Source organism: Bos grunniens, chromosome X (assembly GCF_055505025.1).
Source record: "Bos grunniens cultivar Pamir isolate PY7600 chromosome X, Bosgru_T2T1.0, whole genome shotgun sequence".
Classification (NCBI taxonomy): domain Eukaryota; kingdom Metazoa; phylum Chordata; class Mammalia; order Artiodactyla; family Bovidae; genus Bos; species Bos grunniens.
Window position 1 is genome coordinate 126269695 of NC_141194.1, and position 72089 is coordinate 126341783.

At 45.2% G+C, this 72089-nt stretch overlaps 1 long non-coding RNA gene and 1 pseudogene across 1 annotated transcript; one reads left to right on the plus strand and one right to left on the minus strand.

Annotated features, from left to right (window-relative positions):
* Positions 1-22065: 22065 nt before the first annotated feature.
* On the minus strand, positions 22066-23148 carry LOC147341328 (small integral membrane protein 10-like protein 2A; annotated as a pseudogene).
* A 2471-nt stretch (positions 23149-25619) lies between these two features.
* LOC147341329 (uncharacterized) lies at positions 25620-60318 on the plus strand. The gene is made up of 3 exons (XR_015159596.1): positions 25620-25782; positions 57130-58517; positions 59067-60318. It is a non-coding gene; the product is annotated as an uncharacterized LOC147341329 (long non-coding RNA).
* The last annotated feature ends 11771 nt before the right edge of the window (positions 60319-72089 follow it).

Sequence of the window (72089 nt, forward strand, 5' to 3'; positions counted from 1 at the left end):
GCCGGGAAGGCGCGAGGCCCCGGGCGCGCGCGGACCTTGCGACTTCAGTCTCCGGCGTGACCCCTCTAGCGCCTCGAGACCGTACCCCGGCTCGCCATTCTGGGGTCTCGTGCTGTGGGCCGGGCGCCCACCGGAAACGAAAGGACGGCTTCCGGTGGCTGCGTGATAGCCACGCCCATCACACCCCCCCCCCCCCCACCTCCTCTGCCCCCAAAACCTGCGTAGGCGCGCACACGCGAGTCAGGAAGCGTCCCGCACGTCCGCCCCATCCTGGGGTCAGCCCCGGATGCAGAAAAAAAGGACAGTTCAGGTCACCGAGTCTCGGGCTCACGGGAGTCCTGGCGGCGCCGCGAAGGAGGTTGTCTCCTGCGAGCGTCCGCGATCTCCGACCCCCCCCCTCCCGCCGACATGCCGCGTGTCTTGCGTCCAGATTACTGCCGAATCGCGTTCCAACAGCCGGTGGCCTTTTCTACCGCGCAGTTCGCCTGGCTAGGACCCCCGTCTCCGAAAGTCATCACTAGGATTGTCCCGAGGACTCGAGTTAGGAGGCTTTTGGTCCTCCTGGCCAGACCCCTCGCTGGATCAGGAGCAGCAGTCCCTCATGTTTTTAAAATCCTTCTCTGGTTTGCAGGCACGTGCTTCCCAACTATTGTTGTTTATTCTTGTTGCTGCTGCTGCTGCCGCCGCCACCGCCGCCGCCGCCGCCGCCGCCACCACCGCCACCGCCACCGCCAAGTCGCTTGAGTCGTGTCCGACTCTGTGCGACCCCATGGACGGCAGCCCACCAGGCTCCCCCGGTCCCTGGGAGTCTCCAGGCAAGAACACTGGAGTGGGTTGCCATTTTCTTCTCCAATGCATGCAAGTGAAAAGTGAAAGTGAAGTCGCTCAGTCGTGTCCGACCCTCAGCGACCCCACGGACTGCAGCCTTCCAGGCTCCTCCGTCCATGGGATTTTCCAGGCAAGAGTACTGGAGTGGGGTGCCACGGCCTTCTCCGTTATTCTTGTTAGCTAGGTTTGAACCTCGTGGTGTCCCTTCCGTTTACATTTCGCTTTGACGTATAAAGAAATTCAGATACAGGACGCGGCGTCCGCAGAGTCACGTGGATTACAGGTGGCAGATTTTAGACCAATTGTAGGTCTCCTGTTGTCATAGCCCATGCTTTTGCTACTGTATTAGGCGTCCCTGAAGGACAGGACTCTTGTTTCATCTTACACGTCCTGTAGTGCTTAGCATAGTTCTTTGGAGAAGGCATCTTGCTAAGAACCCGGATATCTCAGGTTGTCAGTGTCTCCAAATTTTCATCCTTTACCTAAGCATTGAGCCATTTGGTGGAGAAGGCTATGGCACCCCACTCCAGTACTCTTGCCTGGAGAATCCCATGGACGGAGGAGCCTGGTGGGCTGCCGTCCATGGGGTCCCAACAGAGTCGGACACGACTGAAGCGACTTAGCAGCAGCAGCAGCAGCAGCAGCAGCAGCCCCTTTCTACCTGTGTATGAAAATTTCTGCTCACTTTACTAGAAAAACTGACAGCTGGCTTTGTTTCCAAGATATCCAAACGTCACACTCTTAAAACACACACACACACACACACACACACACACACACACACACACACGGAGAAACAGGGACGATAAAGGTTGTTCGGAAACAAGAAAGGTCCTAGAAAAGGTAACCCTTGTCTGGACTTGGTATTTCCTCAGGGTCATAAGAGGTTTTTAAACAAGGCTGACGATGGCCTTGAGAGTCTCATTTTCTCAGAGGTGACCCAAGAGAAACGACAACAAGGCTCTTTCAAGGAAGCCACAGGTGTTCAAAGAAATGGCTCGAGAGGTACAGGGACGCTGCCTGCGCTTCTCTGTCAGCACAAACTACTGTCTTGGAGGCTGAAATGACCTCTTGCTCGGAGCTTCCCTGCTAGTTCAGTTTGAGTAAAGAATCCGCCTGCAACGCAACGCAACGCAGGAGACCCCAGTTCGATTCCTAGACCGGGAAGAATTGCTGCAGAAGGGATAGGCCACCCACTCCAGTATTCTTGGGACTTCCCCTTTGTGGCTCAGGTGGTAAAGAACCCGCCCACAATGTGGGAGACCTAGGTTCGACCCCTGGGTTGGGAAGATCCCCTGGAGACGGGAAACGCTACAGTTTCCCCAGTGTTCTGGCCTGGAGAAGTCCACGGACTGCATTCGCAAAGAGTTGGACACAACTGCGCGACTTTCAAGTTCACCAGTAATATGCGCATAAGCCAGCAGAAACGGGCAAGTTTCGCTGGGTGCACTGGTAGGCCTTTCCGCCCTATGGCCCACCTCCACCTTCTGGGTCCAAAGTACCAAAAGCTCTCCACGCACCAGCAGCCCCCGGAGTCTACTTCAGCAGCAACCCTGGGTTTTGTTTCCACACGGTGTCCAGAAGTTTGCTTCCGGAGGTTAGATATGACTGTAGGTGCCTGCCTGAGTACCGGCCTCCTCGAGAACAGGTATCGCCGGGTCTCAGACCCGCCCGCCGCCCGGCAAAGAAGCCACAGCGACATCGAGAAGGCCGCCCGCCCCGGCTAACTTCCGCCCTTCCCCCCACCCCCGCCGGCTCGTGAGCTATCTCTAAGGGTACGGCTCGTGATTTCTCGGCGCTCTCCTGACCAAACCCCCAAGGAAAATCAGCTTCTCGATTACCTCCACCCAGCTCTGGCTTCCGTGGACGCCAATTCCCTCTTCCTGGGCTCGGCTATCAAGTCACCACACCTCACGCCGTCGCGGGGAGGCAGGCAGGTGCGGGTTCCCGCGCCCCCGGGGGCGGTGCCGGGAAGGCGCGAGGCCCCGGGCGCGCGCGGACCTTGCGACTTCAGTCTCCGGCGTGACCCCTCTAGCGCCTCGAGACCGTACCCCGGCTCGCCATTCTGGGGTCTCGTGCTGTGGGCCGGGCGCCCACCGGAAACGAAAGGACGGCTTCCGGTGGCTGCGTGATAGCCACGCCCATCACACCCCCCCCCCCCCACCTCCTCTGCCCCCAAAACCTGCGTAGGCGCGCACACGCGAGTCAGGAAGCGTCCCGCACGTCCGCCCCATCCTGGGGTCAGCCCCGGATGCAGAAAAAAAGGACAGTTCAGGTCACCGAGTCTCGGGCTCACGGGAGTCCTGGCGGCGCCGCGAAGGAGGTTGTCTCCTGCGAGCGTCCGCGATCTCCGACCCCCCCCCTCCCGCCGACATGCCGCGTGTCTTGCGTCCAGATTACTGCCGAATCGCGTTCCAACAGCCGGTGGCCTTTTCTACCGCGCAGTTCGCCTGGCTAGGACCCCCGTCTCCGAAAGTCATCACTAGGATTGTCCCGAGGACTCGAGTTAGGAGGCTTTTGGTCCTCCTGGCCAGACCCCTCGCTGGATCAGGAGCAGCAGTCCCTCATGTTTTTAAAATCCTTCTCTGGTTTGCAGGCACGTGCTTCCCAACTATTGTTGTTTATTCTTGTTGCTGCTGCTGCTGCCGCCGCCACCGCCGCCGCCGCCGCCGCCGCCACCGCCACCGCCACCGCCAAGTCGCTTGAGTCGTGTCCGACTCTGTGCGACCCCATGGACGGCAGCCCACCAGGCTCCCCCGGTCCCTGGGAGTCTCCAGGCAAGAACACTGGAGTGGGTTGCCATTTTCTTCTCCAATGCATGCAAGTGAAAAGTGAAAGTGAAGTCGCTCAGTCGTGTCCGACCCTCAGCGACCCCACGGACTGCAGCCTTCCAGGCTCCTCCGTCCATGGGATTTTCCAGGCAAGAGTACTGGAGTGGGGTGCCACGGCCTTCTCCGTTATTCTTGTTAGCTAGGTTTGAACCTCGTGGTGTCCCTTCCGTTTACATTTCGCTTTGACGTATAAAGAAATTCAGATACAGGACGCGGCGTCCGCAGAGTCACGTGGATTACAGGTGGCAGATTTTAGACCAATTGTAGGTCTCCTGTTGTCATAGCCCATGCTTTTGCTACTGTATTAGGCGTCCCTGAAGGACAGGACTCTTGTTTCATCTTACACGTCCTGTAGTGCTTAGCATAGTTCTTTGGAGAAGGCATCTTGCTAAGAACCCGGATATCTCAGGTTGTCAGTGTCTCCAAATTTTCATCCTTTACCTAAGCATTGAGCCATTTGGCGGAGAAGGCTATGGCACCCCACTCCAGTACTCTTGCCTGGAAAATCCTATGCTCGGAGGAGCCTGGTAGGCTGCAGTCCATGGGGTCACTAAGAGTCGGAGAAGTCTGTGCGACTTCACTTTCACTTTTCACTTTCATGTATTGGAGAATGAAATGGCAACCCACTCCCGTATTCTTGCCTCAAGAATCCCAAGGACAGGGGAGCCTTGTGGGCTTCCGTCTATGCGGTCGCACAGATTCAGACACGACTGAAGCGACTTTTCAGCAGCAGAGCCATTTGGACAAAAGTTATCTATAATACTCGAAGACAAGAAAGTATGTGTAGCTCAGTTGTACACTGGAGATGAAACTGACCTTAGTGTGAAAAATCAGTGTGAGAAACTCCTCTGGCAAGGATACCAGAGATCTACATGCCAAGGAGGAAAATAAAAAAGGAGTGCCTGTCCGCCTTTTAACATGCAAACTAAGATTACACTCAGAAGATAAGGTTAATCCTTATTTGCAGAGCAAAGCTGCCCTAAAGTGTGAGAGGACACCGTGCATTATCTGTGATTGTAAAACTAGTAAACATGTTTGCTTCACCAAGGAGTCGTTTTCAGAATGATTCTTTCAAAGCTGTGTTCCTGAGGTGAGGCCTTTTCAACCGAATGTTTTATGACAATGGAAGAAAAGTCAGAGCATTGTTGCTTCTGGATAATTCCAGGCTTACCTTTCAGCTGGGTCACTCACCAGTGAGGATGGTCAGATAAAGGCATTTTCTTTTTCCTCTTTTTTAAATAGTGAGATTTGTAAACCATGTGAAATTTAATATTAATCTGCTCAAAGTTATTCCTTATAATTGTCTTCACTAGAAATTAGATTATACAGTAAGCCATTTAGAATGAATATGAAAATAAGTATAATGATCTCTTCAGTTTTCCTTATAACCTACTATGGCTTATATGCTTCAAAGAAAAGAAAAAAAAATTTAAATGACTAGAGACTCCAGGAAGACAGGTTGTAATTCACTTAAATTTCATTACATATTAATATGATTAGTGGTTTAAGCATACATTGACCCGTTTTAAAACGTTTTTCCGTTATAAAACTCTGCATAATTAAAGGTTTATAGTTCACTTATAATTTAAATCCATAACGCCCAGATCTCTTCCATACTTATGTTTTGTCTAATATGTTTGAAACACTAAGTAAAAAAGAGAAACTATGTAAAATCTGTGTAAAAAGGATTTTCTTTCCTGTAAACACTTCAACTTTGAGTCACCCAAGGAATCAAGATGTGATCCTGAGCAGCAAACAACTTTAAAGGTGGACGGAAGAATACTGGAGTGGGTTGCCATGTCCTCTTCCAGTGGATCTTCTTGACCCAGGGATGGAACCCGTGTCTCTTACATCTCCTGCATTGGCAGATGGGTTCTTTACCACTAGTGAAAGCTTACCAGAAGGGGGGCTCAATTGGGGACTAGGTGAAGACCCCTGTTGGAATGCCTTTTTAGTGCCTAAGAGCAATTATATGGGCCTCCTCTTTGCTCCGGCGTCAAGGGAAACATTCCAAGTAGGAGCAACATCAGTTTGGTGACCTCATAAGATCTGTATGGGGGCTATTACAGTGGCTGCAGTGGGGAGAGGGTAAATCCTTATGAGACTTACCATTCACATCAATTACCATCTTACCCAGACAGAACTGCATGCTCACTGGTTCCGGTTTTGTTCCCTGTGACTTCTGCACTGATGTTCTGCAGAACCGTGCTGGTCACCCTAACTTTGCCTCACTCTACCAGGAACTGCCCAACACCCCACAATATCTGAACATGTATTGTGGCTCTCATGTGGTAGGCAAAAGGATCACTTCACATAGGAAGGTGTCAGATTACCTACCACCTTTCTTACCTTAACCAGGGGAGAACTTCAATTCCGGCCTGGAGACCCCTCCCCCTGCCACCCACCACCTCTCATCAATGCCCAGATTACGGAGCCCAGAGTCCCACTCGGTATCTGGTGTGATGCACACCCAGAGCCATATCTTCATCAATCATGCTTGTAGTCATCACAAATAATAACATCTGCAAGTGGGAGCTTTTTCAACATACATATCTTACTGAAAAACATAAGCATTTTACAAATGCTTCTGCCAGCTGAGTTTGTCTCCTCCAAAACACTTGGGAAAGGGCTTGCATGTATCTTTTCAAGCTAGCATTTTTCTTTTTCTTTTGTGATACGTACCCAGGAGTGGAATTGCTGGATCATATGGTAGCTCTATTTTTTTGTTTGTTTGTTTCTGAGGAACATCCATATTGTTTTCCATAGTGGCTGCACCAATTACATTTCCACCAGTGGTGTAGGAAGATTCATATTTCTTCACATTATTGTCAATACTTGTTACAGCTCTTCTTTTTCATAATGGCCATTCTAACAAGTGTGATGTGATATCACATTATCATTTTGATTTGCATTTCCCTGATGGTTAACAGCATAGTGCATCTTTTTTTTTTCTATTTATTTTTTAATTAAAAGATAATTGCTTTACAGAATTTTGTTGTTTTCAGTCAAACCTCAAAATGAATCAGCCGTAGGTATATATATGTCCCTTACTTCTTGAACCTCCCTCCTATCTCCCTCCCCATCCCATCCCTCTACTCTAGGTTGTGGGTCTCAAACAGAGACCCTGTTTGATTTCCCTGAAACATACTGCAAATTCCCACTGCCTATCTATTTTACATATGGTAATTTAAGTTTCCATGTTACTCTCTCCATACATTTCACCCTCTTCTCCCCTCTCCCTGTGTCCATTAGTCTGTTCTCTATGTCTGTTTCTCCACTGCTGTCCTGCAAATAAATTGTTTGTTACCATCGTTCTAGATTTCGGGTATATGCATTCAGTTCAATCACTCAGTCGTGTCCGACTGTTTCCCAGCCCATGGACTGCAGCATGCCAGGCTTCCCTGTCCATCACCAACTCCCGGAGTTTACTCAAATTCATGTCCATTGAGTCAGTGATGCCATCCAACCATCTCATCCTCTGTCATCCCCTTCTCCTCCCGCCTTCAATCTTTCCCAGCATCAGGGTGTTTTCCAATGAGTCAGTTCTTTGCATCGGGTGGCCAAAGTATTGGAGTTTCAGCATCAGCATCAGTCAATGAATATTCAGGACTGAATTCCTTTAGGATTGACTGGTTAGATCTCCTTCCAGTCCAAGAGACTCTGAAGAGTCTCCTCCAACACCACAGTTCAAAAGCATCAATTCTTCAGCGCTCAGCTTTCTTTATAGTCCAACTCTCACATCCATACATGACTACTGGAAAAACCATAGCTTTGACTAGATGGACCTTTGTTGGCAAAGTAATGTCTCTGATTTTTAACATGCTGTCTAGGTTGGTCATAGCTTTTCATCCATGGAGCAAGCATCTTTTAATTTCATGGCTGCAATCACCATCTGCAGTGATTTTGGAGCCCAAGAAAATAAAGTCTGTCACTGTGTCCATTGTTTCCCCATCTATTTGCCATGAAGTGATGGGACCAGATGCCATGAGCTTAGTTTCCTGTATGTTGAGTTTTAAGCCAGCTTTTTCTTTCTCCTCTTTCACTTCTACCAAGAGGCTCTTTAGTTCTTCCTCACTCTCTGCCATAAAGGTGGTGTCATCTGCATATCTGAGGTTATTGAGACTTCTCCCAGCAATCTTGATTCCAGCTTGTACTTCATCCAGCCTGGCATTTCTCATGATGTATTCTGCATAGAAGTTAAATAAGCAGGGTGACAATATACAGACTTGACACGCTCCTTTCCTGCTTTGGAACCAGTCTATTGTTCCATGTACAGTTCTAACTGTTGCTTCTTGACCTTGACCTTCTTGATATATGCATTAGTGTACGACATTTATTTTTCTCTTTCTACTTACTTCACTCTGATAGGCTCTAGTTTCATCCACCTCATTAGAACGGACTCAAATGCATTCCTTTTATGGCTGAGTAATATTCCATTGTGTATATGTACTACAACTTCTTTATCCATTCATCTGTCAATGGACATCTAGGTTGCTTCCATGTTCTAGGTATTGTAAATAGTGCTGCAATGAACAGTGGAGTACATGTGTCTTTTTCAATTTTGGTTTCCTCAGGGTATATGCCTCTGAGTGGTATTGTTTCGTCATACGGTGGTTTTATTCCTGGTTTTTTAAGTAATCTCCATACCATCTTCCATAGTGGCTGTATCAATTTACATTCCCACCAACAGCACAGGAGGGTTACTTTTTCTCCAGGTTTATTGTTTGTAGACTTTTTGATGAGGGCCATTCTGACTAGTGTGAGGTGATATCTCATTGTAGTTTTGACTTGCATTTCTCTAATACTAAGTGATGTTGAGCATTTTCTCATGGACTTGTTAGCCATCTGTATGTCTTTGGAGAAATGTCTGTTTAGGTCTTCTCCCCACTTTTTGATTGGGTTGTTTGTTTTTCTGGTATTGAGTTGTATGAGCTGCTTATATATTTTGCAAATTAATCCTCTGTCAGTTGTTTCATTTGCTATTATTTTCTCCCATTCTGAAGGCTGTCTTTTCACCTTGTTTACAGTTTCCTTTGCTGTGCCAAAGCTTTTAAGTTTAATTAGGTCCCATTTGTTTACTCTTGTTTTTATTTCTATTACTCTAGGTGGTGGATCATAGAGGATCTTGCTTTGATTTATGTCATCAAGTGTTCTGCCTGTGTTTTCCTCTAAGAGTTTTATAGTTTCTGGTCTTACATGTATGTCTTTAATCCTTTTTGAGTTTATCTTTGTGTGTGGTGTTAGGAAGTGTTCTAATTTCATTCTGTACATGTAGCTGTCTAGTTTTCCCAGCACCACTTATTGAAGAGGCTATCTTTGCCCCATTGTATATTCTTACCTGCTTTGTCAAAAATAAGGTATGGATAGATGCATGAATTTATTTCTGGATCTTTTTCCATTGGTCTATATTTCTGTTTTTGTGCCAGTACCATGCTGTCTTGATGACTGTAGCTTTGTAGTATTATCTGAAGTCAGGAAGGGTGATTCCTCCAGCTCCATTCTCCTCTCCCAAGACCACTTTGGCTATTCGGGGTCTTTTGTGTTTCCAAATGAATTGTGAAATTTTTGTTCTAGTTCTGTGAAAAATGCCATTGGTAATTCGATAGGGATCACATTGAATCTGTATATTGCTTCTGGTAGTATAGTCATTTTCACAATATTGATTCTTCCTACCCAGGAACATGGAATATCTCTCCACCTGTTTTTTTAATCTTTTATTTCTTTCATCAGTGACTTATAATTTTCTGTATACAGGATACAGTTCTTTTGTCTCCTCGGGTAGGTTTATTCCTATATATTTTATTCTTTTTGTTGCAATGGTGAATAGGATTCATTCCTTAATTTCTTTTCCTGATTTTTCATTGTTAGTGTACAGGGATGCAAGTGATTTCTGTGTATTGATTTTGTATCCTGCAACATTGCTAAATTCACTGATTATCTCTAGTAATTTTCTGATAGTATCTTTAAGGTTTTCTATGTATAGTATCATGTCATCTGCAAACAGTGAGAGCTTTACTTCTTCTTTTCCAGTCTGGATTCCTTTTATTTCTTTTTCTTCTCTGATTGCTGTAGCTAGGACTTCCAAAACTATGTTGAATAATGGTGGTGAGAGCATCTTTTAATGTACCTGTTGGCCATCTGGGCTTCCCTGGTGGCTCAGAAGTAAAGAATCTGCCTGCGATGTGAGAGACCTGGGTTTGATCCTTAGGATGGGATGATCCGCTGGAGAAGGGAATGGCAACCCACTCCAGTATTCTTGCCTGGAGAAGTCCATGGACAGAGAAGCCTGGCCAGCTACAGTCCATGGAGTCTGCAAAGAGTCAGACACAAGTGAGTGAGTAACACTGGTCATCTGTATGTCTTTGGGAAAATTTCTATTCGGATCCTCTGCCCAGTTTTAATGGCACTATTCACTTTTCTGCTCTTGAGTTGTATGAGGTTTTTACATATTCTATTTCTTCCTTCAGGTGATCTTCCCTACCCAGGGGTCAAATCTGGATCTCCTGAGTTGCAGGCAGATTCTTTACCATCTGAGCCACCAGGGAAGTTCCCATATTTTTTTTGGATATTAGCCCCTTATCAGATACATGACATGCAAGTATTTTGACCCATTTAATAGTTGCCTTTTCATTTCATTGATGGTTTCCTTTGCTGGGCAGAGGCCTTTTAGTTTAATATAGCCCTGCTTGCTTATTTTTTGCTTTTGTTCCTTTGATTTTGGTGTCAGAACCTCCTGACTTCTTCTGTGACCATGCATAGGAGCATACCAATCACTCTAATTCTGCCTTACCTTAGCAGGGTCAGGAGATTTCCTTAAACATTCTTATAGTCCTCAAATATGTATGTGTGGCCTTTGTGTTGTGGCCCAAAGGATAATTTCTTATAGGGATCTATTTATTTACTTACTCTCTTTCTTTCCTTAATGAATTGTTAAGCCTCAGAAATCACCAGTTACGCAGGGCAGCTTGAGAGACCTGGTATCTCACAGTGGGGCATTTAGTCATCTAGTATCAGGGAGGCAATGAAAAGATGAAGAGAGCATGCAGTTCCTCTAGTATGTGCCAGGAAGACTCTCATCTATTGGCTTGGCATAGGCTTCTTACAGCCACCTGATATGCCCTACAGCACCATCACACAGCACACCACATGGCCTAGTACACTCACTTGCATTGGCTGGAGTCACCTGCAAAAGTTTCTTTTCCTATAAGGCTGTGTATTGTTCATTGACCTAGAAACTGAAAACATTATTCCTGCATCGAGGATGTCTGAATTATCTCACAAGCCAATAAAATGGAGGAATACAACAGATCCAAAAATTGCTTATTTAGTGTTATTCATAAGGCCTTCCAGTTCACCTTTGAAAGCAATTTCCTGCACATACTCATATGGGGTTGATTTTGAATTAATTGCATGGTGGTAGGAAAGAGACGGAGAAGGCAATGGCACCTCACTCCAGTTCTCTTGCCTGGAAAATCCCATGGGCGGAGGAGCCTGGTAGGCTGCAGTCCATGGGGTCGCTGAGGGTCGGGCACAACTGAGCGACTTCACTTTCCTGCATTGGAGAAGGAAATGGCAACCCACTCCAATGTTCTTGCCTGGAGAATCCCAGGGATGGGGGAGCCTGGTGGGCTGCCATCTGTGGGATCACACAGAGTCTGACACGACTGAAGTGACTTAGCAGCAGCAGCAGGAAAGAGAAGGGGGCAGAGATCAATTCTGATTGTGTATGGGTTGATACTTATTGCTCATAGATGATGAGAACATGCAGTATCTCTGTATTATTTTTCAACTTCCATGTGTTTTGATCATTGTCATGAAGTTTGTGAAATGCAATCTGTTTGGCGAAAAGCTACAAGTGCAGGCCCTGGTGCACATGAAGTGCTCTTTTACCTCATTAGTCTCTGGAGAGCAAGAAAACAAACCTCACAGTGCACAATGTGCATCAGCGAGATGGGGTCAGAGGTGCTCTGGAGATGCAGTTTCATCCTAAACTTTGGGATTTGTTGAAAGATATTGAGAGAAGAATGGGATGGCTATATTTATGAACCATGTTATCTAGGAGAAGGAGGGTGAACTTGGCATTGGTTGGGGTGGGGCTGAAAACCTGGGAATGGGTAGACAGTGACAGGAAACTTGTAGAGAGTCAACAGCAACATAAGTTGTATCTAAACCGAAGCAAGGTTGATGGGGGATGGATTCAAGAAACAACAGGAAGTAGAGTCTTACTAACTGGATGCATGAGGGAGAAGGACACAGCCAGTAAAGAGACGACTCCTGATTTTGGAGTGGATGGTGGTGACACCACACAAGATAGGGAACCAAAAAAGAAAAGAAGGGTATTTTGGGTTTTTAGAAAAGACAAATTCAACTTGGAACAGTTGGCTATGAACACTTGAGTGTGCCAAAAGCAGCTAGATCTCTGATGAGAATCTGCTTGGTTACCACTAAGGGTTGGTTCTTGATATTGCAGGGTAATGAACTCATTTTTGCAAGAGTCAAAAATTAAGATATACTCACCAGAGACTGATCTACAAGCTAGAATGCCAATCAGAACTACAGTGGGAACTATAATGGTCAGGGTAAAATACCAACACGAATTAGAAAGCAGAAAGTATTCTTGAGGGAAAGTGATGCCAGAACAGATGTATTTTAACTGGGGACCTCAGAAGCCCCAGGTGAAAAATAATAGTCTGCAGTTCCATAAATCTTCCAGAGGAAAACAATGTGGTTGACTTTGCAGGTTTAAGTCCTCTGTGGCATAAAAGGCTGAGCAAATCCGTATGCTCCATGGAGCACACAGATGATGGAAAAGCATAGATAGGGATTGGTGGAGGCAGAGGGCAGAACCGAGGGAGGGCAGGAATCTAGCGGAGCTCTCAGCCTTCAGTTGCCCTCCCAGCGGCCCCCCTCCCCGAACCCAGAAGGAGAGGCAGTAGTACCAACTGTCTTGCTCCTTTGGCTGTGGGAGGCCAAAGGTTCAGGTACACCAAAGAGACAGCAGGGGGAGGCTGTGAGGGGGTTTCAGCTGTAGTACACCCTGAAAGTCGCAGGGTGGCTTTGTCTTTCCCAAATCCAGGGAAGGTTGATGAATAGAATCCCTTCCATTTCCTGTTTTCTTTTTTCTTCCTTTGGATCTCGGCTACCCACTCTGTGCAGCTGAGGGCAAGCAGATGAGAACTGGGTGAAGGAGCTACAGATGAGGCGGAAGGAGTGAGTTGTTTCCAGATGGTGTGCAGTGGGGGCGCCCCCGCAGCCGGGTTCACACAGAAGTTGCCGCCCACCGAACCCGTCCCAGGACGAGCCAGGCCCTTACCCATGCTCGCGGCCACACTGGACCCACGACAGTCGCCAGGTGGGTGCTACCCACGCCAATTTGACCAGTCACGAAGTTGCGGCTCAGAAAGGCCGAGTGGCCTGCCCTGGTTAAGTGGTAGAGCTGCTGTGTCTAAATAGAGAGTTTATGCCCTTGACCCTGACGCGGTGCTCCGTTTTGACATCCTGAGACTAAGCAGCTCTTCTGACCAGCTCAGAATCAAGCTGATCACTAACGAAGACGGGTCCTCATGGATAGACCGCTTCTGCGTGTCAGCCACTGTGCTCAGTGTCCACTGATTGATGTGATGTGAATTGCCAACACAACACCCCCAGGTTTTCTGATATAATTCAAAGAATCCACCAGTAGATGGCGCAGCTCCACTGGGTTTTCGAGTTATAGGAGGCTCTGCACACTCACGTTGACATATATTACTCCCACTCCCTTCGTGTGTCCCAAGGCCTCTCTTCTCTTTCTTATCTTGCCCTTATCAAAACTGGCTGTGTACGGATGACTGTCCCTGTCGCTGAAGGCCTTGGCAACACAACACCTTTAGGGCTTTCTGATGTAGTTCAAGGGATCAACCAGCAGGTGGCGATGCTCCACTCAGAAATCGGAAGAATGTAATCGGTTCCTGCTGCTGCTGCTAAGTCGCTTCAGTCGTGTCCGACTCTGTGCGACCCCATAGATGGCAGCCCACCGGGCCCCGCCGTCCCTGGGATTCTCCAGGCAAGAACACTGGAGTGGGTTGCCATTTCCTCCACCAATGCTTGACAGTGAAAAGTGAAAGTGAAGTCGCTCAGTCGTGTCCGACTCTTAGCGACCCCATGGACTGCAGCCTACCAGGCTCCTCCGTCCATGGGATTTTCCAGGCAAGAGTACTGGTGTGGGGTGCCATTGCGGTTCCTAAGTTATTTATTTTGGCTGTGCTGGGTCTTTTCTCTGGCTACAGCGAGCCAGGGCTACTCTTGGTTTCAGTACGTGGGCTTTTCATTGCCGTGGCTTCTCTTGTTTCGAAGCACAGGCTCTAGGGCCAGAAGGCTTCCACGGTTGTGGCTACCTGGCTTCGTTGCTCTGTGGCAAGTGGGATCTTCCTGGACCAGAGATGGAAGCCTTGTGCAGTGAACTGGCAGGATAATTCTCAACCACTGAACCATCAAGGGAGCACTGGAAGGTGAAATCTTAACTGCTGGATAACCAAGGAAGTCTCACAAGTCATGGATTTAGATGCAAGGACATATGACAGGGGCTTGGTTGCAGAAACAAGACATGAACTTGTCCCCTGGGACCAGAGGAGAATCTGCCACAGGGTGCAACTGATCAGAATCGTGCAGAAAAGCCTGAGCTGAAAGTCAGGAAACCTGGATGCTAATCTTGGCTCTGCCACCCATTAGTTTTGTGGTTTTGGGTACGTCACTGTACGTCCTTTTTCAGTTCATTTAAAATACAGTTTACTTATGTCAACCTCTCGACTCTCAAGATATCAGGGAGTAGTGCTTTCAAACTCTAATCACCAGTTATTATGAAAGTGTAAGTCCTAATTCAATACGCCTGTGGTGGAGGCCTCAGAGTGACAAGTTCCCAGGTGATACTGATGCAGCTGGTCCCTGGACCACACTTTGAGTAGCAGGCAAGCGTCCACTACAGAAGTGGCTCAAGGGCGCTCTCTGCTGGTGTGGAGGCCAGAGGCAGGACTCTAGTCACCAGCCCCTCCCCAGCTTCAGCAAGAGCAGCTTGTCTTTTGATGTCCTGAGACTGAGCAGCTCTTCTGACCAGCTCTGTATCGAGCTGATCACTAACAAAGATGGGGTCTTGTGTACAGACCACTTCCACGAGTCAGTCACCGTGCTCAGTGTTCAGTGATTGATGTGTACTGGTTCACATGTTCCTCAGAGAACCATGGAATTACTCACCATCTCGCAGATGAAGTGAATGACAGAGAATCTGAATGTGCTCAGTCGCTCAGTCCTGTCTTACCCTTTATGACCCCCATGGAACATAGCCCGCCAGGCTCCTCTGTCCTTGAAATTCTCCAGGCAAGAATGCTGAAGTGGGTAGCCATTCCGTTCTCCAGAGGATTTTCCTGACCCAGGGATCGAACCCGCCTCTCAAGCGGGTTTCAAGCAGATTCTTTACCACTCAGCCACCAGGGAAGCCCAGAGAGTCTGAAGGACCTGGCCAAAGTGACTCCAGTCAAGAGTCTGGGTTCGAACCCAGCTAGTTTCCCCTCCCAAGTCTGCTCCAAGCACCACGTGCCTGGTGTATAAGAGGTAATGACAATTTCCAGTACTGCTGGTGTTCTGAAAAGTCCCTGGTGACTTAAGGGGGTACCCTGCATCCCAGATGTATTTTCAAATCTTGTGGTGTGCATAGAAATCTGAAGCACATAGTCAGTTCATAGATTCTTATTTGCTCAAGATCTTGCACCTCCTATAACTTGAAAACCTGTATATCTCGTCCTCATGGTTTGTTCATTACAGAAAGCAAATTCTGCCAAAACTTGGTGAAGGCTCCATGCTCCAGTCCAAGGCTGGCCAGAGCTGGTTGATCCCTTGAACTATATCAGAAAACCCAGTGGGTATTGTGTGACCAAGAACTTCATTGACAGAAGCAGTCATGCATATACAGTCAGCTTTGTTTTTTAAATTGTAGTACAGCTGATATACAATATTGTGTTAGTTTTAGGAGCACAGCAGTGATTCGGTTTTATATACGTATATTCTTTTTAAAATTTTTCTGAGTTATTAGAAAATAGTGAATATCGTTCTCTATGCTTTACAGTAAGTCCTTGTTTATTTTATATATAGTAGTGTGTATATGGGAGAAGGCGATGGCACCCCACTCCAGTACTCTTGCCTGGAAAATCCCATGGACGGAGGAGCCTAGTAGGCTGCAGTCCATGGGGTCACGAAGAGTCGGACACGACTGAGCGACTTCGCTTTCACTTTTCACTGTCATGCATTGGAGAAGGAAATGGCAACCCACTCCAGTGTTCTTGCCTAGAGAATCCCAGGGACGGCACGGTCTGGTGGGCTGCCATCTATGGGGTCGCACAGAGTCGGACACGACTGAAGTGACTTAGCAGCAGCAGCAGTGTGTATACGTTAATACCATACTCCTAATTTATCAAGGGTTTAATTTCCAAAATATACAAACAAATCAGGAAACTCAATATAAGAAAATGAAAAAAATGGGCAGAAAAGCTAAACAGACATTTCTAAAAAAAACGACATAGATGCTAAGGGGATGAGAAGAGAGGTCTTGGGGCACAGAAAGGGAGTGGGAGGAATGGGTGTCAAGATGAGGTTGTAGAGCCTCTGCTTTAGCTATGACTGGGATTCCCAGGGTGACAGAGACTGGCTTTCTGTTAAATTTGACCTTGCAGAAAAGGCGCCCGGCAAGGCAAGGTCAAACTGCGGTATTTCGCAGGTGGCATGTACATGGATTTTTGCCATCATCATGAAGTCATAGAAAATGAGAAAACAGAAACATAGAGAAAATAGTTTACTGGTCTCAAACTATCAAAAAGAACTGAGAAGTTGCTTCCCTGGGGCCTGCACTACTGTGCCTGTAGGCCAGGAAATGGGTGCAGGGAGGCACGGTGCCATGCCCACATGCCCAGAGCTGGTGATCTGTGGAGCTGGAACCCACCCGGCCTTTCATTCCTGGACTGGGGCTCTGCCCTCTGTACTCCTGGGTGCAAAACCCTGTTGTAGAGAGAGGTAGGAAAAGCAGGATGGAGAACACTCCACGGGGTCTGGGTTAAGGATGTGCACAACATCTGAATAAAAAATGCTTTAAAAAGTGCTCCGATCTGCCGTGGTATTCACCTGGAAACAACTTTCGATAAGACTTTCCAGAAAAATTGCCTCGAGAACATCGATGGAATTACCTTCCAGTTGTGTCTGGGGCATTCATTGGAATTCCTGCCACATGTGTCCTGACATTTCTTTTTAATCTACACCATGTAAAAATACAATCTTTGGCTGCCAGTCTCTGGGAACTGGGAAAGTCACCTATGGCTCTGCTGCTCCGGGTGGCCAGGCTGCTCTGAGTTAACCTTGGACCTGGAGCTGGCCATAGCAACGACACCCCAGATTACTTCCTGGGTACACGAGGGGTCGCATTCCTCCTGACTGAACCCTCCCATGAGCCCTGCACCTATTATGCTCTCACATGGTCTGTGTGGGCTCCTCTGTCTGGTCCATGGGTTCAGTGCTCAGGGCCTACTTTGGGGTCGGGCATGGAGAGGAGTCCAGGAAATATGTCTTGCCAAATGAGCGGTTGAGGGTCTCTGAAGAATCACCTTCCCTGAGGCCCTCTGGGTGCCACTGTGACCCCATTATCAGGGTGAATGTTAATGAGCTACAGGGGATGTGTGGCATAAATTGGGGTGTGGGAGGCAGGGGAAGGAGGGATTCCTGACGAGACCTCGGATTTCTGGGTAAGGGGTGTTGTGGGTGGATGAGCAGTGGCGGTTGCTGCAGATGGACCCTGTGGTGGCCACAGAGAGGGAGGGCTGTCATGGCAGCCACTGAGGGAAGCCTCGAGAAGGGCTTGGTGACCAGGCAAGGGAGAAGCTGGCCTGAGGTAGCCTTGGGGACTGCTCTGCAGAAGAGGCAGAGGCTCCCAGGTTCAGCCTGGTTCCCAGTGCTGAGGTGGAACACAGCCTCAAGATAATCAGGAGCTTCTGCCACTGTCAGCGGGGCAGTGGGGAGTGAGATTGTCTCTGAGTGCACAGGGTTGGGGGGGGATACCCAGTGCCTTGGTGGGGAGCTGTGGCCCATGGAGGCCTACTGTTTGTGGAGGTTGGGAAAGTCGGTCATAGGCCCCAGGAGGCGCTCTGGCCAGAGGGGAAGCCCCACTGTGCTGGCTTTCATGGGTAGGCACTGTCTGGGCATCTTCCTCCTGCCTGGTTGGGTGTGGGGGGCAGCAGAAGGGCTGGAATGGGCCTCCCTGGAGGGGCTGGGCAAGTGGGTGCAGGGAGCTGAGAGCTGGACGGGGTGCAGGGTGCAGGCTCAGAAGCAGCCTCAGGCACAGGACAATCATGGGTGCCAAGAAGGAGACCCAGAGGCAGCGAGAACACTGGACCAGAAGCCACAGGCTGTGCCTGGGCCCAGATGCTGAGTCAGCCCTTAGCTCAGGGTGGTGGAAGTGAAAGAGCAGAGCAGGAGGTGACAGGAAAGACACAGCAGGAGAGGTCTGGCTGAGACCAGAGGCTGAGGCTAAGGAGGGAGAGCAGACAATCATCTCTTGGGGGGGGCCGAGGGTGCCCAGATAAGGGCTGGGGAGGCTGTGTGCTCTTCCTCCCTGCCTGGGTAGGTGAATGCAGGTGTGGAGGTGGGGTCTGAGCTGGATCCTGGTCTAAGGGTGGGCAGAGTCAGGAGGCAGACAGGGAGGATGGGGAGCAGAGAATGAGTCCCTCCAGTGGGGTGACAGGACCCTCAGGGAATGTCAGGGCCAGGCCTTAAGATCTGCCAGTAGCTCAGAGCCTTGGTCCTGTCGTGGGACTCTGCTTAAGCACAGGTCTCAGCCACCCCACGACCTGACGTTTCTGTTTCTGTGCGCAGAAGAGGGCCCTACCTTCCTCCCTCTGAGGTGGGTGCTGTGCTTCTCTGCAGGCCTCCCTCCCACAGCCTCTGACCACCACCCCCGCTCCCTCTGCAGCAGTCTCGGAGTCCCCACCCCGGGCCCTGTGATGGGACAGCTTGAGTCTAAGGTGGAGGGAAGGGAAGCTGGTCTCTGGTCCCCAACGTTGATCTTCTTCAAAACGAGCACCAACCTGGCTGCCAGGGAAGCGATGGGTCCCTGCCACCTGCTGCTGCAGAGGGGCCTCCGGGTGACACAAAGTGATCTGCAGACGGTCCATTTCACCTCACCTACCCCAGCCCATCCTTGGGGTTCAACTGAATTAAGTGCTTTCTAACACCAGGCTTTAAAATAAAGAAAACGCTTAGCTGTATGGTTATTCAAATAGTTTGTGAATGGGACAAACTGGGACAATCGCTTCATCTTAGGCCAGGCCTGTGCTGCTGACTTCTCATCATGGGAGCAGCGCTCCAAGTCAAGTCCTGTCTCAGAGCATCTTCTGAACAGGCCACCATCCCTGCCATGACCCCACCCACTTATAGCCCTCAGGATGCTCCCCTGCCCCAGCTTCTGGCCGCCAGAGTAGGGTGAGCTCACCCCCAGCCCCCCTCCTCCAAGGGGGCACCACACCAGAAACAAGAGGCCTCCAGTTTTCATTTTATTCAATTCAAAGAATATTTTTTATTAACTTAGACAGACACAAGATTTGACAACACTGGAAACAAGAACATTTCTCTGACCAGACTGCGCTGACTGGTGCAGAGGTCATCACACACAGAAAAGGAGCAGTGGTCTTATTCAAGTCAGTGATTGTGTGTAAGCTCCACTGCCTGAAAACCAGACTGAAAATAAAGTGCAAAGAGAGCAGCAGGGGCCCAGTCGGGAGATGAGGAAGAGACGGGAGAGCAGAAGCAGCCAACGACTCAAGATCAAAACGGTAAGAAGAGCAGTGGCAGGAACACGTGCTGAGGACGTGTCCCCGCCCCTCCCACGGCCAACATCTTTGGGGGCGGACAGCCCCAGCCAGAGCCCCACAAGGAGCGGGGATTCTCTGCAGGTGACGAGGGGTCTCTGAGCCCGGGGCCCCTGAATCTCCAACATACATTATCCACTTTGGGAAACACCCTCCCAGGGCCCAGGCAGCTCCAACAGAGCCACGAGCCCGGGAAGGACAGGGAGCCCGTCCTGCACTGCACACCAGCTAAACAGCTCTGCACCCTCTGCAGCGCATAGTCACTTGTGTGTGCACAAGCAATCACACACTTGTGCACAGACACACACCCATTCACAAATGCACACTGACACGTGTATTCACACACACACACACTCACATCCGCACATTCACACACAAACATCTGTGCATTCATGCATCTGTACTCATACCCACACACTCATCCACACACCCCCTCACACACTCACACACTCAAGCCCTCATGCATGTGCATACATACTCGCACATACATGCCCACACACATCCCACACTCACACATGCACTCAACATGCACACTCACACACACATTCACACACAGGCATGCACATATTAAGTAAAGACCCTCCCTAGTGCCCTCCTCAGGCCCTCTTAGGCTGGCCCAGGAAGAGGCTGCAGCTGGGGATCCAGTCACCCAGAGGGTGAGATCCAAACTTGAAAAGGGCCCATTTACGCATCAGCCCCAAGGAGGCCCCTGGTCCTCCGCTCCTCTCCTCCCCTGCAGCCCAAGTCACAGTCTCTCAGAACTCCAGGGATGCAGTCCAAAGGCTGGCAGTCTCCCGGAAGTGGTCCTGGAGGGACACAGTTGGGGTGGAGGAGGGGCCACCAGGACCAGGGGTTTCCAGGCAACTTGGCACAAGGGAGGAAGCCATCAGCGCCCTTCCATCTGTGGGAATCTGCGGGGGGCATGTGGTAGCCTGGGTGCAGCCTCAGGCCTCGGGGTGAGGCAGGCAGAGCTCTTCAGCCGGGCCCTGGGTGGCTGAGAAGGGCACATGGTGTGAGGCTCAGCCCCTCTGTCCCAGGGGCAACCAGGCTGCTGTGGTTCTTAGTCCCAGGAACTGAGGACCAGGACCGCAAGCAATCAGTGAGGGGGCAGACGTGGATGTGGGATGGAGGTGAGGGCCAGGGCCTCTCCCGGCTCCCCTCAGTGCCGCTCCTGGTGCACCAGTCAGCAGCACAGCCAGGACCGCTGCAGGCCCATCCAGAGCAGATGCTCCTGTGTGATCCTAGCAGGAGGGGCAGCCTGGAGACAGAGACATGGGGTCATGCGTGGGTCTCAGCTCCACCCCACCCACTTGTATCCCTTCCCTCCTATTACACTCGGCCCCAGGAGCCAGCCAACACTCCTACCCAAACTGAGAGGCCTGTGCCACTCAACACCAAGGAACCCCTGGTTAAGCCTTGTGTGGGGCTTGGGTTGGGGTGGGAAGGCCTGACTGTGTGTGAATACCTTGCTCCCCAGGGGTTCTGGGACTCATCTCTCCTGTGACCATCTCAGCTTAGACTGTCCCCTGGTTCTTCCCCGTGACTTGCCATACACCCAACCTTCCCTGCCACGGGCCTTTCTCTCTAGGTCCCTTGGGAGCCTGTGCTCCCTTCCCCCATCCCACTGTGCCAGGTCTCCCAGAGACTGGGGGGCAGGTGGGGAATTCAGGCCTGGAGGCAGGTTCAGCTCCCCCACTTCTGATCTATGTGACAAGGGCAAATGTCTCCCTTCCCAGAGCCCAGCAGGTGGGGAGAACAGAGCTCCACCAGAGTGTCTCCAGCACCATCCTTCCTCCCTCATGCCAGTACTGGATCACCAGGCCACCCCTCCCCTTGGGCTCTCCACCTGGAAGGCCCTGCCTCTCCTCGAGGGGTCAGTCCCTTCTCTCGGGTGCCCCAGGCAGGGATTTGATTCTCTTGACCACAGAAGGGGCAGTTCACCTTCTATAACACCAGTTCTTACAAGAAAAACATTGGGACTTGAGAGTTGCCTCCTCACCCAAAGACATCCCTGTCTCCCCAACTGTCGCCTACCCTACAAGCCTCTTCTCCATCGGCTCTCCCATCCCAGCCTGACAGCTGCCCTCCACTCAAGGAGACCCCCACTTTCCCAAATCCTTTGGGACACAGGGGCTGCTGGAGGCTGTCCAGGACTGGAGCAGCGCATTCTGTAGCACCAGGAAGGCACTGATAGGAGGTGGAGGGAGCGTGGCTGAGATGGGGCAGGGCTGGGAGGAACACGTCTTTCCCTCTTCCCTGTCCCCTGATGCAAAGCTTTGGAGGGTGGAGAGGAGCAAGAGAGACAGCAGGAGCAGGCAGAGAGCAGTCCCAGAGACCCGCCAGGAGGAAGTCTTGTGAAGGGCTGAGAAAGAGACAGACCTGGGCTTGGGCCAAGAACACAACCATCCGTCCAGGCTGCCTCTCGAGGGGTGGAGGACAAGGGGGCCAGCATCCGCTCTCTTCCAGGGCTTTCTGGGCCTCTCCAGGGCCATTTCCCTCTATTCCCCTGTGTTCAGGCGACACTACCGGGGCCGTGGGCCGAGGTGATGGGCTGACCCTCGGAGATGCCCAGGCAGCTGCCCCTCATCCCCATCTTGGATATATGACAAGGGAGTCCAGAGGGCCTGCATGCACCCTGCCTTGCCTGCTCTCGGCCAGGCAGCTTTCCAGGCTGGTTTCCTCAGGTCCCTTCCTCATCTCCCCAAGCCACCCAGCAGCCTGGACATCTAGATGTCATGGCCACCACCTCCCTCCAGCCCGCAAGTCCAACCTCTGGCCTCCTACCTTTTCGGTCGGGGTCAGTCATTCATGTTCCTACTGAAGAATTTCTTCCTTCTGCTCCCCCCTTCGGCCAAAGTGAGGCAACAGGTCGGCTGCACTCAGATACTTTTCTCGAGTTCGATGCAAAGGGCCTGTTTTGAGAGTTTCAGTGCAGTTCGTCACCGGCCGCGAAGTGGCTGGCCAGAGCCAGGGCTCGGTGGCTGTGTCCTCGGCGGAGGTCTAGGGCTCAGAGGCCTGATCCGCTCCTTCCTCGTCCCCCGGAGCGTCCCGGCGGCCCCCGGCCCAGTGATCCTTCATGCTGATGCCCCTGCCGTCGCGGCCGGGCGGAGGTGGTAGCGGGCGTTCACTCGATCCTCACCTGCAGGCGCACGTTGAGCATCACCGAGGCCACGGTGTAGAAATAGGGGAAGTTCATGCGCAGACGCTAAGCCAGTTCGAAGAAGGTGATCAAAGTGCGCGTGAGCCCCTTTCAGAAGGCACCGTAGGAGCCGCGGATCGCGGCTGAGCGCGCCAGCCGCACTGCCACGCCCGACAGGGCCGCTGCCGCCGCCGCCGCAGACAGAGCCCCCGACGCCGCCATGGGCCCGGGCCGGCGCGGGCCCCGCGGACCGACCGCAGCACGAGCTGGCGGACAGGTGGACGCAAGGCCTGGAGCCGCTGGCCAACAGCAGTCGCGTCCCACCCCGCCCTGTTCCGCCGCGCCCCGCCTTCAGTCTCCCCTCAGGGGCTGGGCTCCCGATGACTCCTCCGCCACAGCCAAGGCCCCACCTGAGCTGCCTAGGGACAGCTCCGCCCCCTCGCCTGCACGCACATTGGCGACCGCCTGCGCAGCTCCGCCCCTAGCATGGCCCTGCCCCTTGTCGGGTACCACAGAGCTGCTGCCAACGACTCAGCCCCACCCCCGGTACCTGCCCCTCCGAGAAGCCCCGCCTCCTCCCAGACTCCTAAGAGAGCCGGAGGGCCTGAAAGCTTTTTTTTGTCAAGTGCTGCGCTCCTGGGATCCTTTTGCAGAATGCGCTATTCTGCAAGGAAGGCCCACCCGGAGCTCTTTATCCGTTTACACCATCCCCTTTCCCTCACTGTCTCCGCAGAAAATCTGGCCAGCTAGCCACTGTACTTTTAATTCATGTTTTTTTCTGGTAACTCTGCACTGTGGAATTTCACCAAACCTACATGCTCATTTCCCCCCCGTTCATGTGTATTTCGTGAATGCTCCTTTACCCCCATTGTCCTTACCTTTCATCCCATGGTGATTTCTATGCACTCCTCTTAGTCTGTCTTTGCCCTGGATGCTGCGCAAGGTCTTCTCAGCTGTACATTTGCCCTCATTCATTGCTGTTTATCTGCTCTTGGGTTTTAAAGCCCTTTCGTGGTTTCACCTAATCTTTATCTAAACCAAATCCAATTCAAAGTCCATGACATTTTCAGAATTATTGAAATGTGCTTGCTTCATTGTAGTCAGGACTTTTAAAAAGCCGTCTGCAAAAGTTGATTCATGAAGATTTCATCCCAGTTTTCACAAGGAGGGCTGGCCTAAGTTAATACCTTACTAATTCCTCTCAGAATGCCTGTTCAGTCATACTGAATATCTCTGTGACATCTGTATAAATGTTTAAGAAACCCAGCAGATTCATATACACTGATTGAGCAGTTGTCCTGGAGAAGAGAGAGTTTGAGAGGCACTAGGTTATTGGATCACAACAATATAACCATGCATGAATACGAATGCATAAAAAAATCAGGGTAGATAAATGTCACATTATTGAACATCATTTACTCTGGTTAAGGAAGTAGGAAGAAAGACATACCTTTTGTTTTTCGTGTATATGTATGTATATCCATTTGTGTATCTGTAACTATTACTTGTATAATACAACAAAAATATTTGAAACAGAAGGGGCCACATGAATATAGACTTAAGCTACATAGAAACCTTTTTTTTTTTTTTCCTAGACTGGATCCTGCCTCATTCATGTGCAGAGCCTGTTCCCTCCAATCATTTCTGAAACCTCTTCTTGTCCACATCTCATTTATCTTTAGCATTTTATTTTGAAATAATTATAGACTCAGGGAAGTTGCACAAATAGCACAAAAAAGACCTTGTGCCTTTTACCCGCGTACCCCAATGGTGACATTTTCTGTAGATGCAGTATAATATTAAAACTAGGAAACTGACACTGGTATATTACTCTTGACTAGACTACAGGCCCAATTTGGGTTTCTCCATTTTTCTAAGCTGCATTAATTTGTGTGTATGTGTGCCTGTATCGCTCTAGCAATTTTATCCCATGTCAGGATTCATGCAACCACCACTATGATCAAGATACAAAAATATTCCAACACCACAAAAGAACTGATTTGAGCCACCTCTTTGTACTTACTCAGCAACCCTATACATATTTTGTTAGAGTTTCATCTATTTCATTTCCTTTAGAATGGCTGTAAATGGTACTGTGTGCTTAATTTTGGTTTCCACATGTTCACTTTCCATATACAGAATGCAATTATTTTTAAAATTTATTTATTTGGCTGCACCAAGGTCTTAGTTGTGGCACACAGGATCTTCCGTCTTCGTTGTGGCATGTGGGATCTAATTCCCTACCCAGGGATAGAATCTGAGTCCCCCTGCGCTGGGAGATCAGGGTCTTAGCTACTGAACCACCAGGGAAGTCCCTGCAATTGAATTTTTAATGAAACTTTTTATTTAGAGGTAACTGTAGATTTACATACAGTTGCAAGAAAAAAATAGATCCGCGTACATTTTACCCAATTTTCCACAGTTTTCCACATCTATCAAAACTGCAGTATGGTGCAATATCAAAATCAGGACATTGACACAATCTACCGATCTTGTTCAGATTTCCCCAATTTACTTTTTCGTTTGTGTGTGTGTGTTTGTGAATTGTTCTATGCAGTTTTATCACATATGTGCGTTCATGCATCCACCATCACAGTCAAGATACAGAACAGTTTCATAACTATAAGGATCCCTCATGTTGCCCTTTTTTTTGACCACACCCACTTCTCTCCTGTTCGCCTTCCTTAATGCTTCACAACCACTAATCTGCTGTCTATTTCTATAATTTAGTCTTTTTGAGAATGTTGTAAAAATGGAATCTTATAGGATGTAACTTTTGGGGATTGGGTTTTTTTTTTTTTTTTACTTTGGAGATTGGCTTTTTCACTCAGTCTGGGATTTTTTTTTTCTCATTCTTCTTTGGAGAGTCATCCAAGTTGCTGGAAATGTCAAGTGTCAATAGTTCACTGCTTTTATTGCTAAGTTAGTATTCCTTCGCATGGTTGCACCAGAATTTGTATACCTCCTACCCAAGAAGGACACCAGGGCTTCCAGTTTGGAACTATTAGGGATAAAGCTGCTGTGAATATTTGTTCACTGATTATTGTGTGAACAAAATTTTCTCTTTATCTGGGATAAATGCCCAAGAGTACAATTTCTAAGCTGTATGGTAAGTGCCTGTTTAGTTTCATAAGACTCAGTTAAAATTTCCAATGTGGCTGTAACATTTTACACTCTGGGTCAGCAATTTCTGAATATATTGTTTCTCTACATCCTTGTCAGCCTTTGATGTTATCACTATTTTTAAAAATTTTAGCCATTATGATAGGTGTATTGTGATATCTTATTGTGGTTTTAATTTATATTGGGGTTAGCCTAAAAGTTAATTGAAACTTTTTGGCTAACCCAATATTTCCCTTATGGCTAATAATGGCGAAAATCTTTTTATGTGCTTATTTTCTATCTGTATATTGTCTGTGCATGCACGCTAAGTCGCTTCAGTTGTGTCTGACTCTTCACGACCCTATGGACTGTAGCCTGCCAGGCTCCTCTGTCCATGGGATTCTCCTGGCAAGAATACTGGAGTGGGTTGCCATGCCCTCCTCCAGGGAATCCATGGATCAAACCCGCATCTCTTATGTCTCCTGCATTGGCAAGTGGGTTCTTTAAAACTAGCGCCACCTGGGAAACCCCATATATCCTCCTTAGCTAAATGTCTTGTCATGTTCTAATTGAACTGCTTGTTTTTATTATTAAGTTTCGTGAGTTCTATATAATATATTCTAGATATGACTCTTTTGTTGGATAGATGGTTTGCAAATATTTTTCCACCCAATCTGTAGCTTGTATTTTCATTCTGTTAACAAGGGCTTTCTTACAGCACAATTTTTGATTTGATGAGGTCCAATTTATTTATGGATCATGGCTCTGGTATTATATGTCAGAACTTTTTACCAGGCCTTAGGTCTCAAAGATATTCTATGTTTTCTTTTAAATATTTTAAAGTTTTATTTCACATTTAAGTCTGTAGTCCATTTTGAGTTCATATTTATTTAGGGTTTGGAGGTTTAAATCCAGGTTCAATTTTTGACTAAAAATGCCCAATTGCTAGAGCACAGTTTGTTTAAAAAAGCTATCCTTCCTCCCTTGAATTTTTTTTCTTTCATCTTTGTCAAAAACCAGTGGAGCATATTTCTGTGGGTCTATTTTGATGTTCTCTCTTCTGTTGCTTTGGTCTATGTGTCTATCCATCCTCTCTCCAATATCACACTATTTTGATTACTGTAGCTATAGAGTATATGTTACTATTGGTTAGAGTGATTCCTCACACTTTATTTTTCTTCTTCAACATTTATTTAGCTATTCTAGGGCTGGTGTTCATCTGTACAAATTTTAGGATAAACTTGTCTATGGGTACAAAATGCTTGCTAGCAAGTGTTAAACTTACAGATCAGTTTGGGTGAGAATGGACATCATTTATATGTTTAATATTTCAGTCCATGAACACAGTTGTTATTGTTGCTGTTCAGTCGCTAAGTCATGTCCAGCTCTTTGCAACTCCATGAACTGCAGCAGGCCAGGTTCCCTGTCTTTCACCATCTCCCAGAGTTTTCTCAAACTCAAGTCCATTGCATCGGTGATGCCATCCAACCATCTCATCCTTTGTCATCCCCTTCTCCTCCTGCCTTAAATCTTTTCAAGTTTCAGGGTCTTTTCCAAATAAGTCAGCTCTTCGCATCAGGTAGCCAAAGTATTGGAGCTTCAGCTTCAGCATCAGTCCTTCCAATGAGTATTCAGGATTGATTTCCTTTAGGATTGACTTGTTTGATATCCTTGCAGTCCAAGGGACTTTCAAGAGTCTTCTCCAGAATCATAGTTCGAAAGCATCAGTTCTTTGGCTCTCAGCCTTTTTTATGGTCCAACTCTCACATCTGTACATGACTACTGAAAAACCACAGCATTGACTATATGGACCTCTGTTGGCAAAGCAATGTCTCTGCTTTTTAGTATGTTGTTTAGGTTTGTCAATAGCTTTTCTTCCAAGGAGCAAGCATCTTTTAATTTTGTGTCTGCAGTCACTGTTTGCAGTGATTTTGGAACCCAAGAAAATAAAATCTGTCACTGTTGCAATTTTTTCCCCATCTATTTGCCATGAAGTGATGGGACCAGATGCCATGATCTTGGTTTTTTGAATGTTGAGTTTTAAGCCAGCTTTTTCACTCTCCTCTTTGACCTTCACCAAGAGGCTCTTTAGTTCCTCATTGCTTTCTGCCATTAGGGTGGTGTCATCTGCATATCTGAGGTTGTTAATATTTCTTCTGGCAATCTTGATTCCAGCTTATGACTCATTTGGCATTTCCCATGAGTATATCTCTTTATTTATTTATTTAGATCCTTGATTTCTTTCACCAAAATTGGTATAATTTTCTGCATTCAGATCCTGTACATGTTTAATAAATTTCACCAAAATTTGTATAATTTTCTGCATTCAGATCCTGTGTATGTTTAATAAATATGTTCTCAGGTATTCATTTTCTTTGAAGCAATTATAAATTATAAATATATATTAGTTTACATTTTTACATGCTTATTGTTACCATATAGAAATTATGGAGAATTAATTAGAAGTGTGGTTTTTTTCAACACATTTGGAGACTTTCTTGCTGTCCTTCTGTTATTAATTTCTAGTTTGATCCCATTGTGGTCAGAAATTAAACTCTGTATACTTTCAATGCTTTTAAATACTTAAAGATTTGTTTTAAGACTTTAAGAAAAGCATTCTTCTGGAGTGTTTCCAGAGGAAGGCAATGTGGGTGATAAAAGAGCTGGATCCATGTCTTGTGATGAATGGATGAAAGAAACATTTGTGGTTTAGAGCAGCAGAGAATTGGTTGCCAACAGACCTTTTTGGCACCAAGGACTGATTCTGTGGAAGACAATGTTTCCATGGAACAGTGTTGGGGGGTGGTTTCAGGATGATTCAAATGCATTGCATTTATTGTGCACTTTATTCCTATTATTATCACATCAGCTCCACCTCAGATCATTAAGCATTAGATCCCGGAGGTGGGGGACACCTGGTTTAGAGAACAAAGACTTGGAAAGGACATATGACAGCATGTTCAAATACTTGAAAGTTTACCAGGCCCAAGAGAAATGAAATTACCGCTGTACTATTGCATGGTTTGGAATTAAGACCGGAGGGCTGCAACCGTCCTTGGTCAACCTAGGGAATGGATAGACTTGAGGAGTAGTGAGACGACTGCCATCTTAAGTATACTAGCATCACCTAGAAATTAATTGTTGGTCTAGGATATTGTTAAACTAAGTTTTCCATGATGAGGCCATTAAACTAGATGGCACAAAAGATCCTTCACAGTTCCAGGCTTGGTTGCTTTCAAGTTCACCATTGTTTATGTTATAAAATAAAGTAATTTTAGTTGTTGTGTGTAAGAAGCATAAAACTATGCTTAGAATGAATAAATCTTTAAAACACCATGAAAATTTGAAGTGAGGTTCTTGTGTACAGCATAGAATTTGGTGGTGTTTTTAAAAAATCTACTCTGCTAATTTCTTTTAATTGTTATTCCTACACCATTTACATTTAAAGTAATTATGTCATATTTAAGCTTAAGTCTGCTGCTTTATTATTTGTTTTCTGTTTCTCATTACTCTGTTTTCCTTTTCTTGCTTTCTTGTAGGACACCTAAGCATTTTTTGGAAATTACTTTTGAATATAGCTCTTCATATGGTTTATTTTATTGTTTTATTTTATAGTTTTCAATGCAATATACATGTGTACATATCCTGGTTTACTGGTATCATCATTTCAATCACTTCATCAAGTAGAAAAATTTTGCTTCCATTTTGGTTCCTCTATCCTCCCACATTTAAATAGAAATAACTTAAGTATTTCCTCTGTGCACATTGAACTCACATCACATGATGGTACAGTTTTTGCTTTAATGATGAAACATGATCTTAAAAAATTCATGAGGAGTATTCTATTTGCCTTAACTTTTACTCACTTTATCGCTCTTCTTTCCTAAAGACCCATCCTTGTTGTGTTATAATTTCCTTTCTGGTTAATTGCCGGGGACCAGCCCCAGCTGATCCAGGGTATTCGAAGGAGAGACGGCCTAGGCGACTATTTATATGCTAATTAGAGATATAAAGAATGATAGAATGAGGATAGTTCAGTAGGAAAATTCAGTGGAGAAAAGAGGCTGAGTAGCTTGGTTTACGCGGGAGACCAATAAAACTTCAAGACAAGAAGTTTGCACCACTTACGTAGGCCGCAGGCACCCTCTCGAATAGCGGAAGGTGCCTCACCCTAGACACCTTCTCGAGTGGGTCTTAGAAGCCCAGGCATAATTAGTAAGCGTGGTGGGTTCTGCGTTCCAGATGGAGACTCAGCTGGAAGTTAAAGGGAAGAATGACATGGGGAGACCAAGCGTTGGGGAGCAAGGCCCGTAGCTTTATTTTTAACAGGGGCTTTTATACCCTAAGTTACACATAGAGGATAATAGGGGATGCAAAGTCAGCAGTCTTTGATTCTTATCAAAAACCAAGGTTTCTTTCCTGCAAATTTATCGTATACAAATGGTTTAGGTGATTTACATCATCTTCTGGCCAGAAGGCCTACTAACATTTTATGACTCTTGACAAGAACTTATCAACAAAGACTTATTTTCTCTAAGAGTAATTATTTTAAGGTTTCGTGCCATCCTCCAAAGATAAAATTGCATTCCTATAGGGCGGATGTGTAATGGGTTTACAACAAAGAAAATAATTTATTACCTTAAGGGTCTAAAGTTACTAACACCAAGGCCACTACTTATTTTTTTCTATATACCAACTATTAATTAATACACATTCAAGGATACAATTCAGGGGATGTGAAAACTTGGCAACAAGCATTGACTCATCAATGAAATCCTTTACTAGTTTATTCCGACAGTTTTTAACTCTCTGAGAGGCTCTAAGCTATTTGAATATCTTAAGCTTCCCATGCCTCTGGAGGCTAGGAGACTGTAAACAATCGTATGCATAGCTGCAGGAGTCCGGGTAAACTTGTCAGGCGAGTTAGAGAGCCATCTGAGGGGTTTGGATTTAAACACTCCTAATTGCCCAGGAACTTTATTCATTGGAGCTGTAAGTTAACTCTTTGACAGAGAGAGAGAGATGGTGGTAGGGGACAGCCCCCAGTAAAGTCAGAGGTGAGAGCACAAAGCAATAAAGTAGGCAGACTCTGGTTTTTTTGGGGGAAAATGCTCGAGAATATCCGGGCGGACTCCTGAGGCTCGATCCCGCCTTTGCGTATGCCGAGCCGCCTTCCTCATGACCTTTGTCATGAGCGGAATGCCTCACCGGCTCCCGGCATCTCCCCCTTTTTTATTTCTTAAAACAGCCAGATGTAGCTCAGTCGCGAGCCTCTGAATGCTCTGCCGAAGAATCCTGACAATACAAGGAAGAATGATTATTAGAAGTAAAATTAAAACAGCCAACGTAGCATAGCCAAGGAAGGTAGACAGAATATTTTTTCCTGAAATGTAGTTAGAGAAAGTATGGAAGAAATCATTTGCTGTTCCAGCGGCAGTAAAATCTAATCGGGAGTGTTCCAGGGTTGCTATTTGATTGTGAAGTTTCCCTAAGTCTAAGCCAATGTCAGAGCTGTTCCAGATACCTGAAATATGGTTTTTAATCTTTTCCCATTCAAAATCTGTCTCATTTACTTTCAGGGGTGTTACACATATCCACCGGTAGTCAGCATGACAAGACAATGCCATTTTCACCTTTAAAGCCTGCAATTCAGTCCCAATATGTATTACTGCTTCCTCTAGGGCATCTACCCTCATTTCTAATTTTCTGTCTATAGCTTCCTGTGTTGCCAATGCTAAAGAAACATTTTTGGACATAGAATCAACATATTGAGCAGTATGTACTTGTTGAGTCAATGATATTGCTGCCACAGTAACAGAAGTAATTGCACTTATCAAAGCTGCTATTCCCAAGATAAGTAAGCCCACAAACCGTCGTGTTCGCATTAAATCCTGCAGTTGTTGTAATACAGCAAGAGCATAATTCAATAAGTGGTTACATCATAAGATAAGGTGGACGTTGTAACATTACAAAGGAGCAAACATTATATTGAGGATTTAAACAAGATGAGAGCATACATTTGTTCACAACACCACCACAAAGGAGCAAACATTATATTGAGGATTTAAACAAGATGAAACAAGGAGCAGCTGTAGGCATCGGCTCGGCGGAGCAGTGTCCGCAGCATCAGGAGGCAGAACGGGAACGGCAGGCTGTGGGCTGCGGCGTCTACGGCGGGCGGAGGGGCGGGGTTCGCGGACTCGGGCTAGCCGCCGCCGCTTGGGCTCCGGGCGTTTTCCTGTCGCCGGCGGGAGTGCGCTGGTCTGGACTGCATTCCGCGGGCGCGCTTTCCTCTCTGGCCCTCACTCGCCGCACAGACTTCTTGCTCTAGGTCGCAGGGTGCTGCAAGGAGGGTGCGGGGCGCCGCTGGCGGCGTGGAGGAGAGAGCTGGCTAGGGGAGGGGGAGCGAGCGAGTGCGCGCGCCGCGAACCTGGTCTTTGGGGAATGTGACATGACGAATTTTTCTGAGATCCAAATCGGAGAATCTGCATTCTGTAGAAATATATAAGCATACCCTCTCCCACAAGTTAGCAACACATCTGGCCTTTTACACTCTCCAGTAAGGAGGTCTTTTTACTTGACCAGGGGCCGAGTCGTAGCCTGTAATTCAGGCATCTAGTGTCTCATCATTGTAGTCTGCCCCTGTGTGTTTACGTTTAAGTGATTAATTACAATTTGGACATAACTTTTTGTCCAGCTGTTTCCCTAGGGATATGAAATTTATACCTTAAACCAGCTGCATTTTGATGGTGAATTTTGCGAGAATTTTTGGCCTTATCAATCTTTTTATGTAATTTAAAACAATTACTTTAGTCAATGCATCTACCAAGGCATTTCCTTCATGTAAAGGGCTGGGCAAGTTGAAATGGACTCTAATATGTCCCACAATATATTTTTTATCTCTGTGTTTAATCTCTTTTTGTAAATCAGATAACAAGGAGAAGATAGTAGTTTTATTTTTTGGAATATTAGCAGTTTCAATATGAGGAAATAACCCCACAATATATCTGGAGTCAGTCAAAAGATTAAAGGTGTGGTCTCTTAAATGTTGAAAAGCCTAAATAACTGCTCAGTCTTGACATTTTATTCCCTTGAATTAAAAGATCTTTTAAAGGCCTTGGAACTGTAACTTCCTGCACCCAAAAGGCTAGATCACTAGATCCAAATGTTTTGTGGCTCCTAGCTTGAGAAGTCAAGTTTTTTCTTGTCTGATAGTAAGGTAAAAGTAAAAGCTGTGTTACTCTTTGACCTTTATTAATTTGTACAGTTTTGTTAGGCGGTGAGATCAAAACTTTTAATTTTTCCAATATAATCAGAATCTACTACACCATGCACCACCGAAATTTCTTTTCTCTCTCTCTCTTTTTTTTTTTTTTTATTTTGAAAAGAAAGTGAGCTACGCCCCAGGACAAATCTTACAATGTCCTCAGGTAGGGGGCCAGCCACTCCCGTTGGAATTGGAGTAAGCGGCACATCAGGGGTTAATATTGTTGCTAAATCCCCTTTCGCTTTTTTCCTAGCCTGGATGAGACCCCCCTGAGGAGGTTTTCTCTAAGGAGCATGCTCTGCATATTGTGCACGCAGTCTGTTTTAAAAGCTCCACTGTTCAAAAAACTTTTTATCTTCCTCAGGCTTAGGCAACGCTTTGAGAGGCTTTGGGGGCAAAGTGGGGAACTCCTGGGTCCTGGGAAGCACCAACAGAGGTGGTGGCGATCACCTTAAATCAGAAAGTGGTGGATAAGTTTTTTAAAGGTTTGTGCAGAGGGGGGGGGGAGCTCTCCAGGGCGCTCGGCCGCAGCGTCCTGTAAACCCTCTCCTTCCTCGGGAGGTAAAGCACTTTCTCCCTCCTTTTTTTTTTTTTCCAATAGCAGAAATTATGATCTATGCAGAAAGTGGAGACTCACCACCATCTACCACTATAGCCTCCCTCAAAGGCTATTTAACAGCCTCATGACAGGGGTCCAGGACATTTCTAATCATATTTCACAGAGCCAATAAACATTTGTCTATTCTTAGATGCAGAGAAACCCATTTTTTTAAAATTTTTTTTGAGAATATTTTTATTTATTTTGTATCTTCTTTACCCTATCTAAACTGCAGAGGGGACTAGAAAAGAAGCCTCAAGGTGAGGATCAAATTTATCCTCGGGACTAGAGAAAACCCTTCTCCGGGAAACTCCTAGAGGAGGCCCTTTACCCCCACACGGAGGAGGAGGCATGGAGGCATGGGAGCGTCCCGTATTTCTCTTCTCCTGCTCCGGAGATCCTTTAACTGTTTGGTGACTAAATCTTACAAACTGTCTGATTGGGGATGTTTCCCTCAAGCTCCTAGGAGCGGATGGTCTGACAGGGGAAGTTTCTCTTAGGCCTTTTGGGGCATCTTTGTTTAAGAGATGCCAATCTCCATCAGAGTGATATTTAGCTGTTATCTCGCCTAAATTCTCTTTTTCTTTTGGGGAAGGCTGATCTTGTTCCTCATCCCTATCTTTAGGTTGTTCCTGAGTAGTCATGGCTGCTAACATTTTTCTTAGTTGCTGATAGTCAGGCGGGTCTTCGTTTTTCTCATTTTCTTCAGGTTTAACTACAGTTTCGACCTCATTTTCCTCTTTAAAAGTTACTCTTTTAGATTCAGGGGCAGGTTTAGCTACAGCATTTTCTTCACTATCACTTTTAAGATGTACTTTTTCTGAATCAGGGGCAGGGTCTAAGACATCTCTAATGATATTCCATAAGGAAAAGGCGTCATTAGGCACCTTTTCTGAGCCATGTTCGGCATGGTAAGTTTTTAGCTGTTTTCCTACTTTTTCCCAGACATCTAAGTTAACAGAGCCTTCGTCTGGAAACCAGGGACAGTGCTCTTGTACAAATGAAAAAAATGATTGAATGGCAGATTTTTTAACTTTGATTCCTCTTTTACCTAATAACTGTAAAATTACTCCTATAAAGAGCTGTCTTTCATTTGATTCAGTATTACCCATGTCAGAAAATTAAGTGTAGTAAAAGATTTTGCTTTAAGCTATCAAAAGATCAGGCTTTTCTTTGGCCTTTTAACTTCAGAAACTGTTTTCTCTCTCTAAGTCTAACTCTTGAACACTTTCAACACTTCCCACTCCTCTCGCCCTGTCTATCCTACAGGGGGGACCGCGGCACCCTTGAGTGGGGTCCTAGCCGTCCCGAACACTGGAAGAACAATAGGGCTGGTGACCCAGATTGTTCCGGGGGAGGAACAGTAGGCTGATGGCCCAAACTGTTCCAAGGGAGGAGCAGTAGGGCTGTTGACCCAAAGTGCTCCGTGGGGGAACAAGAGGGCTGATAACCCAGTTGTTCCGAGAACGGGGAGCAATAGGGCTGGTGACCCCAATTGCTGGGAGCTTACCTTCGAAAACACCTGTCCCGGGCGCCACTTGCTGGGGACCAGCCCCAGCTGATCCAGGGTATTCGAAGGAGAGACGGCCTAGGCGACTATTTATATGCTAATTAGAGATATAAAGAATGATAGAATGAGGATAGCTCAGTAGGAAAATTCAGTGGAGAAAAGAGGCTGAGTAGCTTGGTTTACACGGGAGACCAATAAAACTTCAAGACAAGAAGTTTGCACCACTTACGTAGGCCGCAGGCACCCTCTCGAATAGCGGAAGGTGCCTCACCCTAGACACCTTCTCGAGTGGGTCTTAGAAGCCCAGGCATAATTAGTAAGCGTGGTGGGTTCTGCGTTCCAGATGGAGACTCAGCTGGAAGTTAAAGGGAAGAATGACATGGGGAGACCAAGCGTTGGGGAGCAAGGCCCGTAGCTTTATTTTTAACAGGGGCTTTTATACCCTAAGTTACACATAGAGGATAATAGGGGATGCAAAGTCAGCAGTCTTTGATTCTTATCAAAAACCAAGGTTTCTTTCCTGCAAATTTATCGTATACAAATGGTTTAGGTGATTTACATCATCTTCTGGCCAGAAGGCCTACTAACATTTTATGACTCTTGACAAGAACTTATCAACAAAGACTTATTTTCTCTAAGAGTAATTATTTTAAGGTTTCGTGCCATCCTCCAAAGATAAAATTGCATTCCTATAGGGCGGATGTGTAATGGGTTTACAACAAAGAAAATAATTTATTACCTTAAGGGTCTAAAGTTACTAACACCAAGGCCACTACTTATTTTTTTCTATATACCAACTATTAATTAATACACATTCAAGGATACAATTCAGGGGATGTGAAAACTTGGCAACAAGCATTGACTCATCAATGAAATCCTTTACTAGTTTATTCTGACAGTTTTTAACTCTCTGAGAGGCTCTAAGCTATTTGAATATCTTAAGAATCCCATGCCTCTGGAGGCTAGGAGACTGTAAACAATCGTATGCATAGCTGCAGGAGTCCGGGTAAACTTGTAAGGCGAGTTAGAGAGCCATCTGAGGGGTTTGGATTTAAACACTCCTAATTGCCCAGGAACTTTATTCATTGGAGCTGTAAGTTAACTCTTTGACAGAGAGAGAGAGATGGTGGTAGGGGACAGCCCCCAGTAAAGTCAGAGGTGAGAGCACAAAGCAATAAAGTAGGCAGACTCTGGTTTTTTGGGGGGAAAATGCTCGAGAATATCCGGGGGGACTCCTGAGGCTCGATCCCGCCTTTGCGTATGCCGAGCCTCCTTCCTCATGACCTTTGTCACGAGCGGAATGCCTCACCGGCTCCCGGCAGTTAATGAATTTCCTTTAGCCATTCTTTAAAGGTAGGTCTGTTGGCAACCAACTCTCTTAGATTTCCTTCATCTGAGAATATATTTATTTCACTTTCATTCCTGAAGGTTGTATTTGCTAGATACAGAATTGGCTGTTGACATAAAAAGGAACGAAATGTGCTATTTGAAGAAACATGGATGGATCTAGACACTGTCATACAGAGTGAAGCAAGTCAGAACGAGAAAAACAAATACTGTATATCATTTATATGTGGAATCTAGAAAACTGATGCAGATGAACTTATTTGCAAAGCAGAAATAGAGACACAGATATAGAGAACAAACATATGGATACAAAGAGGGGAAGGGGGTGGGATGAACTGGGAGATTGAGATTGACATATATACTCTACTATATATAAAATAGATAACTAATGAGAACCTACTTGTATAGCACAGGGAACTCTACTCAATGCTCTGTGGTAACCTAAATGGGAAGGAAACCCAAATCCACAAAAGTTATATGTATATGTATTGGAGATGGAAATGGCAACCAACTTCAGTATTCTTGCCTGGGAAATCCCATGGACAGAGGAGCTAGGCAGGCTACAGTCCATGGGGTTGCAAAAGAGTTGGACATGAATTAGGGACTAAACAACAGCAACATTTATATGTACAGCTGATTCATTTTGCTGCACACTGAGAAACTAACAAAACATTGTAAAGCAACCATACTCCAATACAAATTAATTTAAAAATAAAAGCTAAAAACTAATAATAATTGGCTACTGACAGTGGGTAGAAAAGCAAAGGATTGATTAGTCCTGCCCTCTTATTTTCATGAGGAGGTTGAAGCGGGTATTGAAGACCAGCTCCCCACCCAGCCCTGCTGAAACTGCAGAAAAGAGACTTGGAGGAAGGTGACTATTGGCAAAAAGGTGCCCTGCTCTGTTAGGCCACCTTTTCCCAGTCCCTTGGTTATGGGGAAGAGCTTTTCTTGGAGCTTTTCTTTGTTGATGGTTCTGGATTGCAGGCTCCTCCAGTGCCCTTTTGGGGATATGTGAGAGGCAAAATAACACCCAGGGAGTTCACTGCCAGGCCTTTCCTTAAGCCCCAGGGTCCTGATGGAGTCCCTACTTCCACCTTTTCCTGTGTTTGAGGCATAATTAACATATAATGAAATGCAGTGCTAATAAGAACACATTTTGATGAGTTCTGTTAAAAGTATTCATTCCCCTGTGTAGCTATTGCCACAATCAAGATACCGAATATTTCCATCACAGCAGAAAGTTCCTTTCTACAGACAACGCCTTCTCTTCATGCCTAGTCCACCCTTGATCTGTTTTCTGTCATTCTACATTTGTTTTTGCTATTATAGATTTGTTATTCTGTTTCACATAAATGGAATTATACACTATGAAATCTAGCCTCCTGTGCTAAGCATATTTTTTGTTGTTTTGTTTTTTAAACTTTTTAAATTTGAACTAAAAAGCCTCTTGATGAAAGTGAAAGAGGAGAGTGAAAAAGTTGGCTTAAAGCTCAACATTCAGAAAACGAGGATCATGGCATCTGGTCCCATTACTTCATGGGACATAAATGGGGAAACAGTGGAAACAGTGTCAGACTTTATTTTTTGGGCTCCAAAATCACTGCAGATGGTGATTGCAGCCATAAAATTAAAAGACGCTTACTCCTTGGAAGAAAAGTTATGTCCAACCTAGATAACATATTGAAAAGCAGAGACATTACTTTGCCAACAAAGGTCCGTCTAGTCAAGGCTATGGTTTTTCCAGTGGTCATGTATGGATGTGAGAGTTGGACTGTGAAGAAAGCTGAGCACTGAAGAATTGATGCTTTTGAACTGTGGTGTTGGAGAAGACTCTTGAGAGTCCTTGGACTGCAAGGAGATCCAACCAGTCCATCCTAAAGGAGATCAGTCCTGGGTGTTCATTGGAAGGACTGATGCTAAAGCTGAAACTCCAATACTTTGGTCACCTCATGCGAAGAGTTGACTTACTGGAAAAGACTCTGATGCTGGGAGGGATTGGGGGCAGGAGGAGAAGGGGACGACAGAGGATGAGATGGCTGGATGGCATCACTGACTTGATGAACATGAGTTTGAGTGAACTCTGGGAGTTGGTGATGGACAGGGAGGCCTGGTGTGCTGCGATTCATGGGGTCACAAAGAGTCGGACATGACTGAGCAACTGAACCGAACTGATAGTTGATTTACAATATTATGTTAGTTTCCAGTGTACAGCAAGGTGATTCAGTTATACATACACATGTATTTTTTCCCCAAATTCTTTTCCCATTTAGGTTGTTACATAATATTGAGCAGAATTCTCTGTACTATACTGTAGGTCCTTGTTTTCTTACCCATTTTAAATATAGTAGTGTGCATATAAGCATATTATTTTTGAGATTCATCCTTGTTGTTGCAAGTAAATATTTAATTCCTTTTTATTGCTAAGTAGTGTTCTATTATATAGATATGTCACTAATCACTGAGCAATTCATGTATGGTAATCAGCCTTTAAGACTGCACCTAGTGATCCCAGCTGCTTGGTATCCACTCCCTTGGACAATTGCAGTCTTGAATGTAGGCTTGACCTACTGACATACATTTAATAGCAACCCTTGGCAGTTGGATTCTTTTTTGAAAAATTAATTTGTTTTAATTGGAGGCTAATTATTTTACAATATTGTGGTGGTTTTTACCATACATTGACATGCATCAGACACGGGTGTACATGTGTTCCCCAACCCTGAACCCCGTCCCACCTCCCTCCCCAGCCCGTCTGAAGTGAAAAGTCGCTCAGTTGTGTCTGCTCAGTTGTGTCCGACTCTTTGTGACCCCCTGGACTATACAGTCCATGGAATTCTCCAGGCCAGATTAATGGAGTGGGTAGCCTTTCCCTTCTCCAGGGGATCTTCCCAACCCAGGGATTGAACCCAGGTCTCCCGCATTGCAGGCAGATTCTTTACCAGATGAGCCACAGGGGAAGCCCAAGGTCTCCCGCATTGCAGGCAGATTCTTTACCGGCTGAGCCACAAGGGAAGCCCAAGAATACTGGAGTGGGTAGCCTATCCCTTCTCCAGTGGATCTTCCTGACTCAAAAATCCAACCAGGTCTCCTACATTGCAGGTGGATTCTTTACCAACTGAACTATCAGGGAAGCCCTTACATATGGTAATAAACATGTTTCAGTGCTGTTCTCTCAAATCATCCCGCCCTCGTGTACTGATATTTCACTGTGGATTTCTTTTGCATTTCCCTTACAAGTAATGATGCTGAGTATCTTTTCATGTGCGTGTTTGCCATTCAGTATCTATTTTCTTGTAGGGTATCCATTCAAATCTTTTACTCCTTTAACAAATTAGCTGGTTTACTTATTATTGAGTTGTAAGAGGGCTTTATGGGTTTCACTGGTCGCTCAGTGGTAAAGAATCTGCCTGCCAATGCCGGAGACATGGGTTTGATCCCTAGGTCAAGAAGATTCCCTGGAGGAAGGCATGGCAACCCACTCCAGTATTCTTGCCTGGGAAATCTAATGGACGAGGAGCCTGGCAGGCTATAGTCTGTGCGTTAGCAAAAGAATCGATCGTGACTTAGCAACTAAACAACAACAATAAGAGGGCTTTATATTGGTATATTCTAGATATCAAGCATTTGAGGGATATATGTTTTGAAAGTACTTTTTCCCACTCTGTGGCTTGCTGTTAAGTATCACAAAGTATTTCAAAGATGACTTTTCTTTCAAATTTTGATGAAATTTATCAGTGTTTTCTTTATGGTTCATGGTTTTTGATGCTATGTAAGAAATCTGTGCATGTTAAAAAGTTGCCAAGACCTCCTAAGCCTTGTTTTTTAGTTCTTTTAGTTTTACACTTTGATCTGTTACACACTTCAAAATAATTTTTGGTTTCCCCTGCTCTGCTGCAGTGGTGGCTGGGCACTTCTTGCTCATGGTGCAAAGGACTGCCAAGAGAGTAAGCAGGTGGGCCCACTGGAGTTGTCTGCACACAGGAGAGAATTTGCCTGGTCTGGCCAAAAAATGTGTGCATATGGCATGAAATAAAAGAGAATGTTCATTTTATTTTTTTAGCCACTTTTATTGAAGTAAAATTGACTCACAATATAAGGAATATATTTAAAGTATATGATTTAATAACTATTAAAGTATGTATGCCCACTTGAAACTATCAATCAGTACAATCAAGTGAATGTATCCATCACCCACAGGTCTTCTCAGGCCCCTTTGTAATTTCTTCCTCCTGTCCTTTCCTGCTTCCCACTTCTCATCAACCACCGATCTAGTTTCTGTCATTACAGATTCATAGAGGAAGGGGCACTCACCAGCAGCCACAATTGCGGAGGGACACAGCCACTGCGAGAGACACAGTGGAACTGAGTAGGACCCTATGGGGCCATACCCCTCCCCCATATCCTTTACTTTAGTTTCTCTCTGAAGTACCTAGATGATGCTATGTGATGCAAATTTCCTGAGTTTTTCCGATGCTAAACCCACCAAAATCAAATGGAAGAAATTAACTGCTTGAGGATCATGATCACTAGCCCCTAGACCTTCTGGCGCCTAAGAATTGATCACCACCAGCCAAGCAGAGAATTGTGCACAAGCTGATCATAGGCCCTGACACATGCCTCCCTCACTTGGCCTTTAAAAATGCTATGCTGCAACCTTCTGGGGAATTCAGGGTTTTAAAGTAGGATGCACTTGTCATCCTTGTATTGGAACCCTTAGGAAAAATGCTGCATTTTCCTTCACCACAACCTGGTGTTAGTATTCTGGCTTGACTGCCTGTGGATGGATGGACCCAAGTTTGGTCTGGTGACAATAATGACAATTCAGGGTTGTGGTAGGGATTAAACACTTTGGCCTCTCCCCTCCCCCATCCTTGGAATTCATGAAGTTGCTTACCGTTGACCAAACCCAACCACCAGCCAGAGGCTGAGGGAACCCAGTCTGTGAGTTCCAGTCTTCTGGTACACATAGCACACAGCGATAGTTACGTGTACAGAGCATGCACAATAGTCAATTTTTCAGGACCTGTTGTTGGAAAAATTCAATACTGGTTAGCCTAGGGACTTGTGAAGAAAGTGGAGCCAGACCTAATTGTCAAGACCAGCCAGAAAAGTAGTACATCTCTATTTAGGGAGGTAGGAGTACTGGCAGAGGCAGCAATTCTCTCCTATCCTCTGTGCCATCACTAAAGTTGGTGCTGAAATGCATTCCCTGGGTCTCTAGAGACAGGAACTAACAGTAGGGGTAGGGTCACTCCAGGGCATTGCTGATTTGCTCCATAGTAGAGACAACCTACTCCTCTCACTGGTCAGTAGCATCTTTTTCCAGTCTATTTGTGTTCCTCTGTTCACTGTGGGTGCTGCTGTAACAAACAGATTGAGTTTATTAGATGGTTCTCATTTAAAATTCGTCTAAGTTTGACCTTCTCAGCATCAAAGTTCTGGTCTTTATTCTTCTAAGCACCAAAGTTCTGGTCTTTATTATTATGATTTACTAAAAAAAAAAAAAAAAGCCTTATCTTACTTGAGATAAATGCTCCAAGTGGTGTTATCAGAATGTCTTCCATCTCCCTGGTATTGATTAGCCAGTATGTAGCAGGGCTCTGGTAACTGGATCTGAGGACTTGTTTTTGCATTTTTAATCCTCTCAGCTTTGAATGTGTTCAGTTACTACTCAGTTCGTGGTTTGGGAGGAAATATAATTAAGACAGTTAGCTAGCTATTCAATTTAAAAACACACAACCCATGTGATGTGTCATCATCTTATAATCAGTAATCCCATGTGGGGAAAACTATTTCCACTCCTTGCATGTAAAAAATAATTTAACCTTTGATGTTAAAACACGTGGCATAACACAGAAAGCATATGCAATGAATGAAAGATACTTTCAATAAAACATAATTTACACACAAAAAAGAAAGCCTCACCATAGTAGGAAGCAGCAGGAAGATGGACTGGACAGGAGTGTACAATAGGAGGACTCCTCTGGTGGCTTTGAGGAAGCTCACAGGTTGCTCAGTGGTAAAGAATCTGCCTATTGTGTAGGAGATGCAGGTTCGATCCCTGGGTGAAGAAGATCCCTTGGAGGAGGAAATGGCAACTCACTCCAGTGTTCTTGCCTGGGGAATCCCATGGACAGAGGAGCCTTGGGTCTACAGTCCATGGGGTCACAAAGGGTTGGACAAGACTGACTGAATGTGAATGGCTCAGGTGCCTTTGTCCCTGGGGTGAGGATGTAGATCTAAATATTATTTATTTCATGAATTTTTTGTGGGGGGAGGTCCCAAGGCGGCAGAGGAATAGGCCAGGGAGACCACTTTATTCCCCCCAAATTCATCAAAAGATCATTTGAATGTTGAGCAACTTCTACAAAACAACTTCTGAACGCTGGTGGAGGACACCAGGCACCCAGAAAGGCAGCCCAATCTTTTCAAAAGGAGGTAGGACAAAATATAAAAGACAAAAACAGAAACAAAGGATTTAGGAACAGAGACCCATCCTGGGGAGGGAGGGGTGAAGAAGGAGAAGTTTACACACAACAGAAAACCCTCTCATGGGCACGTCAGTGGGGAGCTTTGGGATCTCAGAGGGTAACATAACTGAAAAAAAAACACCCATAGAATACGTGCCTAACCACGAATATTTGTGGAGAAGCAGCTCAGAAGTTCACATCTGGCAGCAGTGAGTGGGGCCTGGGCAGGGAAGCATGGGCTGATTCATCGGTCCTTAGGGTAAGGACCAGACTTGAATGCCCTGAGGACAATCTGAGGGAGTTAATGCGACATAACAACCCAAACCTTGGGATTGCGAATGAGGCAAGAAAAAAAAAAAAGGACCTTTCCTACAAAAGGCTCTAATGCCATATGGTGACCCCTGGCATGCTCAGAGAACAAAGGGTTGTGCCCTAGAGAACAAGGAGAACAAGCCCGTTGCTGTTTAGGGCCTTCCCTCCCCAGAGCCAGAGAGGCAGCTGTGTGACAGCCAGAGCCAGAGGGCAAGGGGCTGCTGCCCTCTTGGCCCCAGAGACTGCAGCTTCCACCAAACTGTGAGCAGGCTCCCAGTTGCTAACCGTGTCTTCCTGGAATCCTGGGCAGTTCACATCTGCCAGGAGTGTCACGGCCTGAGATCAGCTCCCCAGAGGAGTCACACAGCACACCTGGAACTGTACCCTCACCTGGGAAACCAAGCAGCCAGACCGGGGAAGTGCATAAAACTCATGGCCCACCGGGTGCTCGCCAAGCACCCAGTCTCCTGAGTGGGTTGGACCAGGGAAGGGCACAAAACTCACAGCCCTTCTGGGTCTGTGGCCTTGTGGAGCACCTGAGAACCTGAATGGCTTAGACCTGGGAAGTGAATAAAACACAGGGCCCACTTGGGACAATTCCCTTGCAGAGCACCCTGGAGCCTGAGCAGGGTGGACCCAGGAAGGACACGCCGCCTTGGGCTGTGGCAAACCCAGTGTGGTCCATCCACTGCAAGCACTCCCCACACATGCCAGTGGTATTTGTTTGCAGTGCCCCTCCCTCCCCACAACACAACTAAACAAGTGAGCCTAAATAAGGGGCCACTTCGCCCCCTTGTATCAGGGCAGAAATTAGACATGGAAGAGACTTGCAAACAGAGGAAGCCAAAATAAACAAAGGGGGAACCACTCTGGAAGTGACAGGTGCAACAGATTAAAACCCTGCAGTTAATGCCGAGACTGTGCACTTGAGAGGCACCTATAGACCTTTTGAGAACAAGTACAAGCCAGAATAAGGGATTATCTGACACTGAACTGACCCCACACTGCCCACAACAGCTCTAGAGAAATACCTAGATATATTTTTACTATTATCATGTTTAGAGTTTTAAAAATTTTGATTCTTTATTACTCCTTTAACTTTCATTTTATAGCCTATAACCTTTCTTTAAAAAAAAGCCCTATTTTTAAAGACAATCTCTTCAACAAGTGGTGCTGGGAAAACTGGTCAACCACTTGTAAAAGAATGAAACTAGAACACTTTCTAACACCATACAGAAAAATAAACTCAAAATGGATTAAAGATTCAAATGCAGGACTAGAAACTATAACATTCCTAGAGGAGAACATATTCAAAGCACTCCCTTACATAAATCACAGTAGGATCCTCTATGACACACCTCCCAGAGTAATGGAAATAAAAGCAAAAATAAACAAATGGGACCTAATTAAACTTAAAAGCTTCTGTACAATAAAGGAAACTATAAGCAAGGTGAAAAGACAGCCTTCAAAATGGCAGAAAATAATAGCAAATGAAGCAACTGACAAAGAATTAATCTCAAAAATATACAAGCAACTCCCGCAGCTCAGTTCCAGAAAAATAAACGACCCAATCAAAAAGTGGGCCAAAGAACTAAATAGACATTTCTCCAAAGAAGACATACAGATGGCTAACAAACACATGAAAAGATGCTCAACATCATTCATTATCAGAGAAATGCAAATCAAACCACAATGAGGTACCATTTCACGCCAGTCAGAATGGCTGCTATCCAAAAGTCTACAAGCAATAAATGCTGGAGAGGATGTGGAGAAAAGGGAACCCTCTTACACTGTTGGTGGGAATGCAAACTAGTACAGCCACTATGGAGAACAGTGTGGAGATTCCTTAAAATAGAAATAGAACTGCCATACGACCCAGCAATCCCACTGCTGGGCGAAACCAGAATTGAAAGAGACACGTGTACCCCCAATGTTCATCGCAGCACTGTTTATAATAGCCAGGACATGGAAGCAACCTAGATGTCCATCAGCAGACGAATGGATAAGAAAGCTGTGGTACATATACACAATGGAGTATTACTCAGCCATTAAAATGAATACATTTGAATCAGTTCTAATGAGGTGGATGAAACTGGAGCCTATTATACAGAGTGAAGTAAGCCAGAAAGAAAAACACCAATACAGTATACTAACACATATATACGGAATTTAGAGAGATGGTAACAATAACCTTGTATGTGAGACAGCAAAAGAGACACAAATGTATAGAACAGTCTTTTGGACTCTGTGGGAGAGGGCGAGGGTGGGAAGATTTGGGAGAATGGCATTGAAACATGTATAATATCATATGTGAAACAAATCGCCAGTCCAGGTTCAATGCATGATACAGGATGCTCTGGGCTGGTGCACTGGGATGACCCAGAGGGATGGTACGGGGAGGGATGTGGGAGGGGTGTTCAGGATGGGGAACACGTGTACACCTGTGGCGGATTCATGTTGATGTATGGCAAAATCAATACAATGTTGTAAAGTAATTAGCCTTTAATTAAAATAAATAAATTTATATTAAAAAACCCCTATTTTAAAAATCAATTCCATATATATTTTTCAATTTTTGTGATTGACTTTGTTTCATATTTTTTATATTGTGTTTTTGAGAGTCTAACTTCTAGGTTTTTAAACTTTGCTTTTTGATATTTGTTATCAATTTTGTACCTTTAAGAATCTAATCTTCAGTATCCATTTTCACTTAGGGATATGATTACTGGCTTGATTGCTCTCTCCACTTTTGACTCTCCCTTTTCTCCTCATGATCACTTCTATCTCCCTCCTCCCTCATCTCTTCTCTATATAACTCTGTGAATCTCTCTGGGTATTCCTGGCTGTGGAGAGCTGTTTCACCATTAACCTAGGGGTTTTATCTTCTGTGCTGTATGGATAGAGAAGTCTGGAGGCTACTGTAAGAGGAGGACCAAAACCCAGAGGCAGGAGGCCCAACTCCAGAACTTTAGAACATCAGAGAACTCCTGACTCCAGGGAACATTAATAAACAAGAGCTCACCCAAAAGTCTCCATACCTACACTGCAACCAAGCCCCACTCAAGAGCCAACAAGTTCCAGTGCAAGACACACCAGGTTAATTCTCCAGCAGAACAGGAACGCGACCCTGAACATTAATCGATGCCCTGCCCAATACATACCAAACCCATAGATACCCCCAAACTCACTACTGGACACTTCATTGCATTCCAGAGAGAAGAGATCCAACTCCACCCACCTGAACTACAGCAAAATGCTCTGAAGTTGTTGTGTTGGCAAGGCCTTCAGGCACAGGGACAGTCATCCTTCACAGACAGTTTTGATAAGAGCAAGAGGAGAAAGAGGAGAGGGGTTTCGCCACAGGAAGGGGGTGGGAAGAATAGATGTCAATGTTAGGCTAGAGCCTCATAGAACTTAAAAACGGAGTGGAGCACTGCCATCTTCTGGTGGATAAATTCTACATCAGAAAGCAGTTGGAGTGTTGTGTTTCTAAGTCTTTAAGTCAAAGAGTCAGTCTTCCGTGCACAACCAGTTTTTATAAGGGCAAGAAAAGAAAGAGAAGAGAGGTTTTGGGTCACAGGAAGGGACTGGGGGAAGTAGATGTCAATAGTTGCTTGTACAGCCCCATGCAACTAAAAAACCTAGTGATATTTCACCATCTGCTTGCAGATTACTTTGAAGTACATCACAAAGACATGGGTTATTTTGGTGCTATGGCCTGCAGTGGCATGAAATGTCACCTCTGCACAGCCAGTTTTGATAAAGACAAGAGAGGAAAACAAAGACATGTCTTGGGGCACAGGAAGACAGTGAGAGGGAGTAGATGTCAATAAGAATTTGTAGAGCCTCCTATAACTTGCAAACCTGGTGGAGCAGCCCCATATGCTGTTGCATTTCTTGGTATACATCAGAGAACCATGGGGGTGTTTTGTTGTCAAGGCCTTCAGCGACATAGACCACTGTGTACACAGCCAGTTTTCAGAAGGGCAAGAGAAGACCGATAAGAGAGTTCTTTGTGCAGAGGAAGGTTGTGGGTAGATGAGATGTCAATGTGAGGTTATAGAACATCGTATCACTGGAAAACATAGTGGAGCAGGGCCGTCTACTGGTGGATTCCTTGAAAGACAGCAGAAATCCCTAGGAAGATGTGTTTTCAAGGCATTCAGCGGCAGGGACAATCATCTATGCACAGTCAGTTTTGATACGGACAAGAAAAGAAAAAGAAGAGAGATCTTGGGGCACAGGAAAGGAGTGGTAGGGATATATGTCAATGTGATGCTTTAGAGCCTCATATAACTCGAGAACTTAGTGGAGCTGTGCCATTTGCTGGTGGATGCCTCGAGCTATATAAGAAAGCCTGGTCGGTGTTGTGTTCCAAAGCATTCAGTGACCGGGTCTGACTCCCCTGCACAGACAGTTTTGATAAGGGCTAGAGAAGAAATAAAAGAGAGATCTTGGGCACAGGAAGGGAGTGGGTAGAAGATGTCAATGTGAGGCTGTACAGCCTCATATTATTAGAAAACCTAAGAAACACAAGCTGGAATCAAGATTGCCGGGAGAAATATCAATAACCTCAGATATGCAGATGACACCATCCTTATAGCAGAAAGTGAAGAGGAACTCAAAAGCCTCTTGATGAAAGTGAAAGAGGAGAGTGAAAAAGTTGGCTTAAAGCTCAACATTCAGAAAACGAAGATCATGGCATCCGGCCCCATCACTTCATGGGAAATAGATGGGGAAACAGTGTCAGACTTTATTTTTGGGGGCTCCAAAATCACTGCAGATGGTGACTGCAGCCATGAAATTAAAAGACGCTTACTCCTTGGAAGGAAAGTTATGTCCAACCTAGATAGCATATTCAAAAGCAGAGACATTACTTTGCCAACAAAGGTCCGGCTAGTCAAGGCTATGGTTTTTCCTGTGGTCATGTATGGATGTGAGAGTTGGACTGTGAAGAAGGCTGAGCGCCGAAGAATTGATGCTTTTGAACTGTGGTGTTAGAGAAGACTCTTGAGAGTCCTTGGACTGCAAGGAGATCCAACCAGTCCATTCTGAAGGAGATCAGCCCTGGGATTTCTTTGGAAGGAATGATGCTAAAGCAGAAACTCCAGTACTTTGGCCACCTGATGCGAAGAGTTGACTCATTGGAAAAGACTCTGATGCTGGGAGGGATTGGGGGCAGGAGGAGAAGGGGACGACAGAGGATGAGATGGCTGGATGGCATCACTGACTCGATGGACGTGAGTCTCAGTGAACTCCGGGAGTTGGTGATGGACAGGGAGGCCTGGTGTGCTGCGATTCATGGGGTCGCAAAGAGTCGGACATGACTGAGTGACTGAACTGAACTGAAGTGACTGAATGGAACAATACTATGTATGGGTGGTTTCCTTGAAGTCTATCAGAAAGTCCAGGGAGAGATGTTTTGCCTAGGCCTCCAGCGACATGGACAGTCACCCAACCACAGCTAGATTTGTTATGTGCAAGGAAGAAAGAGAAGAGTAGTCTTGGGTCGCAGAAAGAGATTGACGGGGAGTAGATGTCAATGTGAGGCTGCAGAGCTGCATATAACTCGAGAACCTAGAGTAGCAGCATCATCTGCTGGTACCTTGAACTACACCACAAAGACAAGAGTATTGTGTTGCTAAGGCATTCAGCGACAAGGACAGTCATCTGTGCACAGCCAGTTTTGATAGAAGCAAGGGAAGAAAGAGAACAGAGGTCTTGGTGCACAGAAGGGAGTGGATGGGGTAGATGTCAGTGTGAGGTGGTTGGTTGAGCCTCCTATGACCCCAAAGCTTAGTTGACCAGTGCAGTCTGCTGGTGGATTTCTCAAACTACAGCAGAAAATCTTGTGGTTGCTGTGTTACCAAGACCTTCAGCCACTGGGACAGCCATCCAGCATGGACAGTTTTGATAAGCACAAGAGAAGAAAGGGAAGATACATGTTGGGCACAGGAAAGAAGTGGGAGAAAAGAAAAGAGAAGAAAGTTAAGTTGCTCAGTCGTGTCTGACTCTTTGCAACCCCATGGACTGTAGCCTACCAGGCTCCTCCATCCATGGAATTTTCCAGGCAAGAATACTGGAGTGGGTTGCCATTTCCTTCTCCAGGGCATCTTCCGGACCCAGGTTTGAGCCTATCAGCGGAAAACCTAGTAGAGCAGCGCCATCTATGGGTAGATTCTTTGAACTACAGTAGCAAGCCCCGAGTGAGATGTGTCGCCAAGGCCTTCATTCACATAGACAGTCATCAAAGCACAGCCAGTTTTGTTAAAGGGAAGAGAGGAAAGAGAAGAGAGGTCTTGGCACACAGGAAGTGAGTGAGGGGAGTAGATGTCGATGTGAGTCCGTAGAGCCTTGTATAACTCAAAACTCTAGGGGAGCAGCACCATGTGCTGGTGGACTCCTTGAAGTACATCAGAAGGACATGGGTATACTGTTTTGCTAAGTACTTCACCGACAGGAACAGTCACCTTTAAACGCCTTATGTTAAGGGCAAGAGAAAAGAGGTCTTTGGGTACAAGAAGGGAGTGTGTAGACTAGATGTCAATGTGAGGATGTAGGGCATCGTATAACTGGAAAACCTGTGGACCAGAGCCATATGCTGTTGGATTTCTTAGTATATATCAGAGAGCCAAGGGTGTGTTTTGAGCTGTCAAGGTCTTCAGTGATGATGACAGTCACCCAAGCAAAGCCAGTTTTGTTAAGAGAAAGAAAAGAAAGAGAAGGGACATCTTGGGGCACAGGAAGGGAGTCAGTAGTAAATGTCAAGAGGAGAGTGTAGAAACTTGTATAGCTCTTAAATTTAGTGGAGCAGCTCTATCTATCAGTGGATTTCTTGAACGACTGCAGAAACCTCTGTGGAAGATGTCTTGCCAAGATATTCAATGATAAGGATAATCACCCGTTCACAGCCAGCTTCGATAAGGACAAGAAAAGAAAGAGAAAAGAGGTCTTGGGGCAAAGTAAGGGAGTGGGTAGACAAGACGTCAATGTGAGGCTGTAGAGAAAACCTAATGGAGCAGCCTCGTCTATTGGTGGATTCCTTGAATTGCAGCAGAAAGCATTTTAGAAGATGTGTTGCCAAGGCCTTCATTGACATGGGCAGTCACCCAAGCACAGCCAGTTGTGTTAAAGGAAAGGAAAGAAAAAGAAGAGCAGTATCAGGGCACAGGGTGGGAGTGGCAGAAGTATATGTCACTGGGAAAGTGTAGAGGCTCGCGTAACTTGAAAACCTGTTAAAGGATCGCCATCTGCTGGTGAATTCCTTGAACTACAGCAGAAAGCCATAGGAAAGATGTGTTGCCAAGTCCTTCAAAGACATGGGCAATCACCCAAGCACAGCCAGTTTTCTTCAGGGAAAGAAAAGAAAGAGAAGGGACACGTTGTTTCACAAGAAGGGAGTGTGGTAGTAGATGTCAATGGGAGTGTGTAGAACTTTTTATGACTCAAAAAATTCGTGGAGTTACACCACCTACTGGTGAATTCCTTGAAAGACAGCAAAAGCCCGAGGGGAAGATGTGTTTCTAAGGCCTTCAGCAACAAGAACAATCACCCGTCCACAGCCAGATTTGATATGGACAAGAAAAGAAAGATAGGAGAGGTCTTGGAGCACAGAAAAGTGTGGGGTAGTACATGTCAGTGGGAGAGTGTAGAGCATAGTATAACCTGAGAACCTAGTGGAACAGCATCATTTGCTGGTGGAATGCTTCTAGTATATAATAAAGCCATAGAGGTGTTGTGTTGCCACGTCTTTCAGAGACAGGGAAACAACCATGCACAGACAATTTTTTAAGGGCAAGATAAAAAAGGGAAAAAGGTCTTGGGGCACAGGAAGGGAGTGGGTAGAATAGATGTCAATGTGAGGGTGTAGAGCCTGGTATCAGCGGATAGCCTAGTGGAGCATGTCATAGGCTGTTGGACTCCTCCACCTGCAGCAGAGAACGTTTGGGAAGATGTATAGCCAAGACCTTCATTGATGTGGACAGTCACTCAGGCACAGCCTGTTTTGTTAAGAGCAAGGAAAAGAAAAAGAAAAGAGGTATTGGGGAAGAAGGAAGTGGGGGAAATAGATGTCAATGAGAACCTATAGGGTTTCACATAACTTGAAAACCAAGTGGAGCAGCGCCACCTGGTGGTAGTTTCCTTGAACTACAACAGAAAGCCATTGGAAGGATGGATGCGTTGCCAAGACCTTCATTGCCACGGGGGCTTCCCTTGTGGCTCAGCTGGTAAAGAATCTGCCTGCAATGTGGGACACCTGGGTTCGATCCCTGGGTTGGGAAAGATCCACTGCAGAAGGGAACCGCTACCCACTCAAGTATTCTGGCCTGGAGAATTGCATGGACTGTAAAGTCCATGGAGTTGCAGAGTCAGACATGACTGAGTGACTTTCACTTACTCATTGGCATGGACAATCACCCAAGCACACCCCGTAGTGTTAAGGGAAGAGAGGTGGTGGCACAGGAAAGGAGTGGTGGGAGTAGATGTCAATGGGAACATGTAGAGACTTGTATAACTTGATACCGGCTAGAGTAGCACAGTCTGATGGTGGATGCCTTGAACTACAACAGAAAGCCATGAGAAAGAAGTGTTGCCACGGCCTTCACGACATGGGAAAACACTCAAAAACTGCCATTTTGTTAAAGGAAAGAAAAGAAAGAAAAGAGATCCTGGGACACAGGAATGGAGTGGGTAGTAGATATCAATGGAATGTATGAAATCTTGTATAACTGGAGAACTTAGTGGAGCAATGGCATCCATTGGTGAATTTCTTGAAAGACAGCAGAAATTCCAGGGAAAGATGTATTTCCAAGGCACTCAGAGGAAGGGACAATTAGCTGTCCACAACTAATTGTGATATGGACAAGAGAGGGTAGATAAGAGAGGACTTGGTGCATAGGAAGGGAGTGGGGATAGTCGCTGTCAATGGGAGGGTGTACAGTGTCATTTAACTCGAAAAGGTAGTGGAGCAGTGCCATCTGCTGGTGAATTCCACGAACTACATCAGGAACCCTACAAGTGTTTTATTACCAAAACTTTCAGTCACAGGGATAGTCATGAAAGTTTATCCTGTATGGGACTCTTTCTGCCTCTTGGACTTAACGGCTATTTCCTTTTTCATGTTGGGGAAGTTTTCAACTATAATCTCTTCAAAAACTTTGTCGTACCATTTGTTTTCCTCTTCTTCTGGGAAGCCTGTAGTTCGAATGTTGGTGTGTTTGATATGGTCCCAGAGGTCTCTGACACTGTCCTCATTTCTTTTTAATCGTTTTACTTTATTCTTCTCTTCTGAAGTTATTTCCACAGTTTGATCTTCCAGCTCACTGATCCATTCTTCTGCCTCAGGTATTCTGCTATTGATTCTTTCTAGAGTATTTTTGATTTCAATAATTTTGATTTTTTGTCTCTGTATGCTTCTTCTTTAATTCTTCTAGGTCTTTGTTAATTGATTCTTGCATTTTCTCCATTTTGTTTTCAAGGCTTTTGATCATCTTTACAAACATTATTCTGAATTCTTTTTCAGGTAATTTTCCTATTTCCTCTTCAATTATTTTGACTTCTGTGTTTCTAGTTTGTTCCACCACTTGTGCAGTATTTCTCTGCCTTTTCACTTCTTTTTAAGTTATTGTGTTTGAGGTCTCCTTTTTTCAGGCTTCAAGGAAAGTTGAAATCTTCCCTTGAAGAAGGTTGAATTCTTTCTTCCTTTTGGAAGAAAACTCTGAGCCAGTCTCATCAAGAAAAAAAGAGAGAAGAATCAAAGCAACAAAGTTAGAAGTGAAAAAGGAGAGGTTACAACAGACAATGCAGAAATACAAAGGATTATAAGAAACTATTATGAACAACTATATGGCAATAAAATAGATAACCTGGAAGAAATGGACAGATTCTTAGAAAAGTTCAATCTGCCAAGACAGAACCAGTAAGAAATAGAAATTATGAACAACCCAATTACAAGCACTAAAATTGAAGCTGTGATTAAAAAAAAAAAAACTCCCAAAAAACAAAATCCCAGGACCAGATGGTTTCACAGGAGAATTCTATCAAACATTTAGAGAAGAGCTAATGCCTATCCTTCTAAAAGTCTTTCAAACATTTGCAGAGGAAGGAACACTTCTAAATTCATTCCACAAGGCCACCATCACCCTGATACAGAAACCAGACAAAGACAACACACAAAAAAGAAAATTACAGGCCAATATCACTGATGAACATACATGCAAAAATCCTCAACAAACTTTTAGCAAAAAGAATTCAGCAACACATCAAAAAGCTCATACACCATGATCAAGTTGCGTTTATTCCATGGATGCAAGGATTCTTCATTATATGGAAATCAATCAATTGATATACCGTATTAACAAATTGAAAGATTAAAACCATATGATTATCTCAATAGATGCAGAAAAAGCTTTTGAAAAATTCAGCACCTATTTATGATTAAAACTCTTCAAGAAAGGATGACATAGAAGGAACAAGAAGGACATAGAAGCAACCAAGCTCAACATAGGAAAGGCCATATTTGACAAGCCTATAGCAAACATTCTTCTCAATGGTGAAAAATGGAAAGCATTCCTCCTAAGATCAGGAAGTAGACATGGGTGTCCACTTTCACCACTATTATTCAACATAGTTCTGGAAGTCCTAGCTACAGCAATCAGAGAAGAAAAAGAAATAAAAGGAATCCAGATCAGAAAAGAAGAAGTAAAGCTCTCACTGTTTGCAGATGATATGATACTGTACATAGAAAACCCTAAAGATAGTATGAAAAATTACTAGAGCTAATCAGTGAATTTAGCAATGTTGCAGGATACAAAATCAATACACAGAAATCACCTACATTTCTATATACTAACAATGAAAAATCAAAAAGTGCAATTAAGGAATAAATCCCATTCACCATTGCAACAAAAAAATAAATATCTAGGAATAAACTTACCTTAGGAGATGAAAGAACTATAGATAAAAACTATAAGACTCTAGTGAAAAAAATCGAAGATGAGATGGACAGATGGAGAGATATTCCGTGTTCCTGGGTAGGAAGACTCAATATTGCGAAAATACTACCAAATGCAATCTGCAGATTTAATGCAATCCCTATCAAATTACCAGTGGCATTTTTCACAGAACTAGAACAAAAAATTTCACAATTCATATGGAAACACAAACGTCCCCAAATAGCCAAAAGAGTCTTGAGAAAGAAGAATGGAGCTGGAGGAATCACGCTTCCTGACTTCAGGTTATACTACAAAGCTACAGTCATCAAGACAGTATGGTACTGGCACAAAAACAGAAACATAGACCAATGGAACAAGATAGAAAGCCCAGCAATAAGCCCATGCACCTATAGGTAACTTATTTTTGAGATAGGAGGCAAGAATATACAATGGGGCAAAGACAGTCTCTTCAATAAATGGTGCTCAGAAAACTGGACAGCTAAATGTAAAAGAATGAAATCAGCACAGTTCCTAATACAATACACAAAGATAAACTCAACATGGATTTAAGACCTAAATGTAAGGCCAAAAGCAATAAAACTCCTAGAGGGAAATATAGGCAGAACACTTGATGACATAAATCAAAGCAAGATCCTCTATGACCCACCTCCTAGAGTCATGGAGATAAAAACAAAGGTAAACAAGTGGGACCTGATTAAACCTAAAAGCTTTTGAACAGCAAAGGAAAGTATAAACAAGGTGAAAAGACAACCCACAGAATGGCTAGTTACAGAAGTGCAGTGGATATCCGGTATAATTTTCATTCAAATGTTATTCAGTCTGCCCCCGGATATTATGCGACACATTCAAATCAAAGAAATTAAGATGCACCTTTCCCTATAAAATGTACAATGATGATTGAAAAATCTAACATTAAAAATGCAGGGAAACAGGTACTTGCATTCCATTCATGAGTGGATCTAATATGGGAGACATCTTTTTAGGAGGTTTGCACACATTATGTAAAGTTGAGAATGTGAATGAATTTTGTAAGTGTGTGTGCGTCAGGGCTTCCACACGTGCAGGCACACACACACACACACAGAACTAGAACAAAAAATTTCACAATTCATATGGAAACACAAACGTCCCCAAATAGCCAAAGATATGGATTATGTACATGAATGGTAAGTAGAAAAATAATCAGAGAAAGTAGACTCTTGGTGCAGCTAGCATGATACAGTCTCTAGAAAGGAGGGTGTATTTGCCCAGAGACATGCATGGTGATAAAGTAACAGTCCTAGGTAACTTTCTTAACCATTTCTTAACCATTGAGAGTGTTTCTGTTATTTTCCACGTGAAAGGAGAAAGTAAGTCTCTGAGGGCATTCGGGCGCTATTTCGAAAGCTGACAGACCTTGGCTGCCTTGGTGTTCTATGTTTCATTTAACAACTTGGCTTTAAGTTTAATATCATTTCTTTGTTAACTTTCAGATTAGTCTCCTTCGTGGTTTTGCCTTAAAATGGAACACAAATCCTGAGAATGTTAACGAGAAAATTGAGTACACAGACCGCTTGATCGGCTTGGGGCTTGTTCACAGACCCTGGACATGGTCTTCAGTCACCTTTGAAAGCAGTTTTGCATTTTGTGTGTGTTTAAGATCGTTCTGTTCAAGCACAAATGGCCCTTAAAATACTTGGTGATGTTTGAAGGTTACAAATAAGAGAAGAGCCTTCTCTTGGGCTGTTGCTTTCTTTCAAACTGAGAAGGATATCATGCACCCAGCGTTCTCCTTTTGTTTTCATTATACATTATAATGGAGTGGGCCTTTTTAGGGCGTTGAAATCATTTGACTTTGCTTAACTGCGATCTTCGTCGTGTTTCACAAATACTCTTCAAATAAACGTATTTTCAGTGGGCATATTCTGAATTGAATGGACCGGCTGGGTGCTCGAATGTGCACAGTCACTGTGGATGTGCATGAGCCCCTCTTGTCAGCCAAGACTGGATGCTCTTAACATTTTCATTTTACATGTTCATCCCACTGCATTCAGTAAATTGTGTCCCTGGGGCACCCTAGTATTTCTTTAAATAGTTTTGTGCAAATTTCAATTGAGAGGAAATGAACTTCACTTCTGATTATGCTTTATTTTGTATTATAATTTCTTGTTTGATAGAATAATTTTGTTTATATTCTGGTATTGTTCCTTCTTCATAAACATCCTTGAGAATAAACATTGGGGCATAGTGTTGATTTTTAAATGCAGAATTAATCATATGACTTTGTCTTTGATGTGTTATGACACTGAATGCATTTCATCTGACTACGTCTGCGATTAATGGAGTTTGGGATCTTCTGCCGAAAATGTAAGTGTTTGGTGTCATTTAACCCAGTTACATGTAGGTCCAGGGCTGTTTCATAAGTTTTCTGTAAAAGTTTTCCATTATCTTTTTTGCATAAATAAGGAAAAAATTTTCTGATTGGTTTTTTAACCCTTGTTTAACAGCAGCGACTGATGTCAAACTGTCCACTGGCCCAAGCTCTGAGAAAAGAAAAAGTAAAAGGTGTTCTCTGAGACTGTCCTTCTTCAAGTGTCATGGCCTTTCACTGTAATGTTCCATAATTACTCTGTGATATTTGGTTAAAGCAGGATGAACCAGTGGTTCATTTTCAAGAGGCAGCCATATCTCTGAAGATCAGTCTCTGTCTTATGTTACCTTTCATAACATTTGGCCTACTTGATCATGGGAAGATGTAGCATGATTGGGTTCCAGAGCTCAATGTTTTTGGAAGCTTCTCTACATAAGGGAAACGGTGTGTTTGCCCCAGACACCCACCTATATGAATTTTCAAGTTACTTGATTTTCCTGCAGTTGTGCTAGTCTGTCTACCCACAGGCAGTCTTCTTGCAGGTCTCCTCTAGGACGTGTGATGGAAAAGTCCAGTGCTGGTCAGCCTAGGGGACTGTCAAGTGAAGAGTGGATTTGGAACCAACTGGCCTGATCCACTAGACACGTAAGATCAAACTTATGTTATGTGGGCCAAATATGCTGGGCAGAGGGTAAGATTTGTTTCCTGTCACCTGTAGCATAACTGAAGATGGTGCTGAAATGCTTTTCCTGGGTCCCTAAGAAAACAGTGTCAAGGTCTCTCCCTGGACATGGTTTGCTAATTCTGTGGTGGAAGCTGTTAATTGAATCAGTTCCTTAAATAAGACAGTGGTATCTTTTTCCAGTCCTTAATCATGATCCTCTGTTCATTGTTGCCTGTGTTGCAGACACATTGACTTTTAGAATGTCAGTTTTCAAAATCACATGATTTTGATGGTTTACCATCAAAGGGTTGATCTCTCTTTTTATTCTGCTTGGAAATACATGTACTAGCTGGCAGCAGAGAGATAGACTGGCTTGGCCTGTTGAAAATAAACCACATGAATGAGGAATTTGTGCTGCCTGGGTGCCATTTTCCCAAATATGACAATATGGATCTGAAGGTAATTGAAAATATTTCTGTCTATGAAAAAGTCTAAAATGGAACCTGTGGACCAAGCGGGTGGTGGTCAGTGGTGGATTCCCAGACCCCTTTTACATGTGATAAGGTTCCTGGGAATATAATAGAAGTGATTGTCAAGTCAGGAATCAATACTTCTTCAAATTTTCACCCTTCAAGTAATTCTTGGCTGTGTGTTTCCTTGCAGACATTGCTGGGATTATACTAAGTGTTTCGTACACAAAAAGCCTCCAGTATCTGAATCTGAAAGTCTCTCAGCTCTCTCTTAGTATCACATTTGAGCTTGACTCCCCCCTCTTTTGCACAATGGGATCTCTAGCATGCTGTCTTGGATGTTGTGAGAATCCAGTGTGATAACCTTTATTAAGTACTTCGGGTACAGTTGGTGCTCAAGGAATATTGTCCCCCACTTTGTGAATCCACCTGCTGGAGCAGAAAGGGATGGTATTAGGTTCAACTCCTTTTCTTGCCACCGTTTCCTTTTCCTGCCCCAGCTCTTTACACTTTGGCATCATTTCATTTACACGCTTGTTTCCTTTCTCTGGTCCCTCAAGTTACCTCAGGAGTTACTGAAGAATCTTATTGGAAACCACAAGTCCTTAGTCCTGCTGTAAAGCAAGAGGCAGCCCTGGACTCGGCTTTTCCTTACTGAGAGTGACATTCTGCACTGGTCAACTTAGACACCTCATGTGGCGGCTGACATGGCTTCACACCTGCACCTGTGAAGAGTTTCCAGGGTGTGAACCCTCTGCTGGCCAGAGGGTGACTGTTACCTGGCAGTGACAGAAAGGTTTCTACTCTTCCTCTTTGTATATTAAGTTATTTCTTTTCTCTGTGTTGATTAATTTATCAACATTCAGGCGAGGTCATTTGCTCAACTGAAGTGGGAGGAGAAAATGTTCAGTAGAAATGTACTCAAAGAGCCTTCTAACCTTCGGTCTCAACAGACAGCTCTGGTTCCTCTGGTTTATTAGTGGTACAAGTTTGAGTCAGAAGCTGGCATCACAAGTCCTGAATTTCACCCACCGATGTTCAAATTACACATTTCCTTTTTGGTGGGAAACTAGAGTGTGTGGCCTTTTCCCAGCACATTGACATTCATCCTCTTTTCTTTTACACTTTTAATGGGTTAAATTACTTTAAATCCTTGGATGATGGGTGTCATTGTGGATTCCTCATGCGGTGACAGACTGAAATGTATAATACTGAGAGAAAGGTTTCTCCTAACCTGTGTTCAGTCACCATGAGACATGATGGTGACCAAGCCCGGCTCATCTGCTAGACAAAAGAGTTGTGAAACTTAACACTAACCGTGGCCCCTTCTCTCCTTTCCACACAGGCTTGTACTGGCTGCCCATTGCATCCCAGTCATCCTGAATCTCTTCTTTGGAGGGGGAAGGGCCTCAGTGAATTTTTTCATGCGTACTTCTGCTGACTATTGTCTTCTTAGGAAGCAGTCACAAGGCAGAGCACTCGCAAAGAGTGTTTTGCCCATTGGCGGCAGTCTCAAGAACTGACAGTCTTGAGCAAGACAAGTGGACGCTACTCAGTACAGGTCAGATGTGACCTGGCTCCTCTGTGCTATTCCTGGTGCTGTTCCCTAGCCCTGCATAGTCACTTAGCCTCCTGAGGCATATATTTGATGAATGTTTTCTCTCAGGTGGGAATGGTAATGTCTTCAGTCTAAGGTCTTCAATCTAAATGATATTTATCAAGCTCAATCGATGAATGTATCAAGTTATCTGTGTCAAGTTATCCGTATCAATGAATGAATTTATCAAGTTACCTGTATCAAGTTCAAATAATGAATGTTTTCTCTCGGGTGGGAATGGTAATGTCTTCAATCTAAGGTCTTCAATCTAAGTTATCTGTGTCAAGCTCATGCTTGCCCCTGATTTCTGTGGGTGACAGAGAAATGGGAAATATTTGGCATCTGAAGGCGATTATTTTGCAATGGGGTATCTTTCTTTTTTATACTGCTTTCCTGTTATGTGCAGAAACTAGATTCATCAGGATACCAGCAGTCATTTGGAGTGGCATGTTAGCCTACTGGAAATGACGATGATGATGGTGGCCATGATAGTGCTTTTGCTGGTGCTGATGCTATTAAGAAATCCACCACAACCACCACTGATACGAAGGCTAATAGAAGCAAGAACTATCCTCAGTTCTTTTCATTGGTTTATTTCTTAATCTTCTCAAATCCTGTGATTTGAGTACTCTTTGTAAGAAATAGATAAAGCTCTATTTTGCAGGGGACATTCGTTGTATAGAATGGATCATTACATTGCCATGGTAACAGAGCTCCTCCCCCCACATATGGTGTAGATGGGTGTTACAGCTGGGTTTAGCTGGCCCCATATCTGGTGATGTTATTTATGAAGCTGTGAGAAGCCTTCTTAAGTAATATTTTCTTGCTTCAAAAGTCAGTGGTTCCCACACCTCCATCTCCACTTCATTTCCAGTCAACATCGTTATCTGGGGGTGACACAGTGTGTTTTTACTGTAGTAGAAATAACGGGTAAGGTAAATGTTCCCCAAATTGGGGAGAATACATGTTGAAATAAATGGATTTCATGGCTGATTGGCCAGCCAGTTTGATTGTCTCTTCTTTCAGAGAGGCTTATAGAGGTTACTGGGTCACACGAGGGCAGGAGTCTCTGATCAGGAAAGATGGAATGGCATATAGACCGTGGTCTCTCCTTCTGAGGCCTGCGGGTTGCAGGTGGGCAGAGGGTAGGGCAGAGCAGCACTGGATGCAGCTGCTCATAATGATTAAGGACAAAGCACTGTGGTGTGAAAAATACGAGAAGCTTCCTGTATCCAAAAAGTGTTTTCTTCCCCTTCCACATACTTGTCCCTGCCTGGGATCGGCAAAGCATGAAGACCAATGATAGAAATGCACATCCTTGAGTGAGACATGAGACTACATTGCCTTCAGGCACAGGTGAGACTTTTATAACGGGGGCTTTACCCTTCTTTACAGCATTCCTCAGACTATTAGATGTCACTGCTAGACAAGTTCTTGTGTTCCTGCTTCAGTCTGGGCACTGCCTTAGGCTGTTAAAAACAGCTCAGGAAACGTGGCCACTGCCCCTCCTATACTGTGGCCTAGAAGAGTATTCTGAGGGTCTCCTGGGAGGTGCCCATTGAGGTTGACTGTACTTGGTTGAGCTCAGCTCTCCTGTTGAGATGTCCCTGTTTGCCATAAAGAGACAGCTGAAAGTCAGCAGCTATTCTTGGTATGTTCTACTGAGATACCTGCCAGACTCTACTTCCTTCAAAGCTCACACAACCCAAGTGCCTTGTGAAAGTCCTAAAGAAGGCCCAGAGTGGCATTGGTAGCTTGTGGACATGGCGATTGTTGTCAGAATTCTGTGTACTATGGTGCTTGGGGAAAGTTGGGTGTGGGTGGTAAGATGGCACTGGCCTGAGTTAGACTCTGTGTCACAAGAAGGTCATGGTAAATATTGGGTCTGGGGAAAAAGTTTGCTCTAGCCTGAGTCAGACGTTTGTGTTACACAGGGCCATAGAAATGTTGGATCCTGAACGTCAAATGGCTCTAATTTGAGTCAGACTTCCCTTTTCCCACTGGCATGGGGAATGCTGGGTCTGGGTGGTGAGTTTGCTCTGGCATGTGTCAGACTTGTGTATCATGAATGGCATAGAAAATGTGGGGTTCCAGGCCTAAGGTGGCTCTGGCCTGAGTCAGACTTCTCTAAAGCAAGGGTCATGGGAAATGTTGGGTCTGGGTAGTAAAGATTCTCTGGCCTGATTCAAACATCTGTGCCACATAGCGGATTGCAAATGTTAGGTTGGGGTAGTAAGTCAGCTCTGGCCTGAGTCATACTTCACTAAAGCAAGGATCATGGGAAATGTTAGGTCCAGGTGTTAAATAGGCTCTTTCCTGAGTCAGACTTCTCTGCAAGGAGCATGCGAAATGTTGGGTCAGGAGCATAAGTTACTTCTGTCCTGAGTCAAACTTCTGTGCCACAAGGACCATGGAAAATGTTGGGTCTGGGTGTTAAATTAGCTCTGGCCTGAGTCATACTTTCTGTCGTAAATGACATAGGAAATGTGGGTTTCAGGAAATAAATTGATTCTGGCCCAAGTCAGAGTTTTCTAGAGCATGGGTCATGGGAAATATTGGGTTCAGGTTGTAAGGTAGCACTTTCCTGTGTCAGACCTGTGTACCGCAAGGAGAAATGTTGTTGAGCATGGAAAGAATTGGGGATTCTTGGCCTCCAGAGGAGAGGAATTCAATTCTGCGCCAGTGATGAAGCCTAATCACTCAGAGTGCTTGTGTAATACAGTTTTATAAAAGTATGAAGTAGATAGTGTAAGCTTGTGATGTAGACATCAGAAGGGGGCAGAAAGAGTGTCCCCATGCTAGTCTTTAGCCAGAAGTTATATCGCTAACTCCAGTACTTTGACCACCTCATGGGAAGAGTTGACTCATTGGAAAAGACTTTGATGCTGGGAGGGATTGGGGGCAGGAGGAGAAGGGGATGGCAGAGGATGAGATGGCTGGATGGCATCACTGACTCACTGAGTGAACTCCGGGAGGTGGTGATAGACAGGGAGGCCTGGCGTGCTGCGATTCATGGGGTCACAAAGAGTCGGACACGACTGAGCGACTGAACTGAACTGAACTGATATCACTACCAGCATGCTGCTAATCAGAGAAAGGAAACGTCTCACAACTCAGAGACTGGCACCAGGCTCCTCACCCACATCATGCATTTTGTGATAGCATTGGCACAAGGTGAGTTGTCCTGTGCCATAAAACCATTGACATGAATCTTGAAGAAAGGCAGGTTTCCAAACAAAGTGATAGCCTCCTTGAAGCATAGCTTAAAAGAACACTTGCAGGACTAAAACATCCTGGCTTGTCAAGTCCCTTCTGAGTCTTAGGCAGAACCAATGTGAAGAAAGACAGAGTCTAGGGTAAATACATAGTTCACTAACATAGCTTAAGAAAAACATTTCCATAAGAAAAATGTGTGGTTACCTCAGGGTTTGAGGCAAGTTAAGTTCAGGTGGAACCAGGTAAAGTCATGGCAACACAAAATTTTAAAAGAAATTAGAGAAGGGAAAAATCCGACACTTGTAGTTTGTTTCCTCCTGCTGCTTAAGGGAGAGAGAAAAAGTGTCTGACACTTGCTGCCTATCTCCTCCATTTGGAGATGCCTTTCCTTCCTGCCTGATACCCTCTCTAAAGGACATAGGAAATGTGGGGTTCAGGGTGTAAGTTGGCTCTGGCCTGAGTCAGAATTCTCTAAAGCAAGGGTCATGGGAAATGTTTGGCCCAGCTCTTAAGTTCCCTTTGGCCTGGGTCAGATTTCTGAGCCACAGAGGTCATAGGAAATGTGGGGATCAGGGCATCAGTTGTCTCTCACCTGAGTCAGACTTCTCTAAAGTCAAGGTCATGGGAAATGTTGCATCCAGATGGTAAGATAGCTCTGGTGAGTCAGACTTCAATGCTGCAAGGGACATTCAAAATGAGGGGTTCTGGGTGTAGTGAGCTCTGGCTTGTGTCAGACTACTCTAAGCAAGGGTTATGGGAAATGTTGGGTCTGGACGGTAAGCTACCTCTGGCCTGAATCAGACATCTGTGCCGCAAAAGCCTTGGGTAATGTAAGCTCTGGGCAGAAGTTGAAAGTCGCTTGTTGTCAGAATTCTGTGCCATTGTGCAGAGCAGGGATATTGTGAATTGTGAGGTGTCTCATCTCTGTGTGTGGGTATGTTTTTAGAACTTTCCACGTTTGCTTTTGGCACTCTTCCGCTGAGCACACTCTGCACATTGGTTGGAAAAAGGAAGTCAGGTAGGTCTTGTCAATGAGCCGTCCTTGATACAGGCCTTTTTTCCTTCCGGGCATGCACCAATGAGCCTGGATGTCCAGGAAACTCCTGAGTCAGGTGTGACGACTGGAGGATGAAAACCTTGGTTTCCTCTTGCTGGAGAGGGCTATGCCCCCAGGCTGTATCTGTCTCTCCCCTTGTGGATCTGCTAGATAGCCTTTTCTGCTAGGTGGTGGCTTCACTTCCATATGCGTCTTCAGGTTGGTGGGAATGATACTGCCTCAAGGGGACCTTATCTGCACTCTCAAGGAAGAAGGTGTTGTTAGTACCACAGTGAAGGGGAAGTTACACATTGTTTGTGGTGTTGTGCTACAGGAGTGGGTGAGCAGAAAGGGGAGCTCATTTTGGGGAGGGAAAGGGCCCAGTAGTTCCCCCATTTAAGGTCTTGCTTCCTCTTGATTAGGGAAATTTGGGTCAGCAGGGGTATGAGGAAGAGGCTCGGAGAGTGGACTGACAGTGGAGAGGACAAGGATCTTTGGTGTGAAACATATGGGAGACACTGTGAGTTCAGGGCTCTTTCTCCTGTCATCTAATCGTGTTCACTCACACTACCATTGGGTGGCCATAACTGTGATATAGAAGATAGTAAAGCACGTGGATAGGTGTGAGGTTTGTGAATTTGGACCTCTATTGAATGTTAGGCATTAATATTGGGTTCAAGTCTTCACTTTTCATTTTCCTAGTGAATTGTGGTCCTCTCTGCCAGGAGATGATTTCCCTACCTCTGCACTTTCTGCACACTGTTTAATTTTGTTTATAATGTTTCCTCCTCTTGCATAATAACATAACCTGAGGGAGTTCTGAGAAGGAACACCTCTTGCTTCTGCAGATGCTGTAATCCTCCTGAGATGCTACCTTCCCTCACCTTTTCATGATTTTCTCCTGCAGCTTTACTGACTCTTGTGCACTGCTTTGATGGTCTTTTCTTTCTCTGAGTGTCCAGGAGCTCTAGCACTTTCTGGTTTCAACTGCTTAAGTTGTTCTCTGACCTAGCACCACGCTTTGCAAGGATTTTCCTGCCAGGTCCTTAAAGGAGCATTCCTGAGTTGTCAAATTGGCAAGAGGCTTATTGAGCTTTTTAAATGATTTCCACACATATAAAGAGGCAGATGAAGAACTGACACATTTTCCAAAGTTAACCTTCTAAAGCAAATGGAGGAGTGAAGGTGTGCTGTCAGTTTAATAGGGAAAATTAAAGCTTTGTTTCTTATGTAGCTTTGTATTTGCCTCCAATACCCTAACATGAGAAATCAGGTCTCTGCAGGTTTCTGTCCCCCACAAATTGTGATTGCCGCACCCTGGGCAAAATTCAGGCCACAGGGAACTTCTTTCAGTGGAACTTGTGCCAACAGTACCACAAGCAAGAGGAATAAGTAGGAGCCATTGTTCACCCTCCAGTTCATTTATATGTTGACCTTGTCCAACATGGGGTGGGTGGCTACCCATACTGCTCCTCGGGCGAAGCCATGGTCCTTGTCTTCTATGTGCACATGCACAGTCACACCCTGTTCCACATGGCCGCCACACATGTAGTGCACATGCTTGCACAAGGCTCATGTAACTTTGGATTGAGGGGGAAAACTTGGGTGCCTGGACAGCCTAAGGCAAGGAGGGCTAAGGAGGTCATTAAAACCTTGTGCTCATTGAAATCATCCTCCTGAGGAAAATAAAGCAAGACTGTGACAGTCTGTCCTGATTGAAGATGTGCCCACCGGGTGGTGGGCTCAGGTTTCTCCCCAGTTATTCAAAAGGACCTTCAAGACTGCAGGTGTCAGCAACACACATCTTGCCATCACGGTCAAGGGATCCCCAAAGCTGCAATGTGTGACCTCCCGCCCAAGGGGTTCCTCTGTATGTGGAGGTTGAAGGTCTTCTATACAGTCATTACAGCTGAAATTTCTTTCTTTGTCTCAGTATAATGACCTACTGGTGTTAAAGAATAACTTATCCATTAAGATGTGAGCTACCAGACTTAGCTATGCAAGTCCAAGTCAGCAGGCAGGAGAGAAACATGCTGAGATTTGGATGATGGAGCAGGTGGGACTACTTCTCACCAGTACTCCAAATACAGGATCTGTGGTTATCAATTACAAAATTAATCAATGGGCATGTTTTCTGTGTTATAAGAGACCAAGGCATTTTGAACCTGGGGAAGACTTGAGAGAGTGAGCATAATTTTTTCCATTTATTGAGGGCTTTTTATGGGCCAGGCTGTATGTGTCTCCCTCATAACTATTGATGTGAGGATAAATGTGATGATGCAAGGGCATCTATGTGAAACACAGGATATCCTGACACTCAGAAGGAGGGTCTCAGTGCACAGGCACATTCATAAAGCAGCACACATAACTCCTGAACCTGGTGTGCACCTTTAGAACTCTGTTCTTCTGGTGGAGGTCAAGGACCTTGTAAATCGCTAAGGCTCACCTGCCCCTTCCACACCCCACCTCCCCCCACCCCCCCCCCAACACACACACATTCAGAGAGCAGGGGATCGCTGCCTAATTCTACTCATGTTTTTCCTTGAATGTGGTCTCACCTAGGAGATAAATGAATGGGTGACAGGTAGGTTATAGGAGAACAGGATCAGTAGGGACCTGCCCATTCTGGGTTCCTTTTCTGCTTTTTGTTCTGATTCTTTTCCCCACCGAAGGAATGCCAAGACATGAAAGGCCTAGACCACCTTTCTGCCAAGACTTTGGGATTGACTGGTGGTCATCTCATGATATTTGGGATGGATCTCCAGGCACGGAGGTATTCTGGTGATGCTTGGAGGAAGGGTGGACTCAGACTGGAAAGGCTGTGAGTATCTTGGAAGCCCCTAGGGCACAAGTCTCCTCTAGACAGAGGCAAATGCAGGCTAGTCTGTGCCTTGCTTCCAGTACTGGTGTCCTTTCAGCCTTCCTTCTGCCTCCCCATTCGTTTTTCTGTCACTATATCCCTCCAGTGATTTCTTTTTCCATCTGTCTGTATCCCAGGGACACAGGCTAGGACACAGGCTACAATTTCGTCCTAGTCTCCAGCCACAGTGGCACCGACATGAAGGTCCAGTTCCTGCTATGTGTGGTCTGAGTTTCTCTGCTGATTGTGACAAGTGATGTGGGTCTACTGGGGCAGCCATTACTCTTCCAGATGTAGATCTACTCTTAGTGACTGAACCAAGTCCCAGAAGATGACACACGACAATTTTCATACCCTGGTCCAGCCCTATGTTGTGGCAGCATGGAGCCCATCTCCTGAGGGAAGGACGAGGGTGGCAACTCTGACACTAAGGATTCCCGGTTCCACTGAACTTCACTGGTTAATGTCACTGTCCTAAGCTAGAATGCCATCACTACAAAAACCAGACACAAGTCTGGATTTACCAGGGACACCCTCACACTGACCAATGATCGATGGGCCAAGTTCTTGATCAGGCAATCCACAGAGAATAGTTCCAGAAGTCCAGTGAATATCTGGTATAATTTTCATTCAAATGCTTTTTGTCTGCCCCCGAGTATTATTCAAACACATGCAAAAAACAAACAAACAAACACATGCAAACCAAAGAACTTAAGACTCGCCTTTTCCCTATAACATGTACAATGTTGGTTGGAAAATCTAACATTAAGAAAGCAGGGAAACCGGTGCTTTCACTTCATCCATGAGTGGATCAAATTTGAGAGACATCTTTTGTAGGAGCTTTGCACATATAATATAAAGTTGATAATGTGAATGACCTTTTGTCAGTGTGTGTGTGTGTTTACCTACACGTATGGAAGCCCTGGTGAACACTACTTCAGTGCAGACACTCAATGCTTTGACAGAAGGAGGAGCATCAAAGATGTGGACAGGCAGGCAAGTAGTGTCAGTAACAGGCCCACACCTGACCCCAGGAAGGGATGCCAGGAGGTGTGGCCATGCCAGGCCTCCCAAGGGAGGTACCAGAAGCATGGCTTAGGCAGGCAGATCCTCTAGGATATCTGGAGGCCAGCCCTCAGCCAGGTGGTGAGGGCTAAGTCTAGAGTCTGCCTCAGGGAGGCAGGATAGAGATCTGGCTCACGGGCTCTTGGAGGGATCCACTAAGGGCTGCCAATCCTTGGGGTCTCCATGCATGGCTGCTGAAACTCAAAATGCATCTGACACTTGCATTCAAGCACTACTGCAGGTGGCCATGGAGGTGGTCATTCCTCTTCTCAAGATGGTCCCAACAGGACTGACCTGGTTTAACATGTGGTTAATGGCTGCCTTTATGGCTTCTCTGGTGACACCATGGTCCTTGCCTTCGATGTCTGCACCCACAGCCACGCCCTGTTCCACGGGGCAGCAGACATGTTGTGCTTGTGCATGTGAAAGGCTCACGTGGTGTTGGAGTACGGTGACCATGGGTGCTCTGTCTCCCTCTTCTTCTGACCCTGCACTGACACCCAAATGGTAGATTTGAAAAGAAATTGGATCTCAGTGGAGCTTACCACATCCAACTCATGTTTCTTTGCCTTGGGCCACTTATCTTTTTTCCCTTCATCATTTGCAAGTTATATCATTAACTCTCTTCGTCTCCCATGAGGCCAGAATATGTGTTCTTCCCTGAGAAGGCCATGTTCTTTCACATTCATGCTCCTCTGCACTCAGTTCAATTCAGTCACTGACTCGTGTCTGACTCTTTGTGACCCCATGAATCGCAGCACACCAGGCCTCCCTGTCCATCACCAACTCCCGGAGTTTACCCAAACTCACGTCCATCGAGTCAGTGATGCCATCCAGCCATCTCATCCTCTGTCATCCCCCACTCCTCCTGCCCCCAATCCATCCCAGCATCAGGGTCTTTTCCAATGAGTCAACTCTTTGCATGAGGTGGCCAAAGTATTGGAGTTTCAGCTTCAGCATCAGTCCTTCCAGTGAACACCCAGGAGTAATCTCCTTTAGGATGGACTGGTTGGATCTCCTTGCAGTCCAAGGGACTCTCAAGAGTCTTCTCCAACACCATAGTTCAAAAGCATCAATTCTGATGAGGAAACCAGAATTAAAAGAGACACGTGTACCCCAGTGTTCATCGCAGCACTGTTTATAATAGCCAGGACATGGAAGCAACCTAGATGTCCATCAGCAGATGAATGGATAAGAAAGCTGTGGTCGGGGGAGGAGCTAAGATGGCGAGGAGTAGGACCGGGAGAACACTCTCTCCCCCACAAATTCATCAGAAGAACATTTAAACGCCGAGTAAATTCCACAAAACAACTTCTGAATGCCGGCAGAGGACATCAGGCACCCAGAAAAGCACCCCAAGTCTTCGAAAGGAGGTAGGAAAAAATATAAAAGACAAAAAAACGGACAAAAGAGGGAGGGACGGAGTTCCGTCCTGGGAAGGGAGTCTTAAAAAGAGAGAAGTTTCCAAACACCAGGAAACCTTCTCACTGCCGAATCTGTGCCGAGCCTTGGAAGCACAGAGGGCAACATAACAGGGAGGAAAAATAAATAAACAATTAAAACCCGCACATTGCGAGCCCTACGCTAACTCCCCCAGCAGAGAAGCAGTGCAGACACCTGCATCCGCCATTAGCAAGTGGGGGCTGGGCAGGGAGGCGCGGCGCGGGCTGCATCGCAAGAATCTGGCCTGAATACCCCGAGCGCTATCTGAGCGAAATAATTTGGGCTAGCAAACCAGACTGTGGAATATCTACCACGCGAAAAGCCAGCCCTAACCTATGACACCGCCACGCCCGCGCACGGAACAAAGGACTGAACAGAGATACCGGCGGCAGACCATCCCCCTCTGGTGATAGGCAGCCAGAGCCGGAAGGGGACAATCGCTGCCCCAGAGAGACATTATCTACAAAACTGTAAGCAGGCTTCTTTGCTAACTAAAACTTCTTGGGGGTCTGGACGGTCAACATCTGCCTGAGAAGGTGTGCTGGTGCACACCTAGATAACCGAGCGGCAGGGAGGCGACAAGTCACAGCAATTGCGCGTGCCAAACACCTCATCACCTGAGCTGCTCGGATCTGGGAAGGGCACAAAACGCAGGCCCAACCGAGAGTCTATGCCTCTGAGGACTACCCGAGTGCCTGAACCTGAGCGGCTTGGACCTGGGAAGTACAGGTAGCCCAGGGCCGGCCATGGATGGTTCCCGGCGGAGCAACCTAGAGCCTGAGCAGTGTGGGCAGAGAGGCTACACGCGCCGTGAACAGGGGGCAGACCCAATGTGGCTGAGGCACTGCGAGCACACACCAGTGTTATTTGTTTGCAGCATCCCTCCCTACCTCCCCACCTCCCCTCAGTGGGACTGAACAAGTGAGCCTAAAAAAAAAAAAAAAAGTGTCCTCCACCGTCCCCTTTGTGTCAGGGCAGAAACCAGACACTGAAGAGACCAGCAAACAGAAGAAGTTATAACAGAGGGAACCGCCTTGGAAGCTACAGGCAATAGATTAAAACCCTGTGGTTACTACCAACTACATAGGAAGGGGCCTATAGATCTTGAGAAATATAAGTCAGACCAAGGAACTAGCCAAAAATGAACTGAACCCACAATACTCACAACAAAACCGGAGAAAGTCCTAGATATATTTTTACTATTTGTACGATCATTCTTTCTTTCTTTTTTTTTTTAATTTTTTTTTAATTAAAAAAAAATTTAAGTCCTCTATTATTCCTTTAATTTCCACTTTTATAACAGATTACTTTGCAAAAAAAAGACCCTTTTTTTTAAAGCAAACTTCATATACATATATATATATATATTTTATATTTTTTGACCTTTTTTTTTCCTTCTTTTCTCTAACATTGTATTTTTGAAATTCCAAACTCTACTCTAGATTTTTAATTTTAGCTTTTTGGTATTTGTTATCAATTTTGTACCTATATATATATATATTTTTTAAATAATTTCTGTGACCCTTTTTTATTTTTTATTTTTCTTTTTCTCTGTTTCTTTCTCTTCTTCTTTTAAATAACATTGTATATCTGAAATTCCAAACTCTACTCTAGATTTTTAATTTATGCTTTTTGGTATTTGTTATCAATTTTGTACCTGTATTTTTTTTTTATAATTTATGCGACTTTGTTGGTTCTTGTTTTTTTTTTTCCTCTCTCTTTTTCTTCTTCTTTTTTTAACATTGTATTTTTGAAATTCCAAACTCTACTCTAGATTTTTAACTTTTGCTTTTTGGTATTAGTTATCAATTTTGTACCTATATTTTCTTTATAATTTTCACGACCTTGTTTGTTTTTGTTTGTTCGTTTTTTCTCTCTTTCTTTTCCTTCTTCTTTTCTTTAACATCGTATTTTTAAAATTCCAAACTCTACTCTAGATTTTTAATTTTTGCTTTTATGTATTTGTTACCAATTTTGTACCTTTAAGAACCCAATCTTCAGTACCCATTTTTCACTAGAGCGAGATTACTGGCTTAACTGCTCTCTCTCACTTTGGACTCTCCTTTTTCTCCACCAGGTCGCCTGTGTCTCCTCCCTAACCCCTCTCTACTCTACCCAACTCTGTGAATTTCTGTGTGTTCCAGACGGTAGAGAACACTTATGGAACTGATTACTGGCTGGATCTGTCTCCCTCCTTTTCATTCCCCCCATTTATCCTCCTGGCCACCTCTGCCACCTTCCTCCTTCTTCTCTTCTCTATATAACTCTGTGAACAACTCTGACCGGTCCAGTGGTGGAGTGCACATAAGGAAGAGATTACTGAACAGCCCACTCTCTCCTCTATTGATTCCACCTCATCTCATTCGGGTCACCTCTAACTCCCTCCTCACTCTTCTCTTCTCCATATAACGCTGTAAACCTCTCTGGGTGAAACAAGCTTCAGGGCAAGACATACCAAGCAAATTCTTCAGCAGCAAGGAACACAGCCCTGAGCTCCAAGATACAGGCAGCCCAAAGTCACCCCAAAACCATAGACATCCCATAACTCATTACTGGACATTTCATTGCACTCCAGAGAGAAGAAATACAGCTCCACCCACCAGAACACCGACACAAGCTTCCCTAACTAAGAAATCTTGACAAGCCACCTGTACAAACCCACACAGAGCGAGGAAACGCCACAATAAAGAGAACTCCACAAACTGCCAGAATACAGAAAGGACACCCCAAACTCAGCAATTTAAACAAGATGAAGAGACAGAGGAATACCCAGCAGATAAAGGAACAGGATAAATGCCCACCAAACCAAACAAAAGTGGAAGAGATAGGGAATCTACCTGATAAAGAATTCCGAATAATGATAGTGAAATTGATCCAAAATCTTGAAATCAAAATGGAATCACAGATAAATAGCTTGGAGACAAAGATTGAGAAGATGCAAGAAAGGTTTAACAAGGACCTAGAAGAAATAAAAAAGAGTCAATATATAATGAATAATGCAATAAATGAAATTAAAAACACTCTGGAGGCAAAAGATAGTAGAATAACAGAGGCAGAAGATAGGATTAGTGAATTAGAAGATAGAATGGTAGAAATAAATGAATCAGAGAGGATAAAAGAAAAATGAATTAAAAGAAATGAGGACAATCTC